This window comes from Urocitellus parryii, chromosome 2 (assembly GCF_045843805.1).
Source record: "Urocitellus parryii isolate mUroPar1 chromosome 2, mUroPar1.hap1, whole genome shotgun sequence".
Taxonomy (NCBI): Eukaryota; Metazoa; Chordata; class Mammalia; order Rodentia; family Sciuridae; genus Urocitellus; species Urocitellus parryii.
Window position 1 is genome coordinate 130,446,689 of NC_135532.1, and position 63,412 is coordinate 130,510,100.

Sequence of the window (63,412 nt, forward strand, 5' to 3'; positions counted from 1 at the left end):
ATCATGCTTTCAAAACATGAGCTGTTGGGAGATTTTTCTAAATATCCTAAAGATATAACAGATAAAATCTGCTACTTGCAATGGAGCAAAATCTTTGGGTCTTTAAGAGTGTGTCTCAACCAGATTACTTAAACAAATTCTTCATTTAGTAGCCAAAGTCATAAACATGCATTTATCCTTTAGTTTCATTTATCAACAGGGAAAGGTAAAGTATTTTCTCTTGGTAATTTGCCGTATCTTTTCTTTTCAATTAAAAGATGATTCCCTTCTAAAAGAAAGTTAGATTTTTCTAATTTCAACTGTTTCCTTCTCAGAGAAGATCTCAGAGAGAAGACACCTACAGTTCTGTTTCCACATCTACAAAGCCAGCCTCGTGAGTCTCCCCTCCTACACAGTTACCCGGCTCAGCCCTGCTGGACCAGATTGCTGGATGTCTTAGGACGTGGGTGGAGGCCAGGATACTTTAAGAGCTTGGCTGTGCTCGTGCCAAACTCTTGGCAGGAAACCTAGCTGTGCAGTCCAGGTCCCCATGCTGGATGCCAGCAGCCTGGTCTCTTCTATGCCTGGCTTCTCACCAGGTGGAGGTGGGGCCCTCTGCCATGGCAGAGAATCTTCCCTCTGCTCTGTTTTGTTGGCTTAGAGAACTGTATCCAGTGATCTCCTAAGAGGCTGCCATTTTAAAAACATTATTTATTTCATCTTGGTTTCATGGTTTAAAATTTCTATTTGGTGGTGTTATATTATGTACATAGCTTATTAAGTCATAGGACATAGAGGAAATATATACTTGATTTTTTTTTTGTACTGGGGATTGAACTCAGGGGTGCTTAACCACTGACCACATTCCCAGACCTTTTCAAAATTTTTATTTTGAGACAGGTTCTCGCTAAGTTGCTAAGGGTCTTCTCAAGTGGCTGAGGCTGGCTTGGAACTCTCAATCCTCTTGCCTCAGCCTCCCAAGCCACTAGGATTACAGGTGTGTGTCATCACACCCTGGTTTGAAAATATTTTTGATGGGATTTCCCAGCCAAAAAAGTTTGCATACTACTGATTTATGAGCTAACATTCTAGAAAAGGGTTTCCCAAAAACCACTTAAAAAGCTTATGTCCAAGACTAAAGAACCAACCAGAAACAACTCCAATGGCCAAAGATGGGACAATGTGAGCATTAATATAAACAATGGGTTAAAAAATATTAAATAAATTAAAAATCCATAGTCATAATGTAAGTTTAAAAACAAAAGCACCAGTCATCTATAAAGGATGTCAGTGAACCAACTAGTTATTCTGAAAAGAACTGAGTATTGAACTTGACTTTCTCTGTGAGTCATACCCTACAGTAATGCTATAGTTTGAATGTGTCTCCCAAAGTTCATGGGTTAGAAATATAATCTCCAAATTCATACACTGAAGGTATTTGGAGATGGAACCTTTGAGAAGTAACTGGGGTAAGATGAAATTGTGAGCCACTTATCCCCATAACGGAATTAGCAGCTTTAATAATAAGACCTGAGCACACATGCCCATTGCTTTCACCATGTGATGTCCTCTGCCATGGAATGATACAGCAAGAAGACCCAGACCAGACGCCAGCTCCTTACCTTGGATTTTTCCAAGGTAAAAATTGTTGTTAGTTTATAAAGAAAATTAATTTGTTACTCATAGTTTTAGAGACTGGAAATAATTTGATGGGTTAATAATTTGAATGGACTACTGGGAGGTAACTGTAGCAACAGAAAACAGATGCCAAGAGACACAGGTGCCAATATTTGATGAGGGAAAATGTCTCTGTCCACATACACACACCCAGGCATACTCAAGCAATACCAGGATTAGACTATCATTATTTGGCCAATCTCAAATGAAATAAGATTTAGACTATGACTATCAATAACTACTAACAGTACAAGAAGAGAAAGACCAGAAGGTGATGGTCTCCTGATAGAGAATCCACCTCAAATTGTGTAGCAGTTCCCCCAAAATTCAAACCCAATTGAGATCAAGCATCTGAACCTATTAACTAGGTTTTGAGAAATATGGAGGCCTGTGGAACATGCTAACATCAATTTAGGATTCAGTGGGAGAACATCCTCGTCCTTCACCAGAACACAGCTGGGACAGTAAATATGTTTACAAGGAATAACCTCATTGTGATCCTGGGAGTCACCATCCCTTTGGTTTCCTAATATAACAAAATGTTCCAATGCCTCATGCTCTGAGGGTTTCTTGGTTGCGGAAACAGAGAACCAGAAATTGGATGGTGGAAACAATGTATATTTATTGCTAGTCCATTTTGGAGGCTCAAAGTTCAAGATCAAGGTTGTATCAGGTTGGTTCCTTCTGAGGACTGTGAGGAAGAATCTGCTCTATGCTACTCTCGCTTGTAGTGTTTGATGGCGGTCTCTAGTGTTGCCTGGTTTTTAGATGCATTCATATAGTGTTCTCCCTGTATGCATGTCTGTCCCCAAACTCCCCCTTTTGATAAGGACATCAGTCAGAGTAGGTTGGAGCCCACTCAATAAATTCAGCTTGATTACTTCTATAAACACTCTGCCTTCAAGTAAGGTCACATCCTGGGGTGCTGGGGGTGAGGACTTCAAAATATGAGTGGGCGAAAGGGCACAATTCAACCATGACACTGGTCTTCCTATTGTTGGGGACAAATTGCGCTAGTTTTGGATTCTCAGATTTCCAATAAAGTCACTGGGCTACAAATTCCCAAGCTCTGCTTCCTTTGCTGTGGGTTCCTAAATCACCCTCCTCTTCTTGCTCTTGGAGCTTTCTCAATACTGTTCTGGTTAATGTCAACTGATTAATGTCAACAAGGCTCTGGGTGGCCTTGCTTGAGGCTGTTACTGTCTATCACTGTAATTTGGTTCTCATCTCTCTTTTCTTTTCACTGTACAGTCCACAAATCTTAAAAAGGGTTTCTCCCCTGTCAGCAAACACAGTGTCCTTGGCCAGCTTTCTGGTGGCTGAGTTTTATGTGCCTATTGTATTCCTTGAGCCCCCTTCCAAAGGTAGACTGCTCCTTTCAGGAACTCAGGATTGTTTCCCAGATCTATTAAAGATGTGGGAAGGTAATACGGTACTTCTCCCCTATTGCCCTTGAACTCTTCTCAAAAGATGGGAAGAATTTTTCTTCTCTCTTTTAAAATATGTTAACTCTGCTTTTCAAGGTATTTCAGTACCCTGAAATTGGGGGATAGTCTTAGTCACATTTTTTTTTCTCCCTGAGACTTTTTATCTTGATGCTCTAAGAATTTGTACCTTCTGAAATTAATTACTCTGCTTTTCCAAGAACTTGGTGGCTCTTGTCCTTCCATGACACTCAAGGTTTCCCAGGGCTGATGTGCAAATCAGGTGTCTACCAAACCTCAGCAGTTGAAAACCATCTTCACCTAGCCAGTGTCCCTACTCTTTGGAACCTGTAGTCCAAGCAAGCAAACCTTACCCTTCCAGGAAAAGGAGACATCCAGCTAGCTTGGCTACATTATTAGCCACAGTGCTTCCAATATTCAAGCAGAGAGATAACAGCCATAGGTTCACATCCCTTAGCTAAAGAGAGCCAAGCATTGTCAGCAGAGAACTTGGTAAACTTAGGTGCATTTTGTGTTTTTTAACACAAAGCAGACAGTTGTACTCCAGGTCACCAGACAATACTAATAGTTACATAGTAGTTACATGCTAAGACCTCAATTGCAAAAGAAAAACAAAAAACAATAGTCAATAACATGGGAGATGGAACTAGGGAGAAGAGAAAAAAAGAAAAGGTCCAGAAAGTTCAAAGAATACCTGGGGAATGGTTGGGGGAAGGAGGGAGTGGGAATAAAATGGAATGAGTTCTGTTCCAATCCACTCAACACCAACCTAAGGTGATATGTGGGTGCTGAGAAGTTTGCGAAGCCAGAGAGAGATGGGTTCAAACACAGCCCTGTATCTACTAGCTCTTCAAGCTTGACTCTATCTTTGCCTCAGAATCCTCACCTATCAAATGAAAGTAATACGTCTGTTGAGATGAACGCATGAGATAACACCAAAAAAAAGTACACAGCACTGGACCCAGTGGCACAGCCTATAAAACTAGTGACTTGGGAGGCCGGGATAGGAGGATCACAATGTCAAGGCCAGCCTGTGGTATGGGAAGCCATTCTCATCCCTGACTGGGTGTGAGGTGGTCCGGCCAGCTGTGCCAGAGCTTATCCCTACCCTTTTTAGGTGCGAGAGCCCGTCAGTGTGGGGTGTGACTGACCACTGACCCTGAGACCAATCACTGACCCTGACCTTGGAATGCTGTCCCCCTCAACCTTCATTGGATGGAATTTTCCCCTGAATTTCTTGTTCCCCAATAAAAGCCCACTCTCTGGCGGGCTCTTCCACTCTCCTTCTGGTCTCTTGTGTAAACCTCGCTACCACACCAGGTGGCTTGAGGCAGGAGCCAGGAAGGACTGTCTCTTAGCTGGGCAAGAAAAAGGTAAATTGAGTTTATGTGTCTTTATTTTGATCTCACTAATTAACTTCTATGTTTAGAACCTCTAGGATGAAGCTAGCGTGCTGCTCACGCAGCAGACCGGGGAATTCTGAGAGACCCTCAGCAACTTAGCAAGACCCTGTCTCAAAAAAATATAAAGGGCAGGATGGATTGTAATCCCGGAAGCTCAGGAGGCTGGGGCAGGAGGTTCACAAGTTCAAAGCCAGACTCAGCAATTTAGTGAAGCCCTCAGCAGCTTAGCAAGACCCTGTCTTAAAATAAAGTAAAGAATAAAAAAAAGCTAGGTATGCAGTTGACTCTGAGTGGGTTGAGTGCTCCTGGGTTCAATCTCCAGTACCAAAAATAAAAAGAAATGGGGCTATAGATAAAAAATAGCTTTATTATCACTATTATTAATACTAACTCCAAAGTGCCCTTTTCTGTTCTGTTGAAAGAACAAAAATAATTCCTTTGGCCTTAGCCATTTGTATGTATGGGCAAAGAAATTCCTCTCTATCAACCCAAATTGGCATCTTCAGGTCAAGATTATTTTTTAAATTATTATTATCTTTAATTTTTTATAGTTGTAAATGGACAGAATGCCTTTATTGTATTTATTTATTTTTATATGGTGCTGAGGATTGAACCGAGAGCCTCACACATGCTAGGCAAGCACTTTGCCAATGAGCTACAGCCCCAGCTCAGGTCAAGGTTATTCTATGAGAAACATATTAACATTTCCCTCAAAAGTTGGAGCATATCTGCTAAATTTCCTTGGCATTTTATAAGATGGAGGAGCATTTTCCTATCATTACATTTCATAATCACCCACTTTTCGACTTTCAACAGTTCACTAGGTACACTTACCAATTTCACCAAATCTAACAAAACACCCACAACATTAGAATCATGTCTCTGAAGGCATGGCTGGAAGGACTTGGATCAGAAGGCACTTTCTGTGATAGAAGGCCCTGACTGGGGCAGCCTCATCCTCAGTGAAAGACAGGGGGAAACTCCAGCAGCAGTCACTTGGCAGGAAGACTGCAGCCATGGATTTTGAAGCAGGAATAGAGGCACAAATATCATAATTATGGAATACATAAGCTCTCACCTTTGTCAACATCAGGTGGATGGTAGGAAAAGCTAGTGATGAAATATTGATGCATTCATCCTAGGGACAAAAGGGTAAGATTACTTATTTTTCTGTTATACCTAAAAAAGTCATAATTCATCCCAGAAAATCAATTGACATACTGGTGCTTGCTTATCTTTTGGATTGTGTTCCCAGCTTCTTGACAGACTGGTTCTGGCTGGGGCCTGGTTGCCCACGACTGCCAGGGAGTCTCCGTCCGACCGTGGGTGAACTGAAGGAAGTCCCTGCTTGGTTAATCATTGCCACGGTTGCCAGCTGCAACTTGTTTTTCCGTCTGAAGCACGTTTCTTTTTTCCATCTGAGAGAGCCTGGATTTATGGCTACAGGGTATGACACGAAGCACATAACTTTGATCAGAGTTAGTTCCTGTTCTATCAGGTTGTTTGGTTGTAAGCAGGGGACACATTATTTTTTCATGAATCTTGGCTGCCTTTTTTTTTTTTTCTTTTTTATCAGAGACCTAAGATGGGGAACTACAAAGAAACGAAAACAGAACAATATTTGTGCAACAAGGTGACTAAAATGCTTGAGTGCTCGTCTTGCTGGGGACAGGAAGTGGAGAGACAGTGGCTGGACTGTGTGTGCCAGGCTGTTTTTCCTTCAGTGCTTCCCATGTTTTCAAGCATTCTGACATCCGCAGCTTCCTAAACCTTGACTCAAACCCACAGAGTGTTTGAAACTTCCTTTAGGGGATGTTTTAAAACCTTCATTCTGAACATAACTCTAACACGAAGAGAAAGGACTGGAAGCCCTACAATTTAGCTTGAGTCCCCTGAAGTTTCAACTCCAGTTCCCATGACAAACCCCAAGACTTGACTTTCTTTTTTTTTTTTTTTTTTTTTTGGTCATTATTATCCTTGCCAGATACCATCCTTCTGAGAATGTTTACAGATACCTTGTAAGTGACACTTGAGCAAAGCTCTTCTTTTCTTTGCCAGATAGCTCTATTGCACTTTGCAGTCACCATTATCAGAATCCATATCATTGCTCCTGGTGCCAAGTGACATCAGTCCTCCTGGGACCCCAGTCTGTTGCTTAGAGACTCAAGAGAACACGGACCCTACCTTCTAGGCACAAACACTCTTAAGAAAGGCAGGAAGGTAACAAAAAAACAAAAACAAAAACAAAACCCCACTGCAATGAAACAACAGTGGTGGCAGACATAAAAACATTCTGGTGCGGGCTATGACACACACCTGTAATCCTAGCCTTAGGAGGATCACAAGTTCAAAGCTAGCCCCAGCAGCTTAAGGGAGACGCTATTGTTAGAGGACAGATAGATGAGAATGGTGAGAACATGAGGTTAAAATGGGCCCACTGTGCTGACCCTCCCACCCCATGCTTTCTTTGCCCCAAAGCAATCTACCTGCAGCCCTGCCTGGCCTAAGTGGACAGGCTATGCCACATTCCTCAGCAAAGTGAGGCAGGGACAAAGGTCTGGTAGGTAATGAATGATGGGGGTCAGGAGGATGACCACTGGTTATACGAAAGAACAATGATTTGCTAATGGTTAACCTCTACCATCATGCTCTTGGGTGCTCTGGATTGCTAACAATTAACCTCCTGTCCCTGCTCTTGGTCACATGTAAAGGGAAGAAAGAGAAGACAATAATTAAAGAGGAGTACTGGGGCCTATAAAAAGCAAGTCGCAACCCCTCCCATGGGCTCTCAGCTCCAAGGCCTACTTCTTTTGGGAGAAGTCTGTCTCTGTCCCTTTCTTAAATAGAACTTGCTCTCAACACTTGCTTTGGCATCTTTCAGGTGTTTAATCTTCAACATCAGGGAACAAAAACCAGTTCCCGATCTCCAATAGACCAGTATCACTGTCTCTAAATGAATTATAACAAAAATGCTCAGTGGTTAAGTACCCCTGGGTTCAATCCTCAGTACCAAAAATAAATAAGTTAATTAATTAATTAATTATAATCCCTGGTGACTTAAAGTGGGAATTGGTCCTACAGTGGTGGTTCTCCCCTGTGAGACCCAATGTTTGATTCTCATACAAAACATCTTGCATCACCCTCTTCACATCCTGAAGTGTAATTCATTAAAATATATAACCTGCCTACACAGTTCCAAAAACTCAGAGGACTTTAAGGGCAGTGAGAATGCTCTATGATTCTGTAAGGGTAGATACCTGTCATTATACATTTGTCCCACACCCACAGAATGTCCATCAAGAGTGAACCCTAATGTAAATCATGGACTTTGGGTATAATGATGAGTTGATAGAGGTTCATCAGTAACAAATGTACCATCCAGCAGGGGGTGTTGGTAATGGGGAGCAGCTATGCCTGTGTCAGGGAGGTGGTATGTGGGAGATCTCTATACTTTCTCCTCAATTTTGCTGTGAACCAAAACCTTCTCATAGAAAAAAAAATCTTTTAAAAAAAATCAACAAAATAACCCAAAGGCAAGGAAAGAAATGTTAAAAAAAGATTAAAATATTTTAATATACAAATATTTAGCATGACTATACTGAAAGATGTGAAAAGTCAGAAGCTCATACCTACTTATATTGAATATTTTAAATTTAATCATATTTATTTTATTACCTTGTTTCATGTTTTAATTTATTATATTTTGGTATATTCAATTTGTATTTAATATAATAACACATTGTTATTTATATACAATGGAATTTTTATTTTTTAAATACTTGCCATTTTGAAAACAGGACCAAATTAGTATATTGTACATAGCACTATATTGAGAGATTTTAGAAAGAAGAAAAGATAGATACTAAAGAGAGTGAGCAAGTTATGTAAGTACTAAGAACATAGAATAGTACAATGGATTGATCTGGTGACTCATCTGGCATGAAAGGCATTGTTCTGGATGACAATTTTTTAAAAATTTTTATTGTTGGTTGTTCAAAACATTACATAGTTCTTGACATCATATTTCACACTTTGATTCAAGTGGGTTGATGACAATTTTTTAAAAAAAAATATGATGAACAACTCTTAATAGGTTTGGAACAGAAGAAAGCAATTTTCCTTCAACTTTATCAAGTTGAATACATAGAAAATTTAATGTATACAAAAAACACACAAAAGAAAGCTTTGTGTTTCATGTAAAGTGGAATTCTGTTCTGAACTCTGTTAATTGTAATTCTTCTTCATAAATTTCCGGAGAAATGTCTTAAATTTGCGTGTGAGACTATACAATCTTGTTGAGTGGGCACGGTCCACATTGCAGGATGTCTCCCCTCATCCCAGAAAACAACCCTTAAAGTCTATAACATTTCCCAAATAACCAACCAACTGAAATTTTGATAGTTTATATTTATTTATTTATTTATTTATTTTTATCACTGGAGGAAACAACATCAACCCCAGTGTGGGCCCCTCATCTCAAATTTCATGTCAAATAGTCCTGGGTTCAAAGCCTGGCTCTGCCTCCACTAGAATTCTGACCCTTTGAATTCAAGTTCCCAGCTGTTAAATGGAGAAATAACAGTGGTTAAACCTGAGAACAGGGCTCTTCTGAGGATTGCATGAGACGAAGCACTTGAAATTCTGGCCATGTGATTGCCATTTGATCACTAGGAATGTGAGCTGTCTATATAACCACGCCTCACTGGGAGGTCAGGGTGGGAAGGAGTGCCCTGGGAGTAATGTCCTTTAATCTTCTTTAACATTTGGAATTCATAGATCTGCTATTTTTTAGGAGTGATAATTTTAAAAAGTTCTTTGTGAAGTCGCAATTTTTTGTCTCACCCATTGAACTTAGGTGTTTGTTGTAAATTTGTTACTTCTTTTGTTGCTTTCAAATAAAGGAAATATTTGCAAGAATTATTTCTTATAAATTCCAAGGCTGTGACACAACTATAGCATATTATGGAAATTAGGATGATTTTTCTTTTCATGCAGTGCAGGTAGAAGTCTTCTGCAAAGGGGAGAGCCCTTTAATTCATTTTGATCCAATCTTTAGAATTGGCTCAGTGTACCCTAAAGTTGCATGAATATAAGAATTAGCTAGAACAGTTGCTAACATTACAGATCCCCCCAAAATACAGATCTCCTTTCTCTGGAGAGTCTTGTTAAATTAATCTGGGCTTTTTGCTAAGGATATTATAAACTCCGGTGAATTAATAATAGCTAATGTTTACTGAGTATTGACTATGACCAAGAATGATTTTAAATTATTGTTCAAACCTGAATCCTTGCCATAATTCAGAGGAGGTACTCAGGTCCTAAAGGAACCAGGATGTGAGTCAAGTAATCTGGCTCCAGGGTACCTGCTTTCAACAATTACACTTTCCTCTCCACCTTGTTTACCTTATGCTGTGGCTTGAATGATTTGTTCACATCACCAAAGCAGATAAAGGTGATGTTCTGTTTTTCACATTTTGTACAATATTTAAGATAGAAATCCTTTTTAAAATGCATATATAGAACAATAAGAGAGAAAATAAAAGTGAGAAAAATGTTTAACAAAACATCAGCTGGCTGTGAAACAATTTCAATGGATCTAATATCCATATAATTCATGTACCTAAGGAAAAGGGGAAGGATGAAAAGGTATTTCAAAAAGTATGACTAAAATTTTTCCCAAACTAAGGAAAGCCACTAACTTATAAATCCAAGAAGCTCAATGAATCCCAAACACAGGAAGCACAAAGAAAACTATACCAAGGCACATTATAATCAAGTCACCCCCACAACAGTAGTAAATAGAAAAAAAATCTTAAATGCAGCCAGGGAAATAAAAACAATTGTGTACAGAACAAGGATAAGAATGATAACAAACTTCTCAACTTCTCACTGGAAATAATGCAAGCAAGAAAGAGTAAAATGGTATGTATGTATATGTATATGTGTGTGTGTGTGTGTGTGTGTACAATATATATATAGACAAACTTGTTTTATGTGTGCATGTGTGTGTGTGTTTCTATACTCAGTGAAATTAATTTTCAAAAATGAAGGCAAAGTAGAAAAGTTTTTTCAGCTAAAAAAGTTAATTATCCACATGCCTATTTTGCAAGAAATATTTAAGGAATTCCCTGAATCAGAAGAAGAAGATACCAGATAGTATCTATCAAAGGAATAAAGAGCACTTAAAAGGTCTCCTAGGACGAAGATAATGACTGTGTCTTATTGGAAATCCTCAAGTGTTGAACCATTTCTACATGGAAATAGTAATAAACCCAGCAATGATGATTAAGCAGGATATTTTGCAACTAACTCAATGCAATTTGCCAACTTTAGTAATGCTGATCTTAAGTCATCCCTCAAAGGTATAAGCAAGCAACTGGGAAGAGCCCCACAAGAGACAAAATTTCAAGTACCTTTCAGCTTGTTGAAAATGAACTTGAATATTCTCTTTCTGATGATCTCAGTGAAGACCAAACTTCAGACTTTTTTGAAGGAAGGTAAGTAAGTTGCACTGAACAAGCATTAATATAAGAGGCATATTTTAAAACCAGTATAAAATTCAACCATTTTCATAGGCTCTGCTTTATCCTTCTTTACCAGCATCTTTTGCTTAGGCTTTGAATGTTCTAATGACTCAGGTCTGACATTGCATCCCATAGTGCTGTATGGTTTGTATGAATGTCCCCTAAGCATCCCTATATAAAGGCTTGGTCCCCAGAGTGGTGGTATTAGAGGTGGTGGAAACTTTAAGAGGTGGGACCGATTGGGAAGACCTTAAGCTATTGGGAGCAAGTCCGCAAAAGGCACTGTAGTTCCCTTCCTATGCTCTTGCTCTCTGCTTCCTGGCTTGAGATGTGACCATTGACTCTAAAACTCACTTCTGTCATGATGTGCCACCCTCACCAGAGGCCCAAAACAATGGGGCCGCCTGATCTTGGACTTGAACCTCCAGAACTGTGAGCCAAAATAAACCTCCTTTTACTTCATAAATAGCCTGCATCCAGTTTTTCACTATAGTGACAGAAAGTTGGTTAATACAAGCAGTGGCTCATGTACTCCTGGGAGCATCATTTGCAGGCAATACCATGAATATGAAACACGGAAATGCTTGGAAATCAGCACTCCCAGCCAGCATCTGTTTAATAGTTGGCAGGGTAGTATTCCTGGTAAATACCGTGTCTTTGTTTTTTGTTGCTGTAACAGAATATCCAAGATTGGCCAATTTATAAAGAGAAGAATTTTGTTGTGGCTCATGTTTCTGGAATCTGGGAAGTCCAAGGTGCTGGTGCTGGCATCTGCTTAGTTTCTAGTAAGGGCCTTATGCTGCCTCAAACCATGGCAGAAAAAAAAGAAGCGCAAACAGGTTCAAGCAGAAAAAATGAAACACAAGAGGCAGGACTGCTTTATAACAATCCACTATCATAATAAGTAATCCAGTCCCATGAGACCAAGTATTCACTCACAGGAGACGGTCTCAATCCCATGACCCAAACACCTGCCATTGGGCCCCATGTCCCCACTCAGCCACACTGAGGAATTCATATTCCAATATTTGAACCTTCGGGGACCAAGTTCAAAACAGTACACAGTTAGTTGGTCTATTTGGTAATGAACTTTCTATGATGACAACTGATAATATAATATTTATCTCAAATCGCATTGAATTACAGTGAGTAGACAGTTCCAAAAAATGTGAGTAGGGGTTTCTGGCTCATAAATGGAAACTCTTTATTTGGGAACTTCAGCTCCAGTCCAGTAGCTTGGCCTGATAAAGTCCATCTATTTGTACAAACATCTTTACTAATATCATTATTCAAAGTGATTTTGCACCAAATTCAAATAAAGTCCCTACTTATATCCATCCAAAGTCTATCTGTATAGGGTCAGCAAAATACATATCATCAGAACAATTTAAATATACAGTAACATCCGATAGAACAAGAAATATTGGTTGTATCTCCAGATTCACTCCGGTGCTTAGTAGTTAGTGCACATATATTTGTGAATATTAATAAAACACAAGAAATCAGGCAGTGAGCAGTGGTAGGGTGTCATTATCCATTCTCTTATAGGTCAGCCTCATATCCCCTGCTTCATATCCCTTAAAGTCAATTTTTTTGTACCTACAAGCATTTCCATCAACTCCAATTGGGCACACTCCCATTCTAACCATTAATGGTTAACTTCTCCAGACTCCTTTCAGACTGTAGCATTTTGAACAGAAATTCTCCTAATGTGTCAGGACATACAGTCAACCATACTCTGGACAAATACTTAACAACCAGAATTCTGTCATCCAGTTAGATATTGGGCAGTTAGTTCTACCTCTGGTAGCCAAGTGATAGTTAACCATGCTTCTTCTCAAATGGTTGGTAAACAGATGTCTTTGATTCCAAACTTTTGTATATCTACATCTATTTCTCCTGATTTAAAAGCACCATGAAAATTTTTAAAAGATATTTCAAGTTTTTTCAGCAAGTTGTACTGGAAAAAATGAATATCCATGTGAAAACCAAATGTAGTTGGACCCTTTCCTTTTCACCATACACAAAAAATAGGTACAAATATAAGAGCTAAAACTGTAAAATTATTAGAATAGAGGAAATGCTTATGACATTAGATTTAGCAATGCTTTCTTATATATGACTCCAAAAGCATAGCCAAAAAAAGGACAAATAGATAAATTGTATTACAGAAAAATTTAAAATTTCTGTGTATCAAAGGACATAACCAACAGAGTGAAAAGGCATTCTATGGGATGGAAAAAATATTTGCAAAATCATACATCTGACAAGAGATTAATATTTAGAACATATTAAAAATGCCTACAATTCAACAACAAAAAATAAGTAACCTGATATTTTAAATGTACAAAGGACTTGAAAGACATTTTTGCAGAGAGGAAATGCAAATGGTTCATAAACACATGAAAAGATTTTCCAGATCACTAAAAATTAGGGAAATGTAAATTAAAACCACAGTGGGAGCCCGAATGGGTAGCATACACCTGTAATCCCAGCAGCTCAGGAGGCTGAGGCAGGAAGATACTGAGTTCAAAGCCAGCTTCAGCAAAAGCGAGGTGCTAAGCGACTCAGTGAGACCCGGTCTCTAAATAAAATACAAATAGGGCTGGGGATGTGGCTCAGTGGTCAAGTGTCCCTGAGTTCAATCCCCAGTACCGAACCCCCACACCAAAAAAAAAAAAAAAAAAAAAACAGTGGATACCACCTCACACACAATAGAATTGTTATTACTGAAAATATTAAAATACATAGAAGATAGTAAGAGTTAGCAATGTTGTAGAGAAATTAGAACCCCATGCATTGCTGGTAGGAAGGTAAAAGGGTATAAATGCTGTGGAAAACAGTATGGCAGCTCCTTAAAAAATTAAAAATAGAATTCCACAGGATCCAAAAATCCCACTCCTGAGTATATACCCAAAGGAATCGAAAGTAGTGTTTCAAAGAGATGTTTGCACACCCATGATCATAGCAGCATTATTCACAAAAATGAAAAGATAGAAGCAACCCAGTGCCCATCTATGAATGAGTGAATGGATAAGCAAATGTGGTTTATACACATAATGGAATTCAGCCTTAAAAAGGAAGAAAATTCTGGAACACGTTTCAACATGGATGAACCTTGAGGATATTCTACTAAGAGAAATGAATCCGTCACAAAAGGGAAAATAGTGCACAATTCTGGTTATATATGTAGTAGTCAAATTCACAGACATAAAAAGTGGAATGGTGACTCCAGTGGTAGGTGGAGAGTTGGAAATGGGGAGTAGTTTAAAAGGTATAGAGTTTCAGTTTTACAAGATAAAAAAGTTCCAGATTATCTATTACACAACAACATGATGTACTTACTACTGAACTATACATTCAAAAGTGGTTAAGACAGTAAATTTTATGTTATTTTATCATAATTAAAAAATCTTTCATTCTATTGGCCCTCATAAAAGCAATTCATTATTTGGTTATAAAACATTGGCATCTGAGACTGCTTTGAAACAGGATACAGCTCATGCCAAGAGACAGCACATTAAGCTGAAAGAGTGAGAGATCCCAGGGACCACTTCAGAAAACAACTGGGTATTTTGAGTACTAATGGAGTAATATTTATAAAATTCTAAAGGCCCTTTTACCAAAAAGATTTTAAGTAAAGAAAAAAAAATACTTACCATTAGTATCATTATACTATTTCTATAAACATTGTCACATTGTTAAAAGCAAATCTGTCTAAGTTTGAGCTAGTTATCTATTAATGATAGGCCCTTTGTCACAGTAAGAAATATTTAGTTTCCAGAAACCAATCTTTAAAAGCCTGCTTTGTACAACTGTTGAAGTCTATCATTACAAGGATTTATTTTTGGCACCAGATCCTGGAGCTTTGGCTAATAGCAGTCAACTGAGGTAATTCTACCCTAATTTTGCAAGTGTTCTAATGGCAGTAAAAGTATGTAGCCCATAAATCATAATGACACTCAGAAAAAGAGTCCAACATTTTGGAGAGCCAGGAGAGCATGGTGACTGCCATTCCCATTTTCCATAATCACCCTTTGTTGGAAATATTTTTATTACTGAGATAAATGTAAATTATTTTTTGGAAACAAGTTCCATTACATTTAATATCCATGTCACAAAAAATTACAAAAGTTCAATTCCAGAAGCTTAGATTAATATTCCCTGGAGGGTTTTTTATTTGTTGTGATTTTGACACCAAAGAAAATATCACCAACAGATAAATTACATGTGCAATTGTTTTTGTCTGTTTGTTTGTTTGTTTTTAATTTAAAAAAAATTTTTTTGGAGTTGTAGATGAACAGCATGCCTTTATTTTGTTTGTTTATATGTGGTGCTAAGGAACGAACCCAGTGCCTCATACACGCTAAGCAAGCGCTCTTCCACTGAGCTACAGCCCCAGCCTGTGCAATTGTTTTAATGATGCTTTTAAGTTAATTTGTTTGAAGATGAAATGTCAATTCTCCCTGTTGTCAAGTTTCTCTATGCCTTGTCAATTTTTTGCATGCCTAGTCCTTATGTTAAATCAGTAGTAAAGAGGAAAGAACAGGGGAATCAAGTAGCAGAAATAACAGTCCTTTCAAAAAAAAAAGTAATAAATTATAAACTGGAAGCAAGAACCATGTCTTCGCATATACCTCTCATGTGTGCTGAGTTTTGTGGCCATTAAAAAGTTTTATTTGGGGCTGGGGATGTGGCTCAAATGGTAGCGTGCTTGCCTGGCATGCGCAGGGCGCTGGGTTCGATCCTCAACACCACATAAAAATAAAAATAAAGATGTTGTGTCCACCGAACACTAAAAAATAAATACTAAAAAATTCTCTCTCTCTCTCTAAAAAAAAGTTTTATTTAAAATTAAATGATATTTCAAAAGCACTTTGCTCACTAGAAGTAATTTTTGAGTATATTTTTATTACTCTAAGTCCATGGCTTTCTAAATCTCAATGATTATTATTTTTAAAATAGGGATATTAAGGAAAGTAAGACAATTTAAAATTAAGGAGGATAAGGAAAATAACAATAAAACTTTTTATGTTGATTGTCTTTCGTATCATTTCCAGATAGTTATTCACTTGTATAATCTACATGAGCAAGAGATGAACCAGAGTTAGCTGATTTAATGGAACTGCTGTTAGAATTATGATATACTTCATTGATATGACTATGCACAAGTTAATAAAAACTTTTTATTGTTTCTAGGTCAATTATTCCTATGATCAAACACTCTCTTACATATAAGACATATACCAAATATGATCTTATGTTGATTACTGGAAGTTTTGTAAAATAGCATATAACAATTTCAGAAGAATTTATTTAATACTACCATGTTTTTAAAAAAATAAATCCCAATCTCATTGAACTACAGATTTCAATTTTTCACAATATAAATAGATTTCTATTTTCTCTAGTTTCCTTAGATCATGAAATAATCACTATCTACATATAAATAAAGAAAGAGAAATATAGATGCAGAATAGGAATGTTTCTTATTCTTTCTTTGGAAGTCTTGTTTGTATAGGAAAGGAATGTCCTTGAAATAAATTCTATTACATCCTATTTCTATATTTACATGCTTATTTTCTAGAAAAAGAGAGCACTCAGTACAGGAAAAAATAATAATTTCGAGTGCACATGTGTCAGTATTAAAACAAATAATTTAAAACAGATCTAAAGCCATCTTTATTTTTCAGTGCATCCTGACCACATTTAGAAAAATCACTAATAGCAAACCAGTAAGAATTTTAGTAATCACCAAAATATGAAAGCTAACTTTATGTTTTTTCCAATGGCTGAAGATGATATTAAGATATTAAGTTCTAGAAGCAGCCAGCCACTCCTTCAGATGGCTTGGGGTTAGAGCCATGAAGTTATTGCCCCAGGAAGGGACAGGGTGAGAACACCAGTCATCAAAAAGACCAGGGGGTCTGTAGACTATGAGTCTCACATTTCCTTTTTTCACCTACTTAACTGAGACATTTGTCCTTAAAAATAGACTTTGTGAAGAGAGAATGGTCTCTTAACTCTGGATATTAGTTAACATATCTCGAGCCAAGACTAAAGAATTCATCACAATTGCATATAAAGAAGTCTCAGTAAGTCAGGAGGAAGGTGGTCAACCCCTGAATCCAAGATGCTGGAGTCCAGGTCAGGGGAGCCGTGTCAGACAAGCAGAGTGGGAAACAGCCCAGAATGACTCTTGCCCCACATCTCATGTGGTTTCCTGGAAGAACACCTCCCAGCAATGTATCCTCAAAGAGCCTAGGGTTGCCAAGGCCAGGCAAAGAGCCAGCCTGGGTTAGCATTCCTGAGTGACACTGAGGGCTGCGGCAGGGATGTAGGAGTGACTGTATCCCTTTGGGTAATAGAAAAGTAGCAAAGACTCTATTTAGGAAGCTTGCCAATATCAAAACAAAAGTAGCCCTATGGCCCAGGACTACAGTGTTTGGGCCTTATTTCTTGGGGAGAAAAATCCAATCATCTCTAGTCACACAGAATGGGAAAAAATATTTAGCAGATCCATGGGAGACAGTTAAACGACAGAAAGTCTTCAGATGGTTCTTCCATCAGCAATGTCAAAAACAATCAATTATATAACATAATAGCTAGTGTTTAGAAGGAACTATCCAAGTTCTTAGTCACAATGTTGCCTTCATTTCTTAAACAAACAAACAAAACAACTCTATGAGGCTTGGTTGAGATAAGGACACTGAGGCTCACTGAAGTTTGATAACATGGCCAGGTCCTACAGCTGGCAAATTGTGGGGCTGAGACTTGGATGCATCTGTTAGCCATGCCAGTCCTGGCTGTTAAACACTACTTCCTGAACAATGACCCAAGTGTGGATACAGTAAGTTCCAAAGGGTATTTCTTGCAAGGAGCTCAAAAATTGATGATAAAAAATGTGTGTTACCTTTAACTGGAAGCCTAAAGCATTACTTGTAATGCAACTGTACTAGGCAGGGTTCTGTAGAGGTACAGAACCAATAGAATATAGATATAATTATAAAAGGAGATTTGTTAGATTGGCTTGTATGATCAGAGGCTGGATAGCCCCACAATGGATGTCTGAATGCTAGGGAGATGGATAAACCAGTCCAAGAAATTGGGGCCTCAGAACCAGAGGACCCATGATACAGCCCCTGTTTGAAGCTAGAGGCCTGGAAGATCCCTGGTATGAATCTATGTTGAAAGGCTGCAGACGCTGATGTCCGATGTTCAGGGGTCATGGCAGCGCAACAGGCACCCCCGCTCTAGAAGAATGCAACTTGCTTGCACACACTTTCAGGCTTCTTCCTTCTTCCATTTTTGTTCCATCTGGGCCCTCACCACCCCAGTCCATTTGTTGTCCCACATGTGAATTGTCTGTAGAAGCACCCTTATAGACACACTCAAAGGTGTGCTTTACTGATTTCCCAGGAATATCTCAATTCAACCAAGTTGACAATAAGATTGACCATCATGACTACTCTAATTTTTTATAATAAATTCTCATTTGTACATTTAACTAGGACATTCCTAGGAATCAATATATATATTGGATATGCATATGGATATTTTTTTCACGGCTACAAATGTGTCTCTACTAATAAAACAGGTCACATTTTCAAAACTCCGTATTTTCTCTTCTCTATACTATAAAGAGTTTCCACCATCTATGAGAATTAAAATAGTTGCCAATTCCAGACACTTCTTCCTTAAATAGATTGCTATTTTTTGTTACATCTTCAGCTCTGTGAAAAATAGCTTTGATTTTTTTTTCCTACTTGCAAGAGAAACTTTTCCACTCTAAACCTGTTGGCAACATGCAATAGGTTACAGTTCCATCAAAGAAAAGCATATAACTTATTCATATAGTGTTTTCCTTTGTGTCATATTGGACAGTGGTATTAAGTAAATGCCCACAAAGCATCTTAAAGGCTAAGGAGGGATTAGGCTAAAGGCTAAACTCTGAGACAGGTTTACGTCCACTGCAGTGCACTTTCCTTGGGCTTAACATCTTTTAGCCTATCTGTAGAGGATATCAGAGGACAAAGTTTCTGTCATGAAATAGAACTGATCAACTTAGTTGAATTCATATTTAAAGCAAGCTTAACCTTCACTAAGACAGTTTCAGAAACCTGTGTCAGCTGTGTTTTTCAGTCTGCTGTCTGAGAAGCTTCTGCAGTTGAAGGACAGAAAGTCTTCCAGTGGTGCTCCCATCAGCAATGCCCAAAACAATCTTTATAGCGGATGTAAGTATGCCAATCTACAAATCTACACAGTGATTAGTCCAAAACTGAGGCTAGTTACTCTTAGGAAAATGTTGCATGTATACAATGAAAGAGCATTTTTATCTTTAAAAAATATTGCTTAATTTTATCTGTTCCATTATTAATTGGGTGACTAAATTTACTACAGTAAAGATGATGTACCACTCTAGCCAAAGAAATACTGCCTGGTCTTAGTGTTTGTTTGTTTGTTTGTTTTATGTGAAAATAAAAGGAAGTTTATTTAAGATAAAGCCAATTCAAAATTGTATATAAATTTGTTAAGTGTCTTATTATCTTCAAATAAATTAAATACCTACCTCTGTATGCTATTATACATTTATCATACATTATTATCTTAACAGACTTCCATTATTGTAGATAACCATATAGCAAAAATTGTCATGAAATATCAAAAAAGAAAATTTCAGCAAAAAACATTGAGGAACAATTGATGATAATCATGAAAAACAATTAGGTTGATATTTCTTAACTCGTTATTTAAAATGATCTAACTAAAATGCCTAATATTCAGTTCAATTACTAAGTACTTCTAGAATTTTGCATTAATCTATGTATAAATTTATGTAAAATGGATATTGCTACACAATCTTTTGAAGAAAATAAAGGTAATTTTTACAAGCCGTAGTAGCACATAAATGATGTTGAATCCAAGTAGAAAGTAAATTGCATAATTTCTACTTGCTCAATTATGCTAAAAGTTTACCTTTTTTCATTACAATAATTGCTAATGTGCCTAGAACTTGACATTTCAAGAAGGAATGGATTTGTCCAATTCCAATGAGATTTACAGAGTGAAAAGTAGTTGGGAGGTAAGGATAGCATGCACATAGCCATCTGTCTCTAACGCTTTCCATGTGCTAAGGTGAGATGGATTCAGAAAGTGCTAAAGCATATGCTTTTAGTAAAAGTGAAATATATTTTAGGGCCATTGCCAAGAGCTTCAGTATTAACTGTTTTTGTGGATAGTACTACTTAACAGTAGAGTGATAATTCATTTTCATTTACACTCTGCTAGTATAACAGAAAAAATGCTTGCTAGTTAAACCAAATTAAGTCTAGTTGCCTTCTAAAGTGGGATGATAGTGGTGTAGTTCACACCAGTAGAAAAGAACTTTCAAAACACTTGTCCTTTATCCTTGGCAGAAATGGGGAGAGGAGGAAGATATGGAGAGACCCAGAGCAGAAAACCCAATTAGGTGGTATTCAGAGTCTCTGCTCTAAGGAGAGGAGTTAGAGAGGCCTCTGCAAAACAAAAGTGGAAGGAATTATGTTGGAGTTATTGGGGTCCCACTTAAGAGAAGTTAAAAAAAATTAAAAGAAGATGGAGCCTGGGTTGTTGAAATGGCTCAATGGAATGTTTCACAATGGAGAAGTCTAACACTCAACTGCTATTTGACATGCCTCCTTCCCCATCAGCCAAGACCTTAACAAAGTGAGCCATGCAGACATATTGCCATGTGTTAGTAGTTTTATGTGACTTTTGAGGGAAATGGACTGCATCCTGAATTCATGTTGAGGAGAGAGAAGTTCGTAATTAAGAGAAGTGAGCTATGGGATAGAGTGGGAACCTCATAAGGGCAGAACCCCACAGAGCCAGAGTGCTCATGATGATGAAGCCCCAAGGAATGGGTCAAAGCCTGCAAAAGATGGCAGATGGAGGCTCAAGGTAACCTCCTCACCCGTATTTTAAGAAGCAGTGTAATTTTCCTTTTAGTAAGTAACCATGACACACATTTGGGTTGAAGATACCATAAATGTATAATTTCATCTGCTTAACATAAGTTCTTAGACTAATTTTAGGATTCCCTTTTAACCTTCTCAGGAAATATGTGCCTCTACAATTATAAATAGTCAATTATCCTATGCCAATTTATTTATATAGGCTTACTTTAAACTATTTCAATTAACAAATTTATTTTGAATATTAATACAATTGTTTTTATTTTGTACAATTAGTTTTAAAAATTTTTTTCTTACTGGATATAAAAATATATTTTCATACTTTTAAGTACAGTTATGAGAAATTAGCCTAATTTCTATTTGCTTGGTTTATTTTTTTCTCCCAAAAGGTGATAATGTAATGCATTTAGGCAGCTTCATTGGCTTTTCTATCTTTTAAAAGATTTCCCATTTATTATTTTAAAAGTTTGAAAACACAAGATTACTTTGAGCATTAGTATGCTTTTCAGAATCCACAGGACATCTAGAATAATAAATATGTGAAGCCAATAATGACTTTTTTATGCTTTAATTTTAAAAACCTTCAAATATATCTATCTTTAATTTCAATTTAAAAATTAATATTTAATTTTCTCAAAATTATGGAAATATTTAATTACACTAGTTTATTTCTCAAATATAAAAACTGACCAGGTATAGCAGTTATTTAAAAAATTAATTTATCTTAATGTACTTAATCCCAGAATACATGCATCATATATGCAATAAATATTCTATACATATATTTGTCAACTCAAATTGCACTGATTTTAATGAATGACCACAGTTCAACCAATGGGAAACAGAATCAAATTGTACCTGGCTACTATGCAATGGGCAAGTATTTGTATCTGCTGATTTAGCAAGGGCTTTAGTTCAGGAAGTTCATGTCTTACTACTACTGCCCTAACTAGTTGAGACAGAATTAGCACTAGCTAAGACGTCTGTGTGCTGCCTGTAGGGGTTTGTTGAGGGTAAGAGTCTGAAGACAGAGATTAAAGAGTCCTTATCCTCCTAAAGTGCTGAGCATCCAGGATTAGAGCTCTGGGTCAGAGAAATCCACCTGAATGCAGACCTAAGCACCATTGTGCTCCCCTACTTTGGGATTACTAGACACGCTCTACCTTAAAACTTATATCCCAGTCTGCACTTTTACTCAAGAGAATTTCATCTGCTATGGTAAAATAACCTAGTTCACAAATTTGTCTATGCATGTCAAAATAACAGAGAATACCCTGAGAACGTGAAAGTGAATATTTAAAGACTCACTTGTTGATCATGTGATTTAACACCTCTAAAATGATGGCTTAGGAGCATCATATAGATTTGGAATTTCAACTATGTACCTGGCTGATGAAGGGACCAATCTGGTCACTTTCAGAACATTTCCTTGAAAGTGTTTTGTCTACATTTATTTTAAAACATAATTTGGTTTAGAGCCGTGTAACTATTCTGCATAATGTTATGATGGTGGATATATGCCACTATACTTTTTTCAAATGCACACCAAGAGTAAGAGCTAATGGAAACTGTCCTTTGGATAATAAAGATGTGTGCCTGTAGGTTCATTGGTGGTAACAAAATATATGCTCTGGTAAAGGGTGTTGATAGTGGGGGAATCTGTACATGTGTGGAGGAGGGGAGAACTGTGCTATCTGCTCAGTTTTGCTGTGAACCTAAAATTGCTCTTAAAATGAAATATATAATATATATAGTGTTGGGGACATAACAGGAATAACATTAAGAAAGGCAATGCTTTCTTTTTTTCAGAGAAATATGGAAACCAATAGACATTGTAGTGATAAGCAAATACCTACTTTTTCACTAGTACAAGGATGAATAGAAACTGGGAAGCCGAGTAGAGCTCAGAACTGTAACATGCAGGTATTACAGAAACCAGTGAGTTGTTGTCCTCCCCAGAGACTTCCATGATGCAAGGACCTTTCCATAGACATTGGGAATTGTTTGCATTGTAGGTTAAAAAAAAAAATAGGTGGGCCAGTGAAGTAACAATAAGCCAACACATTAGAAGCATAAAAAATTTTTATAGTTTACATTCAACACTTCTGGCATTGCAAAAAAAAAAAAAAAAAAGAAGAAGGAAAGCTGGACCTGAGGACCATGGGATCAAGAATAGATAAGGGGCTGGGAAGGTAGCTCAGTGGTAGAGTGCTTTTCTCAGAGCCTTCCCACAAAAAGAGAACAGATGTGGTACCAAGGACAGTTATAGTGGTAAATTATGTAAGAATTGTCTCTGATGCTTCCTTTCCCATTGATCTGATAGTGTTAAGTTCTCCACTTACTTCACCAACTTTGTGATTTACAGTAAAAAAGAAAGAAAGAAAGAAAGAAATCCCTGTGTGCTCTTGCAGCCAATGGACCCTACAGATCCTTGTAGAAATATTCCTATGCCTGATGGACTTGGCACTGTGGAAGAAAGGCATTTGTGGTTACCTGGTGGGACGACATTACAAGGTAATCCTGTTCCCTCGACAACACTAGACACTCTTGCTGCCCTTCCTTACATCTCCCTGGACCTCTTCTGAATTCATCTGCCACCATGGAGGTCATTTCCCCTGCATCTCTCTGCTTCTCAGTCTGAAGGTTTTTTCTCACCTCATAGGAGCTTGTTGGGTCTAATTTAAGCACAATCCAGACCCGTTGGAAAAGTATTCCCTCAACCAATGGCCAACTAAAATCACTGGGTATGTAGCCACCTTTCTGTCTTTTGGGGGACAATTCTGAGGTATATACCACAAAGTTTTCTTAGAGAATCCCAGTAGGGTTGAACCCCAGTTCCCACAGTGGTAACCCACACACTGACTCATCCTTTATTGACTTTTCACTTCCTGGTCTCACTTCCTTACTCTCCTGAACTTCCTCCAATTGCCTCCTAAATATACTATCTGCACTGAACTCCTTGTCTCGGGGCCTGCTTTGGGGATTTCAAAGTAAAACAACCTCCTCTGCTTTTAGTGATTCAACTCCCTATATTTTCCCAAGGGTGACATGCTGAGGAAGAGGGGTGGTCGGCCTTTAAGCCGTTCTTGCTCCTCTCCTTTTCCTTCCTTCTTCCCCCAATTTGTCTCAGACATCACATCAAATAAAAGATGAGCACTGTATTTTTTTAATATTTAATTTTTAGTTGTAGTTGGACATAATACCTTTATTTTATTCATTTTTATTTGGTGCTTAGAATTGAACCTAGGGCCTTGCACGTGCTAGGCAAGCACTCTACCACTGAGCCACAATCCCAGACTCTCATGCATCACATTTTATAACTTCAAAAAGTCTATCTCACTTAAGGATAAGTTTAAACTTCTGCCAGAGACCATCAATGCAATACCTTCACTTATCTATCTATCTATCTATTTTTAATTTGGTGCTGAGGATCAAACCCAGTGCCTCACACGTCGTGCTAGGTGAACCTTCTACCACTGAGCTACAACCCCAGTCCTCAGATATTTTTATTCTAATCTCGACTATACCATGCCTAAACCCCCTAAGGCCACAATCAGAGAAAAAATCATACTGATATCCCAGAGGTTCAGTGATAAAAATAAATTAAAAAAAAAAAAAGAGCCATGTGCAGTGACCAATGCCTGCAATCCCAGACTTGGGAGTCTGAGGCAGGAGGATCACAAGTTCAAGGCCACCCTCAGCAATTTAGCAAAACCCTGTCTCAAAATAAAAATAAAAAGGTCTGGGGATAGAGCTCAGTGAAAAAGCACCCCTGGATTCAATCCCTATAATGATGATGATGATGATGATGATGATGATGGTGATGATGATAATGGCCAGAGCCAATGTTAGGTGACATATGGACTTGAATTTTCAATTTTATCAGTAGAGTTAGATCTGAAAAAGAAGATAAAGAAGGGATTGCATATTTAAATGCTGTTATTTTTAGATTTGGAACCATGTGAATAAATGAGCTATATTAAAAATTAAATCAAACAGACACACAAGAAAAGAAAATAGAAAAGAAAGATCACTACAATGGAAAACATTTTCTTCCTGACTTCCTTTCCTTACATATAGTTGTAGATATTTCATATTTTTTTAAGTGATGATTAAGAAAGGAGGAGGTGGCCGGGTGCAGTGGTGCATGCCTGTAATCCCAGCGGCTCGGGAGGCTGAGGCAGGAGGAACTTGAGTTCAAAGCCAGCCTCAGCAAAAGCAAGTTGCTAAGCAACTTAGTGAGATCCTGTCTCTAAATAAAATACAAAATAGGGCTGGGTATGTGGCTCAATGTCTGAGTTCCCCTCAGTTCAATCTCTACTACCCACCCCCCCAAAAAATGGAGAAGCTGGGCTGGCATTGTAGCTCAGTGATAGAGTGCTTGCCTAGCACATATGGGGCACTGGGTTCAATTCTCAGCACTACATAAAGACAAATAAAATAAAGGTAACTAGTTTGACTAGTACTTGCTTAATACTTTAAATTATTCAAAGAATATTTTTTCTGATCACTAGGTTCTGATGATAAATTATAAGAATATTTGTGTTTATACAAGCATGTGTATAATTTGGTCACTTTTTCTAATTAGTCTTACATATTCAACCAATATCTGTCCTATTTAGATATATTCTTAGTCATTAAGAAGATTCTTCCAACTAATTTTCTGTTTTAATTTTGTCAATTATCAGAATATTTTTCCAAAGATTGAACATACAGAAGAATGTATTCATTTGGACCCCTACAAATGTAAGAATCAAAACAAGTTGTAAGAAAGGAAGTTGGTATTCCTGGAATCTTGCAAGACTGGTATAATTTGATTATTGTTTCTAGTATGTTATGCCATTACCTGGATGGCAAGAAATTCCAAAGGCATTTTTACAAAACGGTTCTACAGTTGTCTCCCAGGGCTTTCTGTAAAGGGTAACCAAAAGCTTGATGTAGCCAGTCTTCCCAAATATTGTGAAAAAAAAAAAAAAACAAATTATTTTCACTGTGTTCAAGAAGAATTCACAAAAAGTAGAGTTCTTTGTTAACATACTTATTTGGTTCTTTTTAGAACTCCATCAGAGCCAAGAGCTACTGATGTCAAATCCTGTGATGGCTGTGAACCCCCTACTGACAGCATCGGGGCAGCAGAGGATTCCACTTGTTCCCTCGACATTTGGACCTCCAATTGTGGATAGGTATTTCTCTCCAATATAATAGTCCAGTAAAATGATAGTCGAGTTCATCATTAACCTTTAGAATGATGTTAATGCCAGCGACATTCTATTATCCCAGTGAGCTGTGCTGTGATAACTCAAGTCAAGATGCTTGTCTCCCCTCAGGATATCTGCCACCACTTGCCCTTCTAGGCCTGCTTGACCTAATTGCTCAGCAGGCAAAATAACTAGCCAGCAATTACAAGCCTCATTCAGATGCAAACATTGATGTGTTAGTCTTCCAGGGCGGTCATAATAAAATATCAGGCTGGATGCTTAAATAATGAAAATTCATTTCTCTAGTTCCAGAGGCCAAAAGTCCAAGATCAAGGTGCTACCCAGTGGGTTTCTAGTGAGGCCTCTTCCTGATGTTTAGACTCAGGAAGAAACACTGTGTCATCTAATGACCTTTATTTTCTGTGTAAATGCAGAGAGAATTCTGGATTCTCTTCCTCTTCACTGGTCCTATCAGATTAGGCCCCACACTTATGCTTCTTTAACCTCAATTGCCTCCTTAAAGGCTTTATCTCCAAATGTAGTAATACTGGAGGTTAATACTTCAAAATGTGAATTTAGGGAGAAACAATTAAATTCATAACAATAGGGTGCCTATGATAGACAATTCTTTCTTTTCAACAAAAGTGAAATTATAAATATTTTGGTTGTACATGCTGTCGATATTCTATCTTCTTTTCTCAGGAATGTCTTTTGATATTCTGAAAAGAAAATAAGACACATTATTTATTCTTTTCTAAGGAATGTGAACAATAAAGTTGGACTCCCAGAGACAACTGAAGTTTAGGGAAAAAAAAATTGTTCACCTAGATTTTTTAACATTGACTCCAGATGGCAATCCCAAGCAAAATATGTCCATTAAATAAGAACATAGTTTGTGGTAAGAACATAATGTTGGTCATAAAAAATCCACAAGTGGCATTTTCCCTTCCTGTTTTCTCTTTTTGTCAACCTGGGTCAATCCTCCGGAACTACAGAAATGAATTTCCTTGACCTGGGTCAAGTCCTTTCTTCTAATCCTTACTGTATTTCTCCACAAACCAATAAAAATCACGTGACTTTTGTACTTCAGTTTAGAAAGAGGTGATAGAATTCCATGTGGCAATTTAAAAAAAAAATCTCCCTGCCTAAGCAATGGAAATTTGTCCAACTTCATTCTCATTTTACCTATTTTATATCTTTTGTTTTTTTCCCCTTAGAGATGTGTTGCCTCCCACTGTAGGTCCAACTGACCCAAGGCAGTTTTGTGTTCCTTCCCATTTTGGATCCTCTATTCTACCCAATGCAAATATGCCAAATATGTTGTCTAATCGCATCTACTCAGGTATGAACAATACATGTTTGGCTCTCATCTGTGGAGTCACTGTGAACAGAATGGCTGCATTAAGCTTGTCATCATTTTGCTGCTGAATTTTGGAGACAGAACTGTGTGGTGAATTTTGGAGACTACCGTATGATAGTTTCTGCCTAGGTTTGAAGCATAGTGTCATCACTGTGTGACTAAGTTTAAGTTGCTAACATTCTCTGCGTATCAAAATGAAGAATTTCAATAGTGGTGTCTTTTTTATCTTACACGTGAGGAACTGATAATGTAATGAAGAGAAGAATCTGAGAGTTAATGGGGCCTGGGCAGCTAACAGTGGCCTGGGTTGGGAATGTAACTCAGCAGCAGGGCACTTGCCTAGCATATGACAGGCCCAGGTTTGATTCCCACCTATGCAAACAAAAAGCCTTGTGAGCTTGTATATCTTAGTGACAACATGGCTTTTATTCTGAGTAAAAGGAGAAGTCTTCCAGGAGTTTGAGCAACGATGTGACATGGTCTGACTTAAAGGTCACCAGGAGCATTCTGGCTGCTGAGATGGGAACAAACTTAGGAAGTTCAGGGAATAAACTGATAGGAATTAAGGAGCAGTTAGAACAGTTAAAAGATTCTAATGGTGAGGTCTTGGATTGGGGGAATAGAAATAGTAAGAAATGGTTAGATTCTGTAATTATTTGGGTGGTAAAAACAGGATTTTCTCAGTTTGGATGTGGGAGGTGAAAGAGGTTTTACAAATGACATCAAAAATTTTGTTCTGGGAATAATCCAAAAGGTGAAGTTGCTGTTTGTTGAGTTGAACTTGAGGAAAATAAAGGAAAAGAGTTTTGTGGGAGGAAGAGATACCGGAGACTCAGCTTTCTCAGATTACATTTGGGATGCCTAATAGCCACCAAGTGGAGTTGTCAAAAAGGCAGCTGAAGTCAGGGAGGACTTGTGGAGGAGATCAGGAGCCATAACCTTGGAACTCATCAGAAAATATGAGACCAGGTAAGACCATCTATGGATGGACCATAGATAGAGGAGTTCAAAGGATTGATCCCTAAGACACATCAACAGAGCCCAAAGATGAGGAAGATTGAGCATGGAGGAAACAGAAGAAGCAACCAGCAAAGTAGGAGGAAACCCAGGAGCATATACTGGGGAAGAAAGTTTTGTAAGTGGAGAGTGAGCACTGTGTCAAATACGCCACTCATAGCCCAAGTGAGATGAGGACTCATTAGATTAGCACTATGTGGATGTCATCAGTGATCTTTCTTTTTGTCTTTTTTGATGATGCCTGTACATATTGTTTTCATTTCAATCTCTTAGAAAACTTCTTGCATTTTTTATAAAGTATTGGTCCATGATGGGTTGGAAATATATAAAGAAAATAAATTTAAAAACTGGTTCTTTTCCATAGATGGCTCAGAAAAGCCCCAGGATAAACTCCTAAGTGCATTCTAGTCCAGAGAAAGGGGAAATCAACCAGGTTGCCAGGCAGGAATGGAGCCTGAAACCTGGTGATGTTGCTATTGAGGTACTTTGGAAGATTGATTTGAATATAGGATATATTTACTGCTCAACTCCACTTAACTCCTCATTGCATTTATTTCCTGGGATTTTGGTACATCAAGAAACATTCTTTTATAAAAAGTCAACAAAAGAAACCTATCAATTTTTCCTTCAAAATAAGAGATCAAGGTGAGGTAAATGGGGGAGATTCTGGTTAAATTGTACAAAGTTTCAATTAGACAGGAGAAATAAGTTTGGAGATCTATTATACAGCATGATAGGTATAGTTAATAACAAGTACTATATATTTGAAAATTGCTAAAAGATTTCAAATGTTCTTCTCACCAAAATAATAATACAATAAACAAATACAGTGATTTTATGTTAATTCATTTCTACAAGGAATACAAATATCAAAATATTACATTGTACCCCTAAATATATTCAGTTAAATAAGAAAAGATAGATCAAAGATTCACAGTTCACCCTCTTTCATTTGTAATATGGCAGGAAAATGTCATCTATAATAACAATTAAAGAAAAGAACCAAAATTTATTTTGTATTTATCATGCTGTCACCAAAGATGATCTTAGATAGTAAACATCAGTGATCCAATACGATTTCTAAATTGTGTTCAACTGGTGGGTTGTTTTTTGCAGACATTATTTTCAATCATTATACTTTATTACTTTCAAATGCGTGCTTTTCCTTTGTTTGTGGAATGGAATGGTGGTTTTCTTTTTTAAGGTTGGAGCTTTTTGCCACCTGAGTCCATAAGGGCAGTGAGCAGAAGAAATGAAATGATTCGAAGGCCTCATGCTGCCAGGTAACTTAACAATGTTGTTGTATTTATTTTCTATTCACTCACTCATCCATTTATAAATGAATATATATGACAAATGGACACACACTCACACAAACATACACACACACCCTGATGACTTACAGAAAAGATTACGAAAAGAAAATATACGAACACGTATACAGCTTTGTTAACAATAAATGCAAGATTAAAAACCAATAGTGAAGCTGACAGTTCTATACATTGTGATAGTCTGTCAATGTTCCATAATTAATGCATAGCCATGATGTCTCTGAAGTTCATATTGGCATTTCTGTCTTAAATGACTTTAAGTGACTTTTGCTGGAGGGTAGGAGCCAAGTTTGCTAACCCCACTTCAGACATTGTCAGAGCCCAGACAACCTGACATCAGCCCAATAGTGGCCTTCAACTGTAGTGACAGGCAGAAAAAAAGGCAGAGCAATATAGCTAGGGTATGACCACAGGGTGAGAGAAGGCGTTGAGTCAATTTCCTCACCACTGAACTCTGAGGAGTCCAGGTGACCACCAATAAGAAAGTGAAGTAAGCCAAACAGCAAGTCCTCCTTTCCCACTTGCCCCATCCACTTGCCTTGATTGATAACTATTGAGACTTGCATTAACTCATTGAGTCCCACTAAGATTGTGCTAAAGGGTACAGAAAGAACAGAGGTGCTACCTTAGGGAAGGCAAGGGGCCATCAAAATTATATTCCTAATGTTTTTTTCCGGTTGTGTAAAATATATTGTTTTGTTTTTAGGGCAGAAATGGAAATGTATTCTAATTACCAGCAAAGGAAATTGGAAAAATTTAACCCAAAGGGACTAGGTGGCTTAGAGATGCCATTCCTCTATGGTTCCAGTGTCCCACCTTGCCCAGCCATCTACCAAGGCCAGAGCATGCTCCCAGCCAGTGACCTGCATTTTCACAGAAGTACCCTCAGAAACCTTCGGGGAAACCCTATTCTGGTAGCAACTGGACCACACTTTATAGAAAGCTGGGGGCAGAAATATTATCTACTCAGGAGAGGTTCCGGGAATCAGAAACCTCTTAACAGTGATTCTGAGAGTTCCAAAAATCAAGCAGAAGAAAAAGTCCTAAACCAGACACATGCAATTCCACACGAAGAGGATGAGCATGAAACAGACCCAGAAACTGAAATATGCAACAATCAGAAGTCAAGCAAAACCAGTGACAAACCCGCTACAGCTGTCACCAACCCCTGTGGAGCACTCCAGCCCACTAATGGAAAACCCCAAGGAGCTCATGCTGCTCCCCTGGAGGTGAAGATCTGGCATGGTGGGAAGCAGAAGGCTTCAGAGCCAGGTGTTGAAGCCTGTGATGGTGATGGTGAAACAAACAGAGTTTGCCCTCCAGTTCCTCCACTGTCTCTGCCAGGTGGGTGTTCAGGGGCCAAGGGCAGATCCTCACTAAAAGCAGGTTGTCAAGTCCTGACCTTATTACACAGGGAACTGCAACAATTATGCCTCTCTTTATCCTTCTTTTTCTTAATCCTGTTTAGAACAACCTCTTTTGGAGGGTTACTAGGAATTAAACTCAGGGACTCTTTACCATTGAGCCACATGTCCAGTCCTTTTTTTTATTTTGAGACAAAGTCTCGACAAGTTGCTGAGGCTGGCCTTGAACTTGTGATTCTTTTGCCTCAATCTCCTGGGTCTGGGAATACGGGCCATACCCTGCTTAGAATAACAACTTCTTCTTCTTTTTCTTTTTCTTTTTTTTTCCGGTGTATGATTTCTTTTATTTTTTACATCTTTATAATTATACATAATAGTTGGTTTCATCCCAACAAACTCATACATGCATGAAATTTGATTTCAGCTCATGAGTCTCCCTTTTCTCTCCCCATTTCCCTCCCAGCTAGAATGACCTCTTTTTGAAGTCACTTTATTATATTGGTTCTAATAAGCCATATCAATGACACTAGTCTTTATTTATATGTTGAAAAATAGAGAACTTTCAACAAAGTCTGAGGAAGTATGAGGGAACTTACCAGAATTTTAAATTAAAAATTTAATTTAACTTACTGTTAATTTCTTCATCACAAAGCAGACAGGCTTTTTGCTTTAGAGTATAAATTCTATCTCTTCTATATTAAGTGTAGAAAAAAAAAGGCAGTTAAAAAGAAACAACCTTTCAGGGTCTATCACTGTTGTGATACCTTCTAACCTGAATGTATAAACACCATTGCCAAAACCATGCAGTGAATAGTTTCTGGAACTTTTTTAGAAAAAAAAATTTAAACACAGGGATTCTGGGGTGTGTGAAATCTAGCCACCATACTAACTGCCTCTCTCCAAAGTGTTAGCTTGCCATTTTGATGAAGATGTAGCTAAATTCTTAGCAGAGAGCATGATAATCAGAGTATCACAGAACATGGTGGCATTAATCTGGAGAGAGCTTTCTGTTGGAATCTGGGAGCAGATGGAATAAATCTTTGTTTGCTTATAATACTGTTGTCACTAAGCATCCTTTCAGAGGAGGAAAAGAAAGGCAGAGACAGAACATTTCCCAGTGACTCTGAATATCTTTTAAAGAAATTACAAAATTGGCTCATGTAAACAGAGCGTGTTCTGTCACTCTGAGAGAAATTCTTGTAACTCTACAGAAACCCATGCTCCAAGCTTCCTCTTTTTCCTAGAAATTCCATGCCACAAAATAATTGCCTTTCCATCTTAAAGGAACACATGCACTGGTTACAGTTGGGGAAAATCTTTCTTTGGATGAAGATATTCAGAAATGGACCGTGGATGATGTACACAACTTCATTAGAAGCCTTCCAGGTTGTTCAGACTGTGCTCAGGTGACTCAATATTTAAGTATTTTCATAAAATCACAACAATTTGAAATTTATTTCCAGCATAATAGTTTTGTCAAATTTGCCTCTTGCCCCCAGAAAGGATTCCTATTAACCCCCCCCCCTTTTTTTTTGGCAGGAGGTAGAGTACTAGGGATTGAACTCAAGGGCACTTGACTTTTTTATGTGGTTGTCTTTTCTGGGACAGGTGTTTCTGATGGGTGTATGTGGTTCACATGCCACACCCAATGCCAAGGGAGGCTTCAGCATAGGTCCCAGAAAGACTCCTGAGAGATGGAAATACTCCCAAAACTAGAAGGAGATTCAGAGACTAAACATTCAAAAGCAATGGGAAATGTATGCTAAATTCCTTGCTCATGCATATAGCAAACATTTTTGGAGTACATGCTTCTATATAAAAAGTTTTAGGGTGGGGCTGGGGCTTTAGCTCAGTGGTAGACCACTTGCTTAGCATGTGTGAGGCACTGGGTTCATTTCTCAGCACCACATATGGATAAATAAATAAAGGCCCCAATCAACAACTAAAAAATAAGTAAATAAGTAAATAAATAAGTGTTTTAGGCTACTCATCCTAAATAAAAGAAAGCTATACTTCATTCTGAAAAGGACAAGGAAGCAATAGATCTGAAAAGTAGAAACTTAACTGGATCTATCTATCTATTTATTTAGTGGGATTAAACCCAGGGCCTCCTACATACTAGACAAGCACTCTATCTTTGAGTGACATACCCAGCTCCTTAACTATTTTTAAATTCTACATTTATACTGGCATAATATGTAAAAATGCACACACATAATTCCATCTGGTAGATAAATGCTATTTTTAAAATTATAATGAACTGTCAAGACAAATGGAAAGAAAATTATCCTCATTTTTGTGGGAAAATTGGTGACAAAAATCATGGGTTGTCAGTTTTGAAATTTATGTCACTGCTACTTTTTACATATTTAAAAAATAAGGCAAGAAGGGGATTTGGGGGTAGGAAGGATAGTAGAATGAATCAGACTATTACCCTATGTACATATGTAACTATTCTACCAGAGGAATTCTACCTCATGTATATAACGAGAAATTTTACTTCATTATATATGACATATCAAAGTACATGCTACTAACATGTGTAACTAGAACAAATTAAAAAAAATTTAAAGAAGGCAAGAAAAGAACATTAAAGGTTAACAATTTCATAATCAACTGATACTAGAAAAAAATTTTTAAAACTCTGTTTTGTGAAATGTTTTCCACAGTGTAATGCTGTTAATTCTTTTTCTTTTCCTTTTTTTAAAAATTCTGTTCATAGGACTTATAGAAAAGCCATAGTAATTAAGAGTAAGGCTTCTGAAACCAGAAAGTACAAATTCAAATTCTGGTTTTTCTATTTTTTGAATGTGTGACTTAAAACAATTTTCCTCTTTTCTCTGTGCCTTTCACCTACAAAATGAGGATAATAGTAAAACAACATTTTCAAAGGGTTGCTATGAACATTAAAGAGCACCTTGTACCTTTTGAGTACTTGATAAACGCTAATTTCATCATTTGCATAACACATTAATTTTTTTCCCCTATATCCTCCTGCTCATTGGGTATAACTTTATTTTATTATTAGTCACTAGTCACAGGTAAATCACTTTTAAGATTTATATCTACCATTTATCAAGTGCCACAACAACCACAGGCACAATGAACTTATTAAATTCTGATAGCAGCCAGAAATAAACAATCCTTTGTATATAATAAGCATGTGATTGCTGATTTTGGTGGATTAAAAAATTTGTGGAACTTTGATTATTCTTAATCAGTCAGCCATCCATAGTTATTAAAGTTTATTATAAAGAGTATAATAAACTACTCTTGCAATAATAATCCCAAGTGTCCCTTTGTGGGTAATACACAGAAGTCACCAAAACATGAGTACCCCAAACATTGCTGACTCACTATCTTTCAGAAATAGGATGTCAGTGCCTTCAAGAAGAAATGATATCAATTATTTCTAAATGCTTCTCAAATGTCTTAGGGGTGAAAACACATTTTAATGTCTTCCCCTCCAAGCTACTGCAGATGACATCAACCGAAAGACTGGGCTGCTCTGTGGTGTGCTTTCCTTGTTATGCTCAGGGAAATTCCTCTGCACAGAAATGGGGAAACCTCCCTGATTCAGCCCAGTGCATTTTGGATGCTACAGCCTTGAAGCAGCACCGCTTGTACATAGCTTCCTTATCAAAAATGTCCTGTCAACTTTTACTCCAGCCCATCTCCTTTTTTAGTGGGTGGGGTACCAGGGATAGAACTCAGAGGCATTTGACCACTGAGCCACATCCTCAGGCCTATTTTATATTTTATTTAGAGACAGCGTCTCACTTAGTTGCTTAGTGCTTCATTTTTGCTGAGGCTGACTTTGAACTCACAATCCTCCCTCCTTGTCTCCTGAGTTGCTGGGATTATAGGTGCCAGCCCATCTCTTTATATGAGTTGGACCATGCCCCTAGGCTAGTCAGAGCTGTACCCACTGTACTCCCCTCTGTCCTCACCTCTGCCTTAGGTGTCCATTCAGCAACCTCCAAACACACACTTCCTTCTACTAAAGCAAGAAATTGAGGGGGGGGAAAAAAGATCACAAATAAAACCCAAACCCTTGTGCAAATGAGCTCTTTTAAAGAGATGTCTCTAGAGGGTTGGTGGCTCAGCTATTTAGGGACACACAGGAGAATCTGTAACCCATTTTGTTATTCTAAATAAATGTCTAATTCAAAGAATTCAGCAGATAAGATTTTATGCCCAAAACTAACTGAAATTACTGAAAATTGAGGCACATTTACATCATACACATGGCTCAAAATGCTCTGGTAAGGACAAAGGGTGCATATCCAAGTGACAGAGATGTGTTCTATATCTTGCCCAGGCCCCATGTATACTCACCATGGCTGAGGGTTAGGTCCATCCTCACCTGCCAGTCCCTGGCTGCTGACCTCCCTCCCTTTGAAAGGGTATTCATGTGTTTTCTCCTTCGTTGGATGTTCACAAACACCCACTTCAACACTCATGGAATCACTACAAAGGAAGTAGAAATGAGATGAGATTTCCACCATGAATAGAATCAACTATTTTCATCTGCACTCCATCTTCTGCATGGCAGTGAGATCCAGCAGGGGAAACCCTGGATCAGAATCATGAACAATATGTAACTTAACAAGTTTTCTTACTGTGTGTGTTGAATAACTCAACCATTTCTACATGGATTCTTTGTTTATAAAAAAAAAACTAACAATGATAATAATGCCTAGTGTGATATCCACTGTGATAGACACATAACTTACATCCTCTTTTAAATAAAATTTTATATCATAATTCTGCCCCCCCAAAAGATATTACCTTTATTTTGCAGCTGAGTAAAACTAAGCATCAAGTTGACTAAATTGGAAAATACATATGTGACTACAAATCTGTCCCTTTCTATTATAACCCGAATTACAGTAAGGTTATTGAGTAAGGTTATAATAACCTTACTTTACCACTTACAATAAGGTTATTGAGCTTCCAACCAAGGATCTCTGGTCTCCTAGAAAGTCTCCAGGGTGGCAAAAGAGGCATATTGCTTTTGATATTTCAAAGAGATATTTCTAAGAAAATTATAATTCCTCCAATATAAGGCTACACAGACTAACCTAGACTGCCAACATTTTTAATTTGGCTCAAATTAAATTAATTCATATTAGCCTATTTGTTATTTGCTTAATTGAAACAGGAAAAGAACTAATTACTTAATACACTTTGTAAATGACTCAAGATCCTGGTCTTAGCTTTCCGAGAAATTTCTATTTTCCAGCTGGTCCCAAGGCATGCCTTTCAAGGCCTGGGACCACATAAGGAAACATGCACATGTGATTTCTCTTCTGATGGAGCTCAAAGTCCAGAGGAGGACACCAGTCAGGGATCCCACATCAACAGAAATGTGCTACAAGAGGGGATATGAAGTGGAGGAGGAGCACACGGGAGGAAATCATGGTCCCCTAAAGGAAGTGGCCTCTGAAGTGAGATGTGAAGGTCAGAAGGGAGGGGAGGCAGAAGGGAGGGAATAAGGAGCTTCCCAGTGAGGGCCAGAGCCAGAGAGAACTTAACATACTTGGATTTTGAGAAAAGTTCGCAGTAGCATAAAGGGCCAAGGCCAACGTGGAAGAAATGAGAACAGCAAGACAGGATCCTAAAGAGAAAGAAGGGGCCAGGTCACAAGGAGCCTTGAAGACCCCGGGAAGGACTTTGAGTTTATCCTAGAGGCAGTGGAGGTTTTAAGCAGGAGAGACATTATTCACTTTATTCCTCAGAAATGTCACCCAAGTTGATTTTTGTGAAAATAGATTGAAGGAAGCAAGACCACAGGGCGAGATGCCTCACGTGAGCTATAAGGAGGTTAAGCCAGGGTAGGAGCAATGTGGGTGGGCAGATAAAAACACTATCTGAGAGGCAGAATTGGCAGGATTGAGCATCTAAGTTAAATACAGATGTTAGAGAGTCTTCAGCATATAGAGATGGTCATGTTCACAAAGGAGTAGTCATCAATGTCAAAAGCATCCAGGAATTTAGCAAATACAAGAAATGAAACTAGAAAATGTCCAAGTGCTTGGTACCTTAGATGCACTAGGGAGCCTGAAAAGAGAAGGATTAGTGGTATGGAAGGGAAAGAACTCAGAACCTATGAGACTAAAGAATGACAGGAATGCAGGGAAGATCACTGAACCCCTTTTGAGAAATGCAGCTATGAAGGGAAAGAGAGATGTGGGGCAGACCTAGAAATGGAGTGTGTGTGTTGTCATTATTGTTCACTTATCAATGGTGGAAACTTGCTTAGCTAGTGGGAAAGAGCTAGCAGAAGAGGAAAAGGTGAAGACAAAAGAGGGAATTTTCTATTCATGTGAGGCCCCAAAGTGGAAGAGGTGAAGATCCACAGCAAATGTGGAGAAATAGTCTTTAAGTAGGAGAGCGACCTTGTTGTGGTTAGGATATGTGGTGCTTCAAAAAAGCTCCTGTGTGAGACAATGCAGAAAAAACCTTCAGAAGAGAAAATTAGATTATGACAGCTGTAAACAAATCTGTGGATTAATCCACTTGAATGGATTAAATGGGTGGTACCTGTAGGCAGGTAAGGTGTGGCTAGAGGAAGTAGGTCACTGGAGGGTGTGCCTTTAGGGTTCACATTTTTTCCCTGGTGAAGGGAGCTCTCTCTGTTTCCTGGTTGCCGAGTCCTGTACATTTTTCTTTGCCATGCCTGGGCCCAGTGCTACAGAGTCAGCCAACCGTAGTCTGAACCTCTAAAACCAGGAGCCAAAATAAACTTTTCCTCCTCTAAGTTGTTCTTGTCAGGCATTTTTGTCACACCAACCACAAACTCACTAAAACAGACTTGTTTTCCATTAAGTAGGATAGTGGGAGAAACATCAGTTGTTAGTTTCATTATACAGATTTAGTGGAAATTCTTATTTATTTTTTTATTGGTTTTTCTTTCATTTTTGGTACTGGGGATTGAACCCAGGGATGGTTAATCACTGAGCCACATCCTCAGCCCTTTATATATTCTGTTTAGGCACGGGTCTTACTAAGTTACTGAGGCTGGCTTTGAACTCACAATCCCACCCCCTCAGCCTCCAGAGCGATCATGCCCGCCCTTTCTTTCTTTTTAAATTAGGAAGGAATATGATCTGCTGAAAACAAAGGAGGACTCTGTAGGGTCTAAAGTTTAAGGAGGATGGAGAAGCCTTCAAAGAGAAGGTGAGAAAGCTCATGAATGAACACAAGGATTGCCAGGCAGGTTGAAGTTGGAAATCACGAAATTATGGTCCCACTAACTGATCCAGACCCATGTCTTTATTTGCCTGGAAACTTTGTCCACCAGTAGCTTTCCTAACTTCTGGAAGAAAGAAAGGCATGGAAACATCCACTAAAGAGTTAAAATGAACAGGCCTTGCTAGAAAGGCCCAGGGTAACTGCTCTCACCTACATTTTCAAACATTAAATAGTGGGCAAAGGACACTGCATCTGCAAACCCGGGCGGTAATGTTTGAGCTCTACCCGTATCCCTTTACTCAGGGTACTTGCCCATTTGTTGATTCATCCTACAGTGTTTATTGCACATCTTCTACCATAAACCACCCTGCATTAGGGGTACATTGATACATAGAACATCGGCCTTGTCCTCAAATAATAAGTGTTTTAGGTTGGAAATAAGTTCTATAAACAGAGAATTATAATCTATTCCAAGGGTTATTAATGTGCCACTGGGACATGGGAAAGAGAGCAACTAGAAATAAGTTGGGAGCTGGGAGTGTAGGACAGTAGTATTTCACTTGCCCAGCATGTGCCCTGGGTCCAATCCCCAGCAAAGAAAGAAAAAAAAAAAGGAAAGAAGAAAGAAAGTTATTTTATAAAATTTTGTGTCAGTCCCAAATAGTCTCAATGTTTCTACCAAAACTAAAATATCTGTATACAGAGCAAGAACATTATTTTTTAAAGACATTTGAATAAAGCTGATGCCTTTTTGTTTAATAAGGTATTTAAAGATCATGCAATTGATGGAGAAACTTTGCCATTACTCACAGAGGAGCATCTTCGAGGTACTCTGGGATTGAAGCTAGGGCCAGCACTAAAAATTCAATCACAGGTATGATGATTTCATATAATTAAATATTTATTAATGGGGTGATGCTTGGGAGAATTTTTTTTAACCTTTATTCTGTTGTAATATACAGAATATTTAACCTCTTTATTGAGCTTTCCTGTCTGTAGTAGGGACATGTTAGATGTGAAGGAACCTGAAAACATTAGGTTGGAGGAGTGGTAACACACTCCTAGGTATAACTGAGAAGGCAATAAGAAGTGGTGTGTGGTAAATGTTTGACAATTAGAACTTCTTAAAAACAAATGAACCCTGATTTGTAGCATTTGCCAATCTCTAGCACATAAATCACTCTCACCATAGTCAACAATATCATAATGACACTGAATATAGAATTGCAAAGAGACCGAGGCAGCACCACACTTTATTTTCATCAGATACAATTGACATATTATATCTCAGATATAATAGATATAAATAACCCTAAGTACGCAGACAATGATAAATAATAACATGCCCAGCTTACCCAGCTTGATTTTAAGTTTTTAATATAAGTTTTAATAATGGAATGTTTAACAACTGGCTCACAAACTTCCTACAAGTTTAGTAAGTGGCTGTGGTGAGTAGGAACAAACTGGCTGCAGCCACCACTTTTTGCCACCTCCCTGCTCCATTCGTGTCTAAAGCACCATTGTCTTTTTCTAAAGCACCAATTACTGCCTTAGCCTTCTTCTGTTCTCCCTGATTCTGCCTTTACCTACTCAAGTCCACTCACCAAACAGTAAAAAGTGGTCCTTTTTATACATAAGACAGATCATGGCTCTCTTCTATTCAAAACTGTGCAAGAGCTCCCCACTTCCTTCAGAGTCAAAGCCAAGGTCCCATATCAGTTGCACTGTCCCACCCACCACAACCTTGCAGATCTCACCCTCCACATCCTCTCTTCAGTACTATTGCTCTTGCTTACCTGTCAGCAGTTGTTCCTTAACTGCTACAGGCATGTTCCATGCCAAGGCTTTCCCAACAGCTGTTCCCTCTGCCCAAGATGCTCTGCCCCTGATGCCTTCATTCTTTAACCCCTACATTCATCTTTGTTCAAGCATACCTTCTCATTGAGACTTGCTCTGATTACCCTATTTAAAATGTCACACTGCTCAGGCCCCATGCATGCTCCTGATATCATCTTCCTGCTGTCCTTTCCATTCATAACACTTATCACCTTCAACCATAAATGTGATCTATTTATTTGTTATATTCATTGCTTATTGTTGACTTCCCTTGCCACCATTTGAAAGGATTTGTCTGCTTTGTGGACTCATGTAACTTTAGAACATGCAACATTCGTAAATAGGTCAACAATTAACTTTCAAAAGATTAAACTTCCTAAAAGGTAAGCCAAAAAGCAATAACTAATTTGTTCCAGAATTTGTTCCAGGATTCGTTCAGGACCATTCCTAGTCAGCATAAATGTTTATGCCAGGAACTAAAATTTCAGATTGTCCTTTGAAAACCATTTTTATTTGTCTAAAGTTTTTAAGGTAAGGAAATTATTTTTTTCTTAATATAAATACTTCAATATTTCCATTGATATTATTTTTTCCAACATTTCGGAATAATTTTAGAGACAGTAAAGTTGTAAAGATTGTACAGCTTATCTAGTTTTCCCCAATTTTAACATCTTATACCACATGGTACATCTGTCAAAACTAAGAAATTAACATTGATGCAATATGATATTTGTTTTTAGATTATTTACTTTTCTTTAGTAAGGATCTTATATCCCTCAGCATACTTACAATGACTTCATGATTTTTTTTCCCTCAAATCAAATAGTCTTTGACTTCAACTTATCATTAATTTTTGTTAGTATACATACTTCCATGAAACACAACTGAGTTACTACAACCCAGGCACCATCTGCCAGCATAACAAACAAGGTTCCCTCAGAACCTGGGGGGAAGGCCAAGTTGATTGACAGTTGTGATTGGGAACTGAAGTGGCAGAACTGGAAGACTCTAAGTAACATGTGGAAGATCCAGAAGGTGAACAGCCAAGAGTTCATCACTGGATAAGATAATCAGGTCTCAACATCCCAAACTGGAGACTGAAGGAAAGCCCCATGATAGCCAGCACCACCAACAAGAAGAAACGCCCCCCCCACCACCACCATCAGCACAAAATCAAGAAGGCGGATCTGAACTGGCCATACAAGGAAAAGGATGGATGGAAGAAAAAAGTTACAGAAACTTGGAACAGATGTATTATTATAATGAAGGCAGTTTTGGATCTAAGCTGAGACAGTGTGACCTGGGTTCCATCCAGGGTCAAGCTTATAGCAAGATCAGCTGAAGCCTCATGTAGGGTCCCAGTTAGCAACAGGGCACTAAGTCTCTGAGCAGCTTCATTTGTCTCACCAGTAACCAGCCAGGAGAAGGACTGGCTAGAGCTGGTGTAGGTGGTGGTGGTGGCGGGTGTGGGACCATTGGGGAACGTCAAGGTGGGGTACACTTGAAGTAGAGTCATGGTCAGTGCCCTTGAACCATATTAGAACCAGGAAGGGGAACTGGAAAATTAGAGTCAGGCTGACACAAAGCTTTACGGCTGAAAACACTGTATGCTTCTAAGAGAAAGAAAAAGCTCACCATAATCTAGCACTGTGACCCTGCAAACTACATATAGGTTACATGACTTAAATTACCTCGGCCTCCCTCCGTGGTTAGTGTTGGGTTATTGAATGAATTCACAGACTTAATTACTATAATTATTTTGTCTTTAAAGGTATCTCAACATGTGGGAAAAATGTTCTACAAGAAAACTCTTTCACTTCCTACCCATACAAGACAAGCATTTGATCAACCAGCAGATACATCTCCTCTTTTGGATTTTAATTCCTGGAGTGATTTGATGAACATTCCTTGTCCCCAGGATATAAGGATTCCTAAAAGAATTGAGCAAGCCAGTTCAAGAAATTAAAAACCCTCAAAGAGCAAAGGGCAGTCTGAACCAGTTTTCCAAAGAATCTAAGATTCACCAAGGGTGTGTGAGAGCTTCCCAGGACCAGACAGAGGATGAGAGAGAGGGAGCTTCTCACCGAGCTGTCTCAGGAGGTTTTGCCAGGACTGAAGTGATACTACCTTCAAGGGGTTGGAGAATTGTCCTTGGAAGAAAAGAACAATTCTAATTGTCTCCTAATGAAGGAGAGAATTCGCAAACATGAAGAAAGCCACAGTTGGTTGTTTCTGTGAGAAAATCTCTGAATAAGCCAAAAGAGCAGAAATGAAAAAGAGAGCTCCCCATTTCCCATCCTCGAGCCCTGATAAAGACAGACTGAGAAAGGAGGTAGAAGAGGAAGGGAAAGGCTCATGGTAGTGGAGGAGCTGACCACAAGACCCCCTCCTTCTTCTTTCAGGCCTGGCTGCAAGGGGAGATATTCTACACAAAAGTTCCAAGCCTGACTTGGTATTGCTCAGGACTAGATATTTTATTTCTGAAAATGATTGGAGAACTCTTTATCTGACAAGAAGATGAAAAGTCATAGTATTCACTTCAGATTTTATCCAAGAAGGAGGAAAGAGTTATCTCTACAAAGCAGGTTTAAACTGGCAAGAGAGAGGGGAAGATTAAAGTGGCTTTCTGCTCCTATCTGTGGAGTTTCTCTCTTCCAACATCGGGTTTGGCAGAAGGTCTCAGAAAGGTTACACAGGAAAATGATAACAATTTGCTCAAGGTGGGGACTGGAAGATAGGGGTGTGAGGAAAACTTCTTCCTCTGTATCCTTTTTGAACATTTTGAAATATTAACCATGAGAATGTATTTTCTATTTTAAAAACTTACATTTAAAGGCTGGGAATATAGCTCAGTGTGTAGAACTCTTGCCTAGCATGAGAGAGTCCCTGGGTTTGGTCCCCAGTATAGCAAAAAACAACAAAAAATTACATTTAAAATAACAGACTGTTGCAGGCAGCCTCTAAATTAGGCCCCAGCAATCTCTCTTCCCTGTGATTTACTCCTCTTGCCGGTGGGCTGGACTGACTGATTTTTTCTCATCAACAGAATACAGAAAGTGTGATGCAGGTCACTTCTGTGGCCCCAGTACTCTCTGGAACTCTCTTTGAATCACACTCTTGGGGCAACCAACTTTCATATCTCCAGACAGCCCCCAGTGGAAAAACTATGTGGTCAAACTTGGCAAAGGATCTTCTGAAACTTGCCAATGGCCACATACTGTTCAGGTAGTGAAGGTGCTCTAGCTCCAGCCTACAGCTTGACAGCAGCTCCTGAGAGGCCCAGAGCCAGAGGCTCCCAGCTAAGCCACACCCAGATTCCTGAGCTACTGAGACTGAGATGAAGAATGTGTGTCATCTTCAGCCACTAATTGTAATCTGTCACATGGCAATGGAGGACCAAAACAAACACGTTACATTTCATAACACAAAAAACATGCTACCTACCTCACTCTTTGACTTGGAAGGTGGGCTTTCTTTTTCCCCAACAACCATGCTGATTTAGTTGAATTGTGCTTGCCTTCACTTTTACAATGAAGGTAATTGTTTTGTTTTGTTTTCTGACATACAACTATATTATACCATCAAAGATACTTGTGAATTGCTTGTTTACTCTCTTGGTTCCTTTGCTGAGGGACAGGAAAAAAGTCATCCCCTAAAATTTCAAAATTTTATTTTGTGTTAGATACTTATGATTAAATAAGCATAGATGAATAACAAGGGTCAGGAATTTTACTAAAAATAAAAGATAGCTTCTTCAACAAATGGTACTGGGAAAATTGGAAATCCATATGTAGCAGAATGAAATTGAATCCCTATCTCTCATCCTGTGCAAAATTCAACTCAAAGTGGATCAAAGACCTGGACATTAGACCAGAGATCCTGCTGCTACTAGAATACAATGTAGGCCCAACATGTCAGCTTAGGAACCAAATTCCTCAACAAGATTCCTAAAGCACAAGAAGTAAAATCAAGAATCAATAAATGGGATGGTGTAAAACTAAAAAGCATCAAAAATCTTCACAGCAAAGGAAACAATCAAGAACGTGAAGAGAGAGCCTACAGAATGAGGGAAAATCTTTGCTACCTGTAACTCAGATAGAGTTTTAATCTCCAGGATATATAAAGAACTCAAAAAAACTTAACACCAAAAAAAAAAAAAAAACCACCCAAATAATATGATCAAAGGAACTGAACAGACACTTCACAAAAGAAGATACATGAATTGTCAACAAATATATAAAAAAAATGTTCAACTTCTCTAGCAATTAGAGAAATGCAAATTAAAACTACATTGAGATGCTGTCTCACTATAGTCAGAATGGCAATTATCAAAAATACAAGCAACAATAAATGTTGGCAAGGATGAGGGGGAAAGGTACACTCATACATTGTTGGTGAGACTGCAATTGGTGCAACCACTCTAAAAAGCAATATGGAGATTCCTCAGAAAACTTGGATTGGAACCACCATTTGACTCAGTTATCCCATTACTCCATATATATCAAAAAGATTTAAAATCAGCAAACTATAGTGACTCAGCCCCATCAATGTTTATAGCAGCACAATTCACAATAGTTAAGCTATGGAACCAAACTAGGTGCCATTCAGTGGATCAATGGATGACGAAAATGTGAGATACACACAGACACACAATGGAGTATTACTCAACTATAAAGGAAAATTAAATATGGCATTTGCCAGTAAATGGATGGAACTGGAGAGTATAACATGCTAAATATGAATTAAGTCAATCCCCAAATCCAAAGGCTGAATGTTCTCTGCAGATGATAAGGGGGTTGTGCAGGAAAGAATAAAAGTTCACTGGATTAGACAAAGGGGAATGAAGGGAAAGGAAGGGAAGGGGATGGGAATAGAAAAGACAGTTGAATGAATCAGACATTAGTTTCCTATGTTCATATATGAATATATCACCAATGAAACTCCACATCAAAAATGGGATTCTAATTAGAATAAGTTATACTCCATGTATGTATGTCAAAATATACTCTGATGTTATGTATATCTAAAAAGAACAAATAAAATTTTTAAGAAGAAGTTTACTAAAAAATAAATTTAAAAAAAAACTTGAAAAATACCTGACTCTCTCATTCCCTCTTTGTAGTCATTCAGTATTTAGTGTGCTGAACAACTGTTTTGTCATATGACCTTTTACTTGTTATAATCTCCAGCATTGACAAGTTTCACAAAATGACTGGTGTAAGTTAGCAGATGCTATGGTGGGAGATAAAAAGAAAAGTTTAATATTGTAGTGATAAAGGAATTGTATGGTTCAATCCATATGATGATTTTTAAATTTTCATTCCTGCTAAATTAGTCAATCAAGTTGGTAACTGATTTGAACAGATGTGTCTCAATTTTGCACTGATGAACTATTCTGATATGTCATCCTGGCATGCACTATCACCAAAAAAAGCACTGTGCTTAATTTTAGATCAATGCATAAAAAAGGACTAGAAAAGATATATTAAGAAGGCTCTCCCAAGTAATTTAAGTTTCTTCTTCATTGGAAGAAGAAACTTAAATTACTTGTCCATACTGTTACAGAGCAGGGGCCTCTTGGGAAGTTGAGGCAGCATGAAGACTGTGCCCCCTTTCAAATCCCAATTCTCGCAATCAAGTCAGAAAGATTTTAGACATGTCACTCAGAGTAACAAGCATGAGTTTCATGAAGAGATAGAAAAGAGAAAAGGAACACTCTCAAGAAATAGCAGGTTCTCTTGGAGAAGAGAGGGACAGAGTGCCTCTTCTACACTCCAGTTTTATTAGGAATTCCAAAGAAGTTTTCAGAGTCCCACCAGGTCTACCTCTTGATTTTTGGGTACAGCAGAATGACATCAGACTTTCAAGTTCTCACTGCCTTTAGAACTCTATGTCACCTTGGCTCATGCTGATGGGTTCTAATTAGATTCTTAACCATAAATTCTCACAGATTGTATGGTTAAGAGAAATTATCCTTATCTCCCTGAGTTTGGGGATCTGATCTATGAAGAGGGTCACAAAAGTCTCCCCTTCAAGATAACTTGGGTTCCTCTTACATTACTTCAGGCCTGCATTTCTCCTGCAGATAAGAAGTAGTTTGCTGAGGAATATAACATAGCTTGCTACTTAAATCAGGCAGTGCTGTAGGTAAATTGCTCTTGGAAAAGAAAACATGTGGGAGTCATCACAGAGGGCCCATTTTATAGAATTATTCTCTTAACCTCATGTCCCCACCATTCACATCTGTCTGTCCCCTAGCAATATCAGTAATGTTTTCTTTCCATGTTAAAGACTCCCAGGTGCCAGGCACATGCCCATAATCCAAGCAGTTTGGGAGACTGAAACAAGAATATCATTAAGTTCAAAGCTAGTCTTGCAAAAAGCAAGGCACTACGCAACTCAGGGAGACCCTGTCTCTAAATAAAATACAAAATAGGACTTGGGAGGTGGCTCAGTGGTTGAGTGCCCCTAAGTTCAATCCCCAATACAAAAAAAAAAAAAAAAGTCTACTAGGTACCTTTTAACAAAAGGGACACTTTGGCAATACAGATGATTTTGGAGAGTGAAATTTATCCTAACGTTATCATATTGAAATAATTTTTAACTTTTCCTCAAATGTTACTTCAGTCTTAAACATTACTCTATGAAAATAAAGTGGAAGATACATTTTTCAAAAACCCTTTCTTTTGGTTAAAAACTAGTTACAATAAAGTCATTTGAAAAATAAACTATTGTGACAGGAAATAACTCTATCTGGACTGATAGAACATTCACACAATAGAGTGCTATGCAACTCTTTCCCTAATGGAAGTGTTAAAACTACTAAAAGGAAGTAATAGAATTTAAATATTCTCCTATTGTGTCCCTAAAACATAAAAGACTTAGGCAATGATCATAAATACTTCAAAGATAAACAACTGGATATTATGTCGCTCCTGATGGAAGTCCACAAAACTCCAATGTGAAGTAGTCTTTTAAAAAAATTTTTTTGAGCCCAATCTAATTTTACCCCAAAAATAATTTATAGGAAATACAGGATACAGAAGAAAGTATTAATTATTATTAAACATTACCACAGTTGTAAAAATAACAAAATCAAGATTGTGGGAGCTGGGCAACAGTGGCACACACCTGTAATTACAGCAACTCAAGAGGCTGAGGCAGAAGGAAATTTCAAGTTCAAGGACAGACTGGGCAACTTAGTGAGACTCTGTCACAAATGAAAAATAAAAAGGGCTAGAAATGTAACTTATTTGTAGGGCATATCTGGGTTAAATCCCTAGTACCACACACACACAAAAAAAATGAGGGGAACCACGTAGTAAAAATGATCCTATCTCCTGCAATGAATAAATTGCAAGGAAAAACAGAGAAAACATATTTTTTATGATTCTTAGTCAGGCACAGTGGCACATGCCTGTTGTCTCAGCCATTCAAGAGCCTGAGGCAGGAGAGTCACTTGAGTTCAGGGATTTGAAGCCACCAACCTAGAGTCCCATTTCAAAACCAAACAAACAGAAACAAAAAATTTTTAAGATTCAAACCATTCAGATGTAAAAATTTGGAAAACAGTGGTGTTGGTTGCAAACATTGTAAATACAATTTATACCACTGTTACATACTTATAAATGGCTGTAATTATAAATTTTGTGTAATATGTATTTTACTACTGTAAAAAAGCTTTAAGTCAAGTCACTTATTATGACTATAAAAATTTATTTATTATAAGAAAATAATAAAAAAATTGGAAAAAATTTGAGCACATTAGGAATATCCAATGCTAGTAAAGAATTATTGTTATTTTTAAATATGTGATAATACTACTGTAATGTTTTAAAGTAGACATCTTATTTTTTAAGTATATTTCATATACTGAAATATGAACAGATAAAATGATATAAGTTTTATCTGGGGTTTTATTTGATCCTGCCTACAACCTAATAAATTAGCCTGTCATTATTTTATGGAGATAGGCAGAATACATGAGACATTTAGAGGAGACACATAGGACTTATTTTTACCAATCATGTATTAAGCAGCACAACCAATCAGCATATATGTGTTGCTCCCCCTTGCCCTCAGGTACCATAGAAGCACAGGTGGTCCCAGAGGATGCCTGTACATGTAGTGAATTTGCTTCACAGCTGAGGAACACTGAACTTGGGTAACCCACCAATTTTATAGCAAGCAGTAAGCTTGCTTTTTTGTCCTGGAGCTAGTGTGGGTATGCAAGGAGGGGAAAACATGTCTCATCTCTTAAGGTTACCAAATACAAAAACCAACCTTGAGAAATTTCCCTGGTAAAAGAACAGCTGGGCTTTGCACTCTTGGCTCATCCAGCAAGATATGCAGGAACAAAAGAGGCCCAAGAAAGAGTGTCTCTTCCAACTATACCAGGACGCTGATTTGCTCAATTGAGAGGGGGTATAGGCAAGTCAATATGAACATGGGTGAAACAAGTTTAGTCATGAGTTTGATATTTTTTAATGCTGAATCTTGAGTACATTAGTTTCTATTTCACCCTATTCTATGTATACTTGAAATTTCCCATAATATAATTTCTGTAAAGTTTATTTATTACAAAGTTATTGGGTTGGGCATATGGCTCAGCAGGAAAGCACTTCCATAGCATGTGCAAGACCCTGGGTGAAATTCCACAAAAATAAATAAATAAATAGTTATATAGAGTATTGTGACACCAATTTTTTAAAATAGAATATTTTATTTTATTTTATTTTAAGATAATTTTTATTGATTATGCTTAGTTATACATGACAATGGGACTAATTTTGACATAATTATAAAAGTATGGAATACAATTTTTTCTAATTCAGTCTTCAGTACTTTCTCTTTCCCTCCCCTCCCTCATTCCCTTCCCTCTACTAATCTTTCTGCTACTTAGTTTTTTTTTGTTTTGTTTTGTTTTTAGTTAGTCTCTCATGGATGTACATGACGGTAATATCCACTGTGGTATATTTATATATGTCCACAGGAAAGTTAGGTCAGATTCATTCCCTTGCCTTTCCCCATCCCATCTCTTCTCCCTTCCCTTTATTCCCCTTTGTCTACTCCATTGATCTTTCTTCTATTCTTTTTTAAAATTCAGCACCAGCCCCTTATTTTGGATTAGCTTCTGCATATTAGAGAAAACATTCATTTTTTACTTTGGGGGACTGGCTTATTTCATTAAGCATTATCATGTTTGTTTTGTTTGATGAGAATAATTTCCTAGAATTAGGAAACAAATAATCATTTAATTTAATTCAACAATAAGATTCGTAAACTTTAAAAAAAATTTTCAGCTGGCAAAATAAGAATTACCTATTAGGAGAGTGAGTCAAAGAGGGAGGTGAAATATATTAGAATAGTAGTTTTTATAAAATATATGCACAGCCTAAAACCATTAAGAAACAAATAATTTCCAGTTCCATCCATTTACTGGCAAATGCCATAATTTCATTCTGCTTTATGGTCGAGTAATACTCCATTGTGTATATATACCACTTTTTCTATATCCATTCATCTGTTGTAGGGCATCTAGTTTGGCTCTATAGTTTGGCTACTGTGAATTGTGCTGCTATAAACATTGATGTGGCTACATCACTGTAGTGTGCTGATTTAAAATCCTTTGGGATAGCTGCCTTATATGATAGTTCCATTCCTAGTTTTTTGAGGAATCTCCATACTGTTTTCCAGAGTGGTTGTACCAATTTGCAGTGCCACCAACAATGTATGAGTGTACCTTTTTCCCCCACATCCTCACCAACATTTATTGTTACTTTTATTCTTGATAATTGTCATTCTGACTGGAGTGAGATGTAATCTTAATGTAGTTTTAATTTGTATTTCTCTAATTACTAGAAAAGTTGGACATCTTTTCATATTTTTGTTGACCACTTATATTTATTTCTTTTGTCTGTTTAGTTCTTTTGCCCATTTATTAATTGGATTGTTCTTTTTGTTGTTGTTTATTTGTTTTTCTTTTTGGTCTTTTGGTGTTAAGTTTTTTTTATGTATCCTGGATATTAATGCCCTATTTGAGGAGCAGGTGGCAAAATTTTTCTCCCATTCTGTTGGCTCTTTTTTCATAGTCTTAATTGTCTCCTTTGCTGTGAAAAAACTTTTTAATTTGATGCCATCCCACTTATTTTTTATTTTACTTCTTGCACTTCAGGAATTCAGTTGTTAAGGAAGCCAATATGTTGAAATGTTGGGCCTGCATTTTCTTCTAGTAGTTGCAGTGTTTCTGTTTCGGTTTCTAGGTCTTTGATCCATTTTGCATTGTATCCCAGTAAAGGGAATAGATTACTTGAACATTATTGGTGCCATTTTGAAAAAAACTCTAAATGCTTTTAAGCTGTACACATATTTTATAAAAACTACTATTTTCATATATTTTACCTCTCTCTTTGACTCACTTCCTAGTAGGTGATTCTTATTTTGCTAACTGGAATTTTTTTAAGTTTACTAATCTATTGTTGAATTTAATCAAATGATCATTTGTTTCTCAATGCTAAGAAATTATTCTCATCAAACAAAACAAAAGCAAGGACCTTAAGCACCTTATTACTTTAAGGGAAAAAAGGAAAAAAAAAACCAAAATTATCTTCTCAGTATAGGTTAACCCTTAGTCCTTGGGCAGGGAGGGGTGGAGCAGGGAGACAAAAAATAATTTTTAAATTTATAATTATTTTTCAAAACATCTTTTGGAAACTTCATTTATGCTAATGATTTTTATACTAGCTTTGGTTCCAAACACTTAAAAAAAAAAGTTACTAAAACTAAGCCAAGGGCTGGGGTTATGGCTCAGTGGTAGAGCGTTTGCCTAGCATGCATGAGGCACTGGGTTCGTTCCTTGGCACCACATAAAAATAAACAAATAAAATAAAGATATTGTGTCCATCTACAACTAAATATATATATATATATATATTTAAAAAATAAAACTAAGCCAATCATTTTGTGGTGCCTAGGCTAATCCTCTCTTTCAATGCATGCATTATATCAGGTCTCTTTTTTCAGTAATCTACAGTTTCTCAGAAATAATTAGGAAACCATTAGTTCTTCAGTATTGCTGTTCAACAATACATTCACTGAATAATTGCTTACCAAAAACATATGTACCAGGCTAGATGCTACAGGCTAGGGATCAAGGGCAAATAATGTAGATTCTACCTTCATCTAATTTGTGGTCTAGCAGATACATAATTAGACCATCTTTTGTAAACAGGACTATTCCTCTGTGTGTCTATGTATGTTTAGCTAAGCCAAGTTTGAGGGAAAAGGGTATTAGATAATGCTCAAATTTTTTATTAGTCCATTCCGTGTCAGTCCCCTCTCAAATTCTTAGTTCTCTGATAAATAGTGAAATGTGTTTAGCAATTTCTAGTGCTCTTCTGTGCTTCTTTTTGGAAATAGGTTTCTACAGATTTTCCCCCACAGTTGCACTCCTATAGAGAGAAATAGCCTATTTCACTTCAGAAAGGATAAGAAAGGTGATAAGCCAGTCATAATGAGAAACTAAAAGCCCTACTTCTTCATTGTATATCTTCCTGTCTCCCTAAGAGCATGCTTTGGGAAGCACAAAAATAAAGAAATTGTGTCTTCCTTCTGGGGATCAACAACCCACTGTACTGGAAACCTGGATCCTCATAACCACTCAGGGGTCCCACTTGCTTAGAGAATCTGCTCTTTGCTGAGTACCTGATGAATGATATTGGGAGCTGAGGGCCACAAAGAGTGCAAGCATTTTTGTCAGGGGAAAGGGGCCAACAAGCAAACTGAGATGTATAATAAAATTCTACTTAAAGCAAAAGCTACCTGGAAAATTTCTCTCCTCAGAGCTAATGCCCCTGAACCCATCTATAGCCCGACCAGAAGTAATCTGGAGAGAGAGCTGTCAAGAAGAAAGGGGTCAGGGGATATGGCTCAGTGACCTAGTACTTGTCTAGCATTCCTGAAGCTCTGAGTTCAATCCCCAACATCACAACAAAGAAAGAGAGAGAAAAGAGACCCAAGAGGAAGGAATGCAAAGAAGATGTTACGCTTGCCTACTTTTTAGCTTCTACCATCTGTGGCAACAAGAGAGCTAGAGAAATTGTTACCTACCACTCAAAGACCTCTCTTTTATACTGATTATAACTACCAAAAGAAACAATGAGATTGACTCACCCCCCACCACCCATAGTGTCCGTTTTGAACTACATCATCTATCTTGTCTCATAGAAAAAGGGAGAGATTTTTGACTGTACGACCTGTGGATTAGAGTCTGTGGTTTGGATTCACCTTTTATAGTCACCTCTCACCTTGAATAAATGGCAGATCATTGGCAATCTGCAGCTCCTGGCCCCTTCCCTTTTTCAGCTATATCCTCCTGGGGGACCCATCTTGCAGATGTCTTAAATTAAGGTCCCAGACTTCTCTGGAACTCTACCTTTCCCAAACAAGCAAACTCACTACCAGAGTTTTGCCCAGTGAGATTCTGGGAAGTCTCACTGATCTCACTCTGGAGGGATATTACTCCCTGTGCTTAAAAGACAACTCAACATCAAATGGTGCTTGGTTCTTCTTCCTGCTTCTTGACTTCAAAGTCCTTAAGCCTCTACATTCTAAATGCAGAGTGTGTCACTTCCTGAGTACTTCTGTAACAGTAAGACATCTGTTATTTCTCCCAAACTGTTGAAGTTTCCTACAGTGAACATCTCAACCATTCTTACACCTAGTGTCCCAAGATGGGGGGGGGAATTATTCAAATGACTCCCAGGGTATAGGATTATAATATCTTCCTTTTATCAAAGGCACTGGCCTCTTCAGACACACACCAGGATGCACGATCTATGAACTATACTTATAGAATAGCAATGAAGTAAGTTTTCTCTTGGATCTACAATCCATCCTGCTGCTTCTGTCTGACTTACCTTGCTTCTCAAATTCTGTTTTAAGTATTTATGAGTTTATATTCACTATTGTAAAGCTTTTTAATATACTTAAGTTCTACACGTTGCACAGTCTCCACAAGGCAGAGTTTAGTCTTCTGTTATAAACCAGATGGCAACACCAGTGCTTTGGACCTTAGATTAGAAGTCATTCGGGTGCTCTCTGAAGACTGCAAAATGTGGAAACTATAAGAAATTTCTGTCTTCCTATATGGGCCAGGCTGATGCTTTGCTACACAGTTGACCTCTTCTTTGACATTTATGTGAGTAATCCAACAAGTTCTGTACAGGAAGCACAGTATTTGCTGGAGTTATTTCAAATGCAAAGCTGTGTTTTGCTTTGATAATAAAACTCCCTGCAGTTTTCCCTTCACCTGCAAAACAGAGATTACAAGTGTTTACAGAAAGCACTTGTATAATTTGATAAATAATACTTCAGAGCAGTTCTCTGATGTTTGCAGTCCTCTACATAGAAGCATTTACTTTTCAGACACATCCATAGGTCCCCAAACATCAAATAAATAGAAATTGTTTTCTTCAGAATAACTTTTATCCATGGTAGTCTTTTTTTTTTCTTATGAAGGAGATGATGATCAGGAAGTTAATTGTTACATAGCATTGAAATTACTGTCACAGTCTAACTTTTGGTTCAGAATGCTTTAATACTCAGCTTTCCCTAAGTGATGGAGTTGGGTGTGTGTGTTTTGCATTAGTACCAAATATTTGTCATTAAAACCACTCATTTAAATGCGCAAGAAAATAAATAAATGAAGATTCACAGCACAGGGAACAGAATGAACCAGCTGACGACGACAGATTATATAGGTTGTGCAGACACCAGGGATATCAGCAACTCCAAAGGAAAGTTCTAAACAGGACGAAACAGCAACATGTTTAGTACTTGGAAACATGGAAAAGAAATCTACTCCAGGCATGATAACTGTTCTTATGCTATGGGCATAGCAAATCTTTATTTACTAGGCTTTGTCTATACCCACCAATTCTTTAGGCAAAATGACATCTACAATAAGTATTCTAAGCACTTCTTCCTATATAAAGATATTACCTCTTTTTTTTTCTTTTCTGTAGCACTAGGTTTTGAACCCAGGGCTCCTACATACTAGGTAAGTGTTCCTACCCACTGCACTACATCCTCAGTCCTGAGAACTCTCTAAAGTGAATGGTCTAATTGAATTTTTTTTTTTTTGTACCAGGAATTGAACCCAGGGGCACTTAACCTTAACCACTGAGCCACATCTCCAGCCCTTTTTATTTTTTTTTATTTTGAGACAGGTTCTCACTTAATTGCCTAGGGCCCCACTAAGTTGCTAAGGCTGGCTTTGAATTTGGCAATCCTCCTGCTTCAGCTTTTCTAGCCGCTGGGATTACAGCGGCTGGCCTAATTGGATTATTTTTAATGAAATGTTAGTTAATAGAACTTAAATTTTTAAAATCATAAATTAGGATTTTTTAAATTTGGATAAAGGAGAAGAATAAGAACCTTTTGGAAGCACAGGTATTTGTATATGAAAAAGGTGACTGAGTCTGGGTAGAAACTATGAAATGTAATAATTCTTATAAAATTTCAAACAGTGGGCCAGGGTTTATGGCTCAGTGGTAGAGGGCTTACCTAGCACATGTGAGGCACTGGATTCCATCCTTAGCGCCACATAAAAATAAACAAAATAAAGACACAAAATATTGTGTCTGTCTACAACTAAAAAGTATTTAAAAAACAAACAAACAATATGTTTGTTCTTGCTATCTATTGGGATCCTTGATTATACCAAAACTCACAGATGCTCAAGTCCCTTGTGTCAAATGGATAGTCTTTACATATAACTCACACACATCCTCCTGGATACTTTAAGTAGTCTCTAGATTGCTTGTAATGTCTAATACAATGTAAGTGCTATATAAATTGTTGTTATACTGCATTATCTAGGGAATAATTATGAGAAGAGGTCTGTTCAGTGTAGATGCAACTTTTTGTGAATATTTTCAATCCATAGTTGCTTGAATCCTCAGATGCAGAACCAGTGGATACAGAGGGCTGATGATAGTTTGTTCAGTTATTGTTATGGTTTAGATCTCCCATGAAGCTCATGTGTTGAAAGCATGGTTCCAAATGCAGTAAGGGTCAGAGATTGGACTTAGGCAATGATTTGATCATGAGGGTTCTGACCTCATGAGTGGATTAATCCTCTCATGATAGCTGAATCATGATAGCTGAATCATCCATTGATGGCTGAATGGACCATTGGGAGGTGGAGCCACATTGGAAAAAGTAGGTCACTGAGGGTGTGCCTTAGAAGATTTTACCTTCTCTCTGGCCCCTTCTCAGCTTCCCTGCTGCCTGCTGCTGTGAACTGACAGCTTTCTTCCTCCAGGCCCTTCCACCGTGATGTTTCTGCCTTGGGGCCAGCCAACCATGGGCTGAATCCTCTGAAACTATGAGCCAAAATAAACCTTTCCTCTTTGAAGTTTTTCTTGCTAGACTGGTCACAGCAACAAAAGGCTGATAACACAATCATCTTGTTTCACGGTAGTGTTATCAGTTAGAATGTTCTACAATGCAAAAATAACCAAAAAAAATTTCAAAACTATAAAGGAAGCATCGTATTTAGTAACTAAAAAATTCTAGATGTCTGGCTTCAGGCAAAGCTGAATCTAGTGGTTCAATGATCACCAAGGATCCAGTTTTTCTCTGTGACCTGTTCCTTGATTTCATCTTCAGCATCCCTAGAAGTGATTTCTAGGCAGTCCAAGGCTCCTCTCTCAAGGTAGTAAAATGGTTCTTGAAGTCCAGACCTAACATTCTCAAACCACAAAGTTGAAAGGAAGAATACATGTCTCTTTTCTGACCTTCAAAGTCCTGGCAGTCACTCTGTCTCATTGGTTCTTTTGGATCTTATGCCCAATTGCTGTGGCCAATAAGGCTAGATATACTTATCAGGCCATCCCCAAAGACAGGAATTTTTGAAACAATTTTTAGCCCCATAACTTTGTATTTAATTTGTAATATCTTATCTCACTCTTTTGACTGTTTGCCCCTTGAGGGCAATTATTATGACTCCTAAATTTCTTGCACTGTTTCAAAGCATCCAAAACAAATGCTAAACAAATGCAACTATGAGCCAAAATAAACCTTTCCTCTATTTGATCACTCAAATAATTTAAGATAATCATATGTAGTGATGATCATGGTAATAATTTATGAATGGTTATCTAGTACCTCAAGATCCTTTGTAAAACACTGTTAGGTTCTGGCCCCTCCAGATCCTCTCTCCAGCCTCTCCTTCATTCTCAGTGCTCAAGAGGTTGACTTCAATAGGCATCAAATGGCCTTGCTTCTCTCTTTCACTCATATCCATCCAGTGGCAACCAACAAGAGGAGTTCAAGGAGTAGAAGAGAAGTCAGAGTATTTATTCTTTGTTTGCCTCTCTGCTTTCTCAGGCCACTGATAGACCCAGCCTGATTTTCTCTTAAAATTGGGAGCCATCTCACCACAAAGCCATGAAAAGATTATTTTGGTTTTACTATAAATTACTGCAAATACTGTACTAGCTTGGAATGCCTGCCCGTGCCTTGAACTCACCCATGCCTGGCTCTCTCTAACCAGATAGCAGCCCTCTCCGAAACTTTAGTGATGCCTCATCAATCTTCGCCTTCCCTGGCCAGATAACGATGCTCTCTGAAGCTCTAATGACCTTCATAAATTCTGATGTTGGGGCCAGCAAAAATGTAAACTAGCCTTTGTGTTATGCTCCTCAGAGTTTTGTTATCTGTAACCCCCCCTTTGTGTAACTTTCTGGGCTATAAAGCTGGGCTGCAAGAAAAATGCAAGGCTGTCTTGTTCCCATGGTTTTTATTGGGAGAGGCAGCCGGGCCAGTCGAAATAATAAGCTTGCTTTAATTTGATTTTATTTGGAATCAGTGGTCTTTTCTTGCATCCTGGTCTAACACCACCTTTTCCATGCAGGCTACAGCTTATAACAGGCCACCTTCTCCCCAAACCCTGGATTCTGGGAAATCGGTTCCTCTGCCAGTCCTTTCAGGTGTAGGAATGAGAAGGCTTCCTGGCTATTTCTAGTTCTTGTTGATTTCCTTTAATCCTCTCCATACCTGTGTCAATGATCCTGCACTATCTCCTCAAGTAACTTTTAAGTGTGCCATTTGTGTACTGCCAGGATCCTGACTCATACACATGCTATCAGAAAATCCAGTTCAAACAAGCTTAAATCCCAAATGGGATTTGTTGAATCAGGCAACCCAGAAATATGGACATGGCTTCAGGCCAGTGCAGTGGTTCAAATGATGTCCAAGGTTATCTGAACTAGCGAGGACTTTTAAAAGTCAGATTGTTACTTTGATTATAGTATAATTAAGTCTGTTGTGCAGAAAAGGTGAGAGGAAGTTTTCTTACCCCATTTTGCTGATAGGAAAATAAAGAGAAAGGTGGTTTGCCAATCTGGTTGTTTCATCTTACCTAAGCACTTTGTAAACATTTGAGGTAAATAAATGAGAACTTTCAGAGACTTTCTATATTCCTCTATATTATGAGGAATATAGAAATTTGAGATTACCCCCCCACCCCCCCACCCCCCAAAAAAAGGAAATGGGAGAGAGTAGGCTTTACTTCTATCACTTAGGAATGAGTGAACACTTTGGTGACTATTTGAAGTTCACTCACTCCCCTCTCTCCCCTTTTGGGATCTTATCGTAAATATTCTCTTGCATTCCATTAATTTTATCTATCTGCCATTCCTCACAGAATCTAACACTGTCTAACCTGTGTAGATTTTCAGTAAAAGGATGAAAAATTGGCTATCCATATAGTAACTGCTATACCATTTGGTTCCCATGTGCCTGCAAAGGAGTACAATTTCAAGGGCTTTTCTGTAGCCATCGACAACCATGATACTAAACTCCAAATCATGTACAACCACAAGAATGGGATTCTAATTACAATAGTTTATGCTCCAAGTATATACAACATGTCAAAAATATACTCTACTCTCAATCTAAATAGAACAAATAATAAGAAAAATAACCATAGTACTGCATCTGCCTTCGGAAAACCCCTCCTTAAAAGGAGCAGGACTTCACAAGCCTATTGGCAGTGTCTTCCAAGTAAAAAGGCTCTCAATGTGGAGCCAGAAGATCTAAGTTTGAATTCCAATTGGGTAATTTCATTTCTCATTTTACTTCCTTAAGCCTCCATTTTTCTAATCTGTGAAACTAAGACATTGACCTATAGCCTATAAAATCCCTAGCTATGCAAGAAGTAAAATCAAGAATCAATAAATGGGATGGATTCAAACTAAAAAGCTTCTCCTCAGCAAGAAAAATAATTAATGAAGTGAAGACAGAACCTACAGAATGGGAGCAAATTTTTACCACACACACACATCACATAAAGCACTAATCTCCAGGATATGTAAAGAACTCAAAAAACTTAAAAAAAAAAAACAATAACCCAATCAGTAAATGGGCTAAGGAAATGAGCAGACACTTCACAGAAAATATACAATCGATCAAAAAATTTATAAAAAATGTTCAACATCTCTATCAGTTAGAGAAATGCAAATTAAAACTAAGATTTCATCTTACTTTAGTCAGAATGGCAATTATCAAAAAAATCAATCAACAATAAGTACTGGCAAGGTTGTGGGGGGAAAAGTATACTGATTCATTCATTACTGGTGGGATTGCAAAATGGTACAACCACTTTAGAAAGCAGTATGGAGATACCTTAGAAAACTTGGAATGGAACCACCATTTGACCCAGCTATCCAACTCCTTGGTCTATACCCAAAGGACTTAAAATCAAAACTTTACAGTGATGCAGCCACCTCAATATTTATAGCAGTCTAATTCACGGTAGCTAAACTGTGGAAATAGCCTAGATGCCCTTAAATAGATGAATGAATAGAGAAACTGTGGTATATATATACAATGGAATACTACTTAGCCTTAAAGAAGGATGAAATTATGGCATTTACGGGTAAGTGGATGGAACTGGAGAGTATCAGGCTAAGGGAAGTAAGCCAGTCCCCAAAAACCAAAGGCCGGATGTTTTCTTTGATATGCTGATCCATAATGGGTGGAATTTGGGATTGAAGAAAAGAGGAATTTTGGATTGAGCAGAGGGGAAGGAGAGGAGAGAGAGGGGAAGGAAGGGGGAGTGTGTGTAGGGGGGGAAATGGTAGAATGATACAGACACTATTACCCCTATGTAGGGGTATGATTGCACGAATGGTGTAACTCTACATCATGTACAACAAGAGGAATGAGAAGTTGTTCTCCATTTGTGTAAAAAATAAATAAAATTAATTAAAAAATAAAATTCCTAGCTATTAATATTCTTTTATATTTTAATATATCTAAACACACATACTTGTATATATAAATGTGTGGATATACATGTAAAATTTTTTAGAAAATTTTATGGAGAAAGGAGGCAATGACTATGCCTAGAGGTGCAAGTATGATAAAATCTGATTTGGTTTGCTTATTTTCTGAACAGTGAAAGTCTTACAGGAAATCCAGCCACTGTTTTTCATCATACAAACACTTTCTGTGGCTAAGTTGGGAAAATTAAAAGCAGGAAACCCAAAAAGAAACAACAGAAAAAAAGTAATAAAAACATCCCTCTATGTATGTGGTTTTTATTACTTCTCAGTCACAGTCTCAGATGATTGTCATAATTCTGTCTGAAGTTTTCCTTTCTTGTTTCACAGCTTTACACTTTGTTGTGTCATTTCTGAAACACTCCCCCATTTTTAAGGTTATAAGCAAAAACAGCTCTCTGCTCACTTGTGAACAATGAGTTTTGTGAGAGAACAAAGCAACTGAAGCAAAAGAAATCCTAATCTCAGATCAAGTTGACATGAGCAAATGTGTTTCGGCTTGAGCAGCGTGAACTATCACCACCCACCCACTCCTTCCCATCAAACTTGGAGATGTTTTAAACCCCACACCAATTCTCTGAGAACATTTAGAAATGAGATGTTTCTAACATGATCTGGGTTGTGCAGAGATGCCTCCTCACTCTGCCTCAGAGGAGGTAGATTAAATATGATAGATGGGGACCAAAGGGAGATATATTTGAGGAAGTGTGCCCCTAGGAAGCCTGTCCACTCACGAGGCTTTGGAACACACCACATGCATAGTGTCTGCCATCTTAAATAACCACTCAGGACAGGTTTGTTAGGGCAAATTCTTGAAAACAGAAAATGGAACGCTGGGCCAAAAGGCTTTTACAATTATAATTTATACTGATGTTGCAAAATTGTGTTCCAAGTTGCACTAATTTATACTCTTGCCAGAAATGAGTGAATGCCTTTTGCTCCACACTCTTACCCACAATTTCATTAAAACTGTTGATTTTTGTTGTCTAATAGGTGAAAAAAATCAGTATACTTTTAATTTGTAATGGTTTCCAACAGGAAGTAGCAATAATGGCCACCATGATTACCTATTCATTCTCTCCCTCTGGATGAGTGTTTCCTTTATCGAGCTAGCTATACCATGGGGATTGTTTTTGTCAGCTTTTTGTTGCAATGACCAAAATATTCAACAAGAACAACTTAGAGGAGGAAAAGTTTATTTTTGCTCACAGTTTCAGAAGTTAGGTCCATGGTGGACCAACTCCAATTGCTCTGGGCCCAAAGTGATGGGCCAAGGGCATCATGGCCAAGGGCATAGTGGATATAAGGTCCTTGCTTAGCATCTGGATGGCCATTTTAAGGAAAAAGTTTGTCTTTCCTGCCCAAGGGTGTTTCTGAGAAAGGCTCACCATTCCATCATACCAACCCAACCCCTAACCATCTGCATAAGGACTCGCCCAGCTCTGATTTCTGAGCCTGCCCTATAAAAGTTCTGGAACCCAAGCCTGTTTTGCCTCTCTCCACTATAGAGAGATGGCCTTTATGTGTCAGTTTTGACAAATAAACTCTCGTGTGTAACTCTGCCTCCATCTTTCATTTCTTGCTTACCCGTCTCTCGTTTCTCACTTTCCCTTCAGTGGAGAGTACTGCTCTGTTTATGGTGGCCAGAAAGTGAAGAGAAAAAGGAGAAGGGGCCACAGGGAAAGAAGAACTTTCCAGGGCTTGCCCCCAGTGACCCACCTTCTTCAGTCACACCTCACCTCTCTATGGTTAATACCCAACCCAGTTAGCCCATTCAAACTAAGATGGACTAATTAGATTATAGTTCTCACAATCCAATCATTTTATTTCTGAATATTCCTGTATTAACACAGGAGCTTTTGGGCTACACCACCTCATATCCAAATCATAATAGGCATGTATTTTAAAGTTCAATAACATTTCCATGGAGAGGGAAGTTCATTTCACCCTCTCAAAGGGAGGGAGAAGTTCTAAGTTCTCATATATGGGGCCCTAAAAGATGTCCACCTTTAAATAAAGCATCAAACAGAACAAAATACAAACTCCAAAACAAAAACATCATAGAACAAATTATGTGTTTGGAATCATTCAAAACTGTGTAATAATCCAGTTGAAAGAAATAAAAACAAATATAATGTATACTATATAATCTCTCTCCAGAATTTGCATAAAATATTGTAGGAGGTACAACTGAGTCAACTGCAATAAGTATTCAGGAAGCTTTCATTCTGGAAGTGACATGTTTCCTGACCTTTGAAAGCTTACCCAGGTATGAAAGGGAAAAAAAAAAAAACAAACAGGAAACACATGAATGTGAAAGTGCATGTGATGAAATGGGAGGAGGAATGGTTTCAAGGTGACAAAACGCATTGTTCCTTAGGAGAGTGAAAAGGTAAGACTAAATAAGGTCATTCTAAGGAAGAAATGATGATTTGGGTATGGTCAACGGCACACAGCAAAAGATAGAAAGCCTTTATTTTCAAGATTCTCTTTATCTAGAGTTCTGGTTTCAATTAGATGCACTGGAAGGATACAAAGAGGATACATGTGATGAGGAGGCCATCTTTCCTCTGCTGCTGGCTATCAAATGCATAGAGACAGGGGTTTTCCAAAGCATAGCACCAGCAGCAATTCTGGATCTTTGTGGGAATAAAGCAACTATAGCAGTGCTGGCAACAATTTCCTGATCTTGGCTTCCTGGCATGTAGATCACAGCTCTCCTAACAGTTTGCTAAACTCAGTGTTGCTATGGCCTTCCTCACACCCCAAAAGAGGAGGTTCTCCTGGCTGGTCCATTCTGCAGAATCTGGCAATCATTCAGGCAGGCCCAGCTTGGAACCTGCTCCTCCCAACAATTTTGGAAGCATTAATTACCCTATCTATGCTACTTATGTAACTTCTTATTAAAATACTTGTATTTGTTTCTTTTTTGCACTGAATTATCACTGATATAAACTAAAATAAGAAAATGATGAGCCTGGCTAGTATGCATGAGGCCCTGGATTCTGTTCCCACTACTAAGAAGAAAAAAGAGGAAGAGGAGGAAGAGGAGAAAGGAAAGAAGAAGCCCTTGCCTACATGTGAACGATATTGATAACTGCTAACTTTTCTACTCAAAATGACAAAATAATTACCATTCTATTTAAGAAGACAAAGTGATTTGTCTATGATCTTAGTCTAATACTTGTATGTTAAAATTTATTATAGTTTTTTTGAAAACAAAGTATGTGTTTTTCAAAGGTATGTCATTTATGTCATTTCTTGAGTAGAAGTCTAAAGAACAGCACTTTTTAAAATGTTAATTTAATTTCAAAGTAAAATAGACTTATTTCAATTTATTTAAATATATTTTATACTAAATGTATTTATTTTTCTTTGTGGCAACAGTACTAAATCACTAGCATTATCAACTACATATTTTTAAATGCTTTTACAAAAACCACAGCACAAAACAACCTGGCCATTATTTTAGTTCCCTATAATTTTTTTTTCTTTTAAATTTTGTCACACATGTTTACCATATAAAACAGAACCAGAGAAAGTATTATTTAAACCAATAAAACAAGAGTACCTATTTTCAGATTTCATAAAGCAATCAATGGGAACATTATTTCTATATTGTCCAGTTCTACTTACTGAGAGAGTAGACTTCCCGGGGGAACTTAAATTTTTCAAATTGCCCCCATGCATCAGTCTTCCAAAAAGGGGGTCCAGATTAAAGAATCTTTGTTTCACAGAACACAGTGATGAATTTTTTTTAATTTACAAAAATATGCCCA

General features: G+C 37.8%; 1 protein-coding gene across 1 annotated transcript; it reads left to right on the forward strand.

Annotated features, from left to right (window-relative positions):
• The first annotated feature begins 26,063 nt into the window (after nt 1-26,063).
• On the forward strand, nt 26,064-42,250 carry Samd7 (sterile alpha motif domain containing 7). The gene is made up of 7 exons (XM_026394973.2): nt 26,064-26,164; nt 27,397-27,521; nt 29,761-29,839; nt 30,594-31,231; nt 32,536-32,657; nt 39,212-39,322; nt 42,056-42,250. The coding sequence occupies exons 1-7, from the start codon at nt 26,064-26,066 to the stop codon at nt 42,248-42,250; spliced, it is 1,371 nt and encodes a 456-aa protein (XP_026250758.2).
• The last annotated feature ends 21,162 nt before the right edge of the window (nt 42,251-63,412 follow it).

Excerpts from the sequence above, each read along its gene's own strand:
- Samd7 (XM_026394973.2), top strand. The coding sequence starts at position 26,064 with ATGTCAAATCCTGTGATGGCTGTGAACCCCCTACTGACAGCATCGGGG. Across the intron at positions 27,522-29,760 it reads GTCTAATCGCATCTACTCAG|GTTGGAGCTTTTTGCCACCT; the intron begins GTATGAACAATA and ends TTCTTTTTTAAG. Across the intron at positions 39,323-42,055 it reads CACTAAAAATTCAATCACAG|GTATCTCAACATGTGGGAAA; the intron begins GTATGATGATTT and ends TTGTCTTTAAAG.